A 66,868-nucleotide genomic window follows, 5' to 3' on the forward strand; every position below is an offset into this window, starting at 1 on the left:
TGGTCTAGATCGGCAGGGTGCAAATGGTGGGGGTTCATGATTTCGGGCCAAGGGCAAAAAGTTGCATGGCGTATAGTTACGGGTACGGTACGTACCCCCTTAGTAAAAGCTGCTGTTGTATCTTACTTTTTTTTTTTTTTTTGTAGCGTAGGTGCATTGAAGCTTGGCTGATTTTGCGATTTGTCGTCGTTCTTTGGCTCGTCACCACGTTTTTATTTTATTATGTTTTTTTTTTCTTTGCTGTTTTTTCTTTACCCTTTTTTTCTTCCTGCTGGTCGTCAACGATCAAAACTGACTTGCTGCATGAGCCTCGGGCCTTCCCTCGGCTGTTGTACTCTTTGTGGGCCCAATAAAGAAGGGTGGCTTTTTTTTTTCTTCTTTCTTCACAAAGGGTATATGTATAAAAATGAGATAGATGGCTTTTTTTAACCCGCAATGCTCTACAGGACAGATCCCCTGGGCAATTACTGTAATTTTGTACAGTGAAAGTAATAGTTAAGGTTCTCCCCGCAGTCCCATCGCTAGTGTGGGCAGTTAACTTATACACCTTTTTCTTCTCTTCCCAAGCAAGTTAGACCAAGGTAGATGTGCGTAAATATGTAAGCACCTTGGTGCCCAGGCTAAAACAATGATCCGTGAGAGCAAAATATGCCTGACTTGCACTTTGGGTTTCTCCACCAAGCATCTTGAATCTCAAAGGTTTTTAATCTATCTAATCCTAGAAATCGACATAAAAAAAAAGCTACTACATAGAATTAGGGTCCGGATCTAGTCCACTCTGGTAGTTAGGCTACCCGGAATGAACATGCTTCATTTATGCCCTATGCAAATGTCGTCACTGCAGCTAGGCTAGTGCCTAGCTCAGGTTTTCTTAGTCTAGTTCGTCTTCTCCATCTCGGACTAGAACTAGTTCTAGTTTAGTTGGAATGTCGGGATCGGACGGCGACTGGACGGGCCGCAAATGAACGATGGAGGACAATCCCTCTTTTTTTTTAATTGTTTTACTCCCCCCTTCCCCTTGCTTAAAAGAATAATTAAATAAATCATGTCTAGGCTAGGTAAGGAATGAACAGGGATACCATTCCATGCAGCACTTTCGCGACAGAATCGGAACTCGACGGATGATGCCTCCGGTGGCCCCCGGGGAGCATACAGCATGCGAGTCCAGTATCTTGGGTGGCATGGGTGTTCGCATGTGCGTGTCTCGTTACGGGATAATTTTTCCTAGTCTAGTCTCTTTTTGTACCTACTCGTGTCCCAGGATCCGGGAAAGGGAGTAGAAGAGATCATGGACACCACACGATAAATCAAAGGCTTTCCAAGACAAGAATGATGTTTGAATTATGTCGATGATCTTGCATGGTTGTTTATGATTCGTCAAGGTCGTCGTCACATCTATATTTCAACAAGGTATTGTGTTTAATATTGCTAGTTACTTTGTAGAATCAGCGTGATGACCCCTGCAGGACGCAGCATGTCGCACACTTGACGTAGTGATTTTTTTTATTGTTCATCTTCTCTTACGTGATACAACAGCAAAGTGTACGAATTTTATTTCGATTTGCGCATCTCGCCTGTAGCCAGCTAAACCAGAGCTGACGACAAAGAGACAAAACGAAAAACCCAAACCACCAAATCCAACTTGACATAAATGAAACCTGTGATGAGTAGAAAATGTACGCCAGAAAAAAAAAAGGTTCGAAAATGAACCGCCGCGCCATTTGCCCCCTTGTTCTCCTTCAAGGCAGTCGATTTTCGCCGCCATTAAACTTGTAAATCCTTCAAAATTCCTAACGAAGATAACTAAATCGCTTCCTTCCTTCCATATAAAAAAAACCCCTTTTTGTTTCCCCCAAATTTCATTAAATCGTGATAAATCCTATCCCGTGCCACGCCGGGCATTCCTATTTTTACATGCGCTATCCAAGAGAAAGAAAGAAGAAAAAGAAATGCAGTTTTAGTTGCTCTCCAACCTGCCCAGACTCAGTGACAGTAACGAGGGCTGCGCGAGGAGCGCTGGTCAATCGGCATCCATGGAGGGGGTGGACGGTCGGCTGCTGCTTCTCGACATCGAGCTGTGAACCAAGATTGTATCGTCATGTCAGTCACGGAGCCATTGATATTGCTATAGTCTCCTTGTGTCCACTTGTATGATAGAAAAAAAGAAAGAAATAAGACTCACGGCAAGGCTGATCGTCTCTGGTATAGTATTGGACATCTGGTGGACATCTCAAGTGGGACTGGAGTCCCTTGATGTACCGACCGCACCATTCCGCGACAATCATCCTCCTATTTCCACATGAATAGTTGACCTATGATTCAAATGTTAGCCTCTTGGATCACCAGAAGTGGGCGAACGTTGGTAAGAAGGGGAAAAAGGACGCACGGAAGAGTATGTGCACATTTCGGCTGGAGTGGTTACGGATGTTCGTATGATGGGAAGTAAAAAAACAGAGTTTGCTTTGTAGTTGTGGGCTTTTGCCAGGCGGGGTGAACAGGCGTATACGAGACACGAGAGTGGTTTCTGATGTCGTCAAGCAGAGTAACAGCACCCAAGATGATGCGAAAACCCAAGGCTTGACGGACGGTTGGAAGCTGTGACGGACCAATATCACTGTCTAGGAACTCCACAAAGAGCGGGCGGCAGATGGCCTTATAATATGGAGATGGCGGGCGGATGCAAGGCGCTGTTGGGATTTACCTTGTTGCTTTGCAACCGGGGTTGAGAGAGAGGCGGGCCGGCATGCGAAAGAAAAAAAAACAAGACAAATACTGATAATAAAATAAAATAAAAACAACAGGACGAGACCGAAAGCACCGACTTTGGCGTTTCCATGGGACAAGATGGAGACAATAACGAGATGGGCGTTTATTGCTTTTTCATCATCTTGGTAGCCACCTCCGAGATCATATGCGAAACTAAACCTGAACGGTTGTAGGCAGAAAAAAGGGCAATCTGATGGTTACTGCTAAGCAGGGGCTCCCTTTGGAGGAGAGGGTGTATAGGTATCAAATCGAGTAGTGTTCTGTAGTTGGCTAGGGTGGAGGGGGGCTAGATCTCTTCCTCCCTTGGGGAGTCCAAAAATCCCCGTTTACTGCCCGCACACCTGTTGTATCTACCGCAGCCTGCCGTGCCGTGTTTTTTTATCGAGATAAAATCGCCAATGACCGGCGGATTAGATTGCGTCTTTTTACCCCTCCTCCAATCTTTCCGATATTGGTTGCTGATTTGAATACTGCGACGTCGAACGGCCTTCAGCCTCTCTCATCGCGTTGTAGTGGAACACGAGCTCGCATAAGCAACCGGAAAAAATACTCCGTACAGTTGTGGAAAGGAGGGCCAGGCCAAACCCAGGCCAGGCAGGGTTGCAGATGAAGCAAAGACCGGTGAAAGCGCAAAAAAGGAAAACGGAAAACGGATTAAAAAAAAAAAAAGATTGTGAGGGGTACGGGGATTGAGAGAGAGAGAGGCCTGGAAGGATACAGAGTTGGGCTATAACACAAGCCGAGTAATAGCGAGGTTAATCGACAATTCGTGCGTGGCATGTGGTGGAGTTGGTCATAGATGAAAGTGGTTGAGTAGCAGTCTTGGCTATGTGCCGTGTGAACAAGGGTTAAGAGAGGCCAGGAGGGTGTCTTGGGTGGTCTGGAGGGTAGCATCTTGAAGTGGAGTGAACCAAGTAAGATGATCATGAGCAAAAACTAAGGTAGGGACTGTGGCTGCCTGAAGCCATCAAGCTGGGTAAGGTACGGATTGGGCAGCTACCTACCTAAGGTACCTACCTACTGTACTGGAGTGTTGAGCAAATGTGTGGCTGGCGGGGTTTTGTGCAGGACACCAGTGGATGGCACAGGCAGGCACGACTTCCCCTACAGAGAGAGTTCTTACAAGACGGGCGGTTGCTTCGGGTCGGTTGATCTTTGATGACAGGCCGTTGCTACTGTATTATCTAGATAGATCTAGACTAGACTAAGGTATCCGTACCTACCTTACCTAGGTAGATACCTAGGTACCTACCTAGGTATCATGGGGAAAACCCACCTATAAGCGATTCCCGGTCCGGTCCACATTTTGAGAGAACCAGGAAAAAAAGTCTGGTTCATTGCGATCGAGCGCTGCATCCCTCGCTTAGATATGTTGCATGCTTCGCGCGCTTACCTACAGTTAACGCACACCGCCATGTTTTTGTCTCCTTTTCTCTTTTGGTTGTTTTGCTTCGAGCTTGGTCCTGAGATTCAATCTGATTTCCGACACGATCTAACTCTATGGGAGTTGGGTGGTGGGGCAAGTGTGTGTGTGTGTGTGTATGGTGGGTTGCCCATTTAGAGATCAAAGAAATTCTCTCTCTTGCTCCCTCACTGGGAACCGAAGACGCTGCAGCACCACCCACCCCACGCATACAGTACACCCATTATCCTATCCGAGCACCTGGAAGCAGTCCGATCCCGCATCGGGGGGTTGTTTCTGTGTGCCCCACAATCAAATCTCTGCGTCGTCTTCAGCCCGAGGCGGCAGCTGGAGGGCTGCACCACAGTACGGCGGGAGGTTGGGGGTTTCAAACGACGTTTGTGGGTGGTGGTGGTTGCTTCTGCCCACCGGTATTAGGTATTACAGAGTACAAAACTCATAGTATAGTAGGTACTTACCTAATGAGCACGCCATCCACCAGGTATGCGTTATTTATTTATTTTTTTTCTTGTTTAATTTGGTACAGTCACACCTTGTCCGCTCTCTATTTTGTCACTTGTCACTTGAAAGAAGTAAACCCACCACCCTTTCGAATATCTATTATTTATCGATGGCGGGAGGGAAATTCGCTTTACTGGTTCTCAGATCGGAGGTATGTGGGTCAGTCAAAATGACCTGTACCATGGTACTGAGAAAGATTAGTGATCAAAAAAACACCCTACCCAGATAGATCTACTTGGCATAACAGACACGAACTCTTTTTTTCAGCACTGGGAAAGTCGTCATGGCATAGCTCAATAATTAATCTACAAAGTCTCAACATCAGAACGCCATTTCAAGATCACAAGATACTGTAAATTGTCTCTTATTGTTGGGAACTGGCGGAAGCAAAACAATTATGAGTGCAAGTGCAGCTCATGTGACATGTGAGCCAGGTAGGTATGCAAGCATAAGCATAATGTTACACGGCATCCTAATGTAATGTACAGTACATTACATTAATTCCCGTACATTAATTATGTATGTACATAACGTACATACAGTCCTACCGGTACAGTAACTCGACCAAGAGTCCAAGACGCCCCCAGCTGGGGGGAGGGATAATATCGTGGTAGCGAGCTTGATCCAACCCCGCTGCTCACTACCCTACCAACGACTATCAGCAAAGTAACAGCCAACCACACAGTTTAATGGCTTTTGTTGCTTCTTTGGTTATTTCTTTTCAATCCACCCACTCAACCCTCCACTCAAGCCAAGACCAAGGCGTAACGCTTTGTTTACCAAAGTACCCCAAGCTGGACCCCAAAGACAGCCCTGGCTGCTTCAGATTAAAGAAAAATCTGGTCAATCTCAGATTGAGCTACATCTGATCAATCTAGTCAATCTGTCCCGAATCTTTCCCAATGCCTTTCATTGTTTTCCACCCCATCGTCCAACCGTAATCAAGAGGCTCCTGCTCATCCCCATCTTATTTTGCAACTTTACCATGGTAATGAACCCGCAGCGAACCGATCGACCCGAACCCATACCTATTGTGGGGCTATCGGGGTTACCCTCTGAATTCTTTATCGTCCATACCGAGTCAACCAAGGATCCCTAGACTATGAAAAAGCGACCTTCTATGTTGGCTGCCTGTTGATCTGAATAAAACCCGCCAGCAAACTAGGCCTGTCCTGGTCTGAACTGTCAAAGCTGTTGACAGAACCCACTCACTGGGCTCACTACGTAAATGTTTAATGTTACTACACTCGTTTTTTTTTATGAAAGGATAATGCACTGGAGAAAAGCAATCCTCAATTCTTTTTTTTTTTTTTTTTTTTTTTTTTTTTGCAATTTCGCAATGAAGTGATAAAAGTCTCAATAAATTCAATACCTTTACTGATCAAGTCTACGGTCAAGGCCAAGCAGGTCATGACCCAAGCCATTAAATGTTTCAATAAGGGCACCAAGAAAGCTGAACCACAGAGATGAGAGGTGGTTCGGCCAAGGTAGGCTGCACCGGTAAGCATCATATGAATGACACCTACTGTAAATGCCCAAGCGTTAATAAGATACAGAGAGAGAGACAGAGGAAAGAGAAGCAGATCAGTATCAAGCGTACCACTGTGTTTTGGCTGACAAAAGTTATGATAATCATAATTTTCTTTCATTATTCTTTTTTCTGCTCCAGGCGCGCGGCAACCGGCCACCACCATCCGTGCCGTATGTAACCCAAGGAACCAAAACCGAAAACAAGCTGGCTCTGCTTGAAGCTTTTTTTTTCGAATTTTTTTATTTATTTTTGTCTCAGTAAATCTAAGATTGTCGCTTTCGCATTTTTTTGTGTCCAGGGGTGTCGGAGGAGGGGACCCAAAAGAAGGGTGGCGCGCCGCGCGTGCCTTTCTCCGAACAGGTTCTCTCTCAACCCCCATGTTCGGTAACATCATGACGGGGGGCTTGTTTTGTGCTTTGGGTTTCGCTCCTCGACCAAAAGAGAATCAGTACTTCATAAATGGGAAAGGAAAGGACCGCCTTTTTGTTCGCTTGATGTTGATCATGCTTCCGAACTGCATTTTCTCGTGTTGGTGTTTTTTTTTTTTTTTTTTTTTTTTTTTTTTTTTTTTTTTTTTTTTTTTTTTTTGGGCCCCAATGCCCCAAATATTCTGACGTATCAGGTCGGCAACACATTCCGGGTGACCGGTTTTTGGTGTTGAAGAGAATGGACGATTGGGCGGCTTACCGTAAAGTTCCGGTTTTGAGGGGGGGTTCATAAAGGATGGATGTACCCCCCCACCACCCAAATCTTGAAATTCGGAACCAAATGGTTGCGAAAAAAGGGCCATCGCACCCCGGCTTTTTCGGGCTTTGAAGGCATTTGAACCTTTGGCACCAGGGTACAAGTACAGCTTGGCATCAGCTTCTTTCCGAGGCTGCGAATGGCCGTATGCAGTAATATGGTGAATGGGCCTGAGCCTTGGCTGCCGTTTCTTGTGTGCTCGAGCGTAAGGATCCATGCTAATACTGCGGATGGCCTCCCTTTCGAGAGGCTTTCTTGACCTAGAGATATTAGGATTTGGGCTCCAGAAGTACACTTCACCCACGGATGCAGAGATTCTCTAGAGGTAAACGGAAACAAGCTGTGGCCTTTGTTAAGTCACAACACTTTTGACTTCCAGGTCTCAAATGTCAAGAATGCCTCGAAGCTTGTCGCTGAAGGGGTTCAACCGGCCAGATGCTTACAGACCAGACCTTCCTCAAGTCTTTGGCATATACTCCCAAGGTTTGGCCTCTATATCATGCTATTAACACTGGCTTTGAGACATACCATAATCGCCATTAGACATCTTGATATCCATGCTTGTTTTGGTGTCAAGAAAGTGGAAATATCTTTGCTCGTGTTGTGAAACTTAACATTTCTCACATAATTGTCAAGTCTTACGCAAGGTGTGGTATTCTCATTGTTGAAGCGTTGCTCAACTTTGATTCTGTGTCACCACAGAAGACAGCGATCACAATTTGGTCAAAATCTGATTAACCGCAGACAAAACAATGGATGAATAACATATTTCCTCGGGAGATTCAGGAATCATTGTCCTGGGGTACTGCTTCCAACACTCAATTTCCTCCAACTCCTTGGACACAGACAACATTTGCTCCTTTTTTACAAGGTATCACCGGCCAGAATTGACATGTTGACGGGGTTCGTGGGATAATCCTTGTCTTTGCATCACAGGCCACAAAGTCGAATCATTGTTCAGACCGCAAGTACTTTGGAATCACTAACACGATTTATCAATACCGCAACTTCATCAAACCTAACCGACCCTCCTCGACGACTGACCAAGAAATGGAAGCTCGACAAGATTCGGACAATCTTGCTTGGGATCGCAGCGACGAGCTTCGGGAACAAGCAATCAGACAAGTCAAGTTATTTTCCACTTGCCGAAGAATAGAATCCTTCGCGATCAAGGTGTTTGGAAAACCTGCGACCTTGGTTACACCGCTGGTGATTGGCGGCTACAATGTCATTTATCCGATGTCCATTGAAGGCCTTTCGACCAATGTCCTCGTCCGCCTCCAATGTCCCCAAGGCAGTTTTCCCACCCAAGGGCACCACCTATCAGACCGCGGATGAGTGGTACACAGTTCTGGCCGACATGCAAATCGCCTCCATGCTCTTCCAGCACAACGACATGGTATCCTCTGAAGACGATTGCAAGACCAAATACGTGGCCCGGCAGCTATTTCGCAGGCTGGCCAAAGGAGGCCGGCTCTCGAGCTTTGGATTCGCCGAAGACGACTGGTCAGCAGGGCAGCAGGACGCCGAGACAACGAGGCTGCCCATGCCCCATCGTGGCAGCCCCTTCCCTATCTGGCCAGATAATTTCAGGCCGGCCAACGTCATGGTCTGATAGAGAAGACAACCTCCTCGGGGCCATTGACTGGGAGTACTCTTATGCCGGTCCAACCCAGTTCGTCCTGGATCCGCCGTGGTGGCTGCTGCTCGACGTTCCAGAGATGTGGGACGATGGCATTGATGATTGGACCAGCGTCTACGATAGGCGCGTGCAGACCTGGTTTGCGGCCATGGAAGAAGCAGAGAAAGACACAGACGAGCAAAGCAAACACAAGACAACAAGCGCAACTATAGAGTCAAGACATCCCCTGCTGCCGCTATCCGCCTATATGCGTGAGAGCTGGGCCACGGGCCGCTTCTGGCTCAACTACGCTGCCAGAAAGAGTTGGGCTTTTGACGCCATCTATTGGAAGTATCTGGATCAAAACTTCTTTGGTAAACGAGATGAAAATATCCCCATGCATGAGTTGTGGAAGACGAGGGTGCACCTCCTAAATCAAGAACGAGGAGCCATGGACATGGTGCAAATCAAGATGGAGGAATCTAAAGAGCGAGTCTTGGTCGAATGGGACGATGCGAGTGCCAGGCAAAGACTTGCACACTTTTTATTTGAATAGACACTCAGGTGCCCACAATCTAGAATCATCTATCTCAAACCTGTCGGTCACACTAATACGTAGCATCAATACAGCTCGTCTATGGCAGCGAAGTCCGCTCCTTTTCACGTCCTCGAAGTGACATTAGGAATGTCTTGGTCATATTCCTTAAGTTTTAGCGACAGAGATGACTGAGACGAGACAATGGTTAAAGCGTCGATTAACCCGAAACACAGTAGATTTTTATGGACAATTTCAAATGTCCTTTTTTTTTTATTCTTGGGGGAAAATCTATGATCTGATTGATGGTCATGAACAAGAAAAAAAAGGGAAAAACAGATGGAAAAAAGGGGATGAACTCCAGTGGTAAAGGGGGTATATGTGTTAGAACTCCATCAAGCGCCCAAATGACAATGTGACAAAAGAAAAGGAAACCATCTTTCAAGTGTAGAAAGGGCTGGCGTGGACCGAAGCATTTGTTCTGCCGTGTGAAATAATACTGGGGGTAGAAGAGAAAACCCGGGTTTTAAAAAAAAGATAAAAGGTGCAGATAAGAAAGGGGTCGTGAGGTTGCGAGAAATATGTACAAAAGAAAAAATGGTTCCGATTTCAGAATTGTACGGAACCGAGACGTGTAATGTGGCTTAACATAAAGGCAAATAAAAACCCAGGACTGAGAGTTTCCAAAATAGAAGTAATCGGGGGGTGTATCGTAAAGAGCTTCCGAACGTAAATGTATCAACGGACGGAATGTCGACGAGGGGGGTTCAATTGCCCCAGCGGAGCTCCGAAATTGTCCATCGTCTTTCTGAGCGGTACAGAATCAGGGACTTTGAGATCCAAGTAGGAGCTCACGGACTGAGTGGTTGACAAGGCAGGCTTGCCTTGAACTGCCCGGTCAAGGCAGTAACGAATATGCCTCGTAATGTCTTCGTGATATTGATGCCGTGCAAGACTAATCGGGGAAGCTGACTGCGAGCCTTGCTGCACGGAGCTCGCTTCAGTGTTGAAAAGCTTTGAGCCCGGTTGAGGATATATATCTCGAGTACCGTCGCTGCCACTGACATCGCTGTCGCTGACACCCTTCTAGTGTGCCTGTGCAGAGCTGGCAGAGAACCCATACCCCAGAGGAGCACCAAAGTTGTTGGACTTCTTGAACTTAAGCGGAATTTCCAAGTTCAGCTCCTCGGTATCGCTTCCACTGCATGATTGGGATCCCTGACCACCAGAGGTTTCCGGTTGCTGCTCAGGCCCTGTTTCACCGTTGACGGGTTGTATGACACCATCAACGCCCGTGACCTTCTCAATAAGTAGATTGCCACCATCCGTGGACTCGTCGGCGTTCTTGAGAACAGTGGGCACGACATCACCCTCACTCTTAATGGCCTCGAGCTTCCTGTCCAGCTTACGGAAAAAGATCTCGTCGTGGGCAGGCTGGTTCCGAATGCCAAGAAATCCCTTCAGAGGTTGATCACCCTCAGGTGGCGTCAAGGTGCCCATATCAATTGACTCAACGCCGACAGCGTCTGCTCCGACAGTGATGGTTGAATCCGAAGACTCATCGACGTGCTTGCTCTTGCCAGCACTTCCGCGGCTGAGGCATCCGTCAGGGGCTGTGGTGGTAGGTGTCACCTCGCCCGAGCTACTGGCAGTGGTATGTGCTACAGTTGTTGCTGCTGAGGGGAGAATTGACAGCGAGTGATTTGGCGTATGTCCTGCATTGATGACAAGACGCTGGGGTGCCGGTGCTGCAAGGACCTTTAATACGTCCTTCTCTTGCGGCCTACTCCTTACTCCGTCGGGACTGGAACTTGGGAGAGGAGGCGAAGATCTGGCTGAGCCCGACTTGGACGTAGTACGGCTAGTTTCGGTGTCCGTAAAGGTTGACTTCTCGACGGCAGTCTTCTTGATGGGAATGCCTTCGAGGTCGGGATGGATAATCTGAACATCAATGGTAGGAACAGGGGTCCCCTCCCTGGATTCGTGCACAGGCATTGTATCCAAAGGCTCCTGGGGAGGACTGCTGACATGTGATCGCGGCTGGGATTGCTGCGAAGGACTGATTCGTGCCCCCAGTGGTGGACTAGGGCCAGACGCACCGTTTGCCAGCCGAGCCAGAACTTGGGAGGCTTTTGAATGACATGACGTCGCCTGAGTCAACGCCTGTTCCTGCTGTTCCGACGACCCTGACGACACCGGCACACTGTCCGAGCCAGCCGGGTGTCCACGGCTGTCGCCGCCACCTCTAAGACCAATGACATCCTCATCACACTCGGGAATTCCGGAGATGCGTGCTCGTGTAACCTCTAACCGGAGAAGGGCAATTTCTTCCAACAGAATTGCCCGTTCAGCCTCCCAAATAGTGCGTTCTTCTTGGTAAACCTCCTCGGCGCGTGCCCGGTTCACTTCCAAATACTTCCGTTCGTTCTCCCAAGCCTGGCGAATTGCTGCATTCTGCTTCTCGAGTATTGCTATCCTTTGTGCATACAGGTTGCCCGCCGATGTATTGGAATCAGCCGAGGCCGCACGTGACTGCATTCCATACGAATGTGCTGATGTTGGTATAGAACTTGAAAGTGATGGTGGTACTGAGTGCGGCGGCGACAACATTGTGTCACCAGTAGGTACTGAATGGGTTAAGAGGGCACGCGTTGTCCCAATAAGATCACTGACTGTCGGGACGGTGGTGCCTCTGAATGTTGGCGACAGACTGGCCGATCGATGTTGCGTCTGTTTTTGTTGACGCTGCTGCAAGTAAAGTTGGTGGCTCATCTGTGTTGAAGTCGGAGCTAGTCTGGGAGAGAAGAAATGATTCGATTGTCTACCCCTTGCACGGTACGAGTTGCTGGTCGGGAGGGCAGGGCGGGCCTGGGGCTCAAAGTAATGGGTCGCATTCCTCGGAAGGGACAGAGGAGAGATGACAGAAGTGTCACCTCCCTGTGAGAGGGAGAAATGATGCATGTCGTGTGCACCCGAAGGTAGGAAAGAGTCGGACGAGGCTAGCCTCGCCATGTTGTTCGGCTGCACTGTTGCTGGTGTGGCACATGAGCTGATAAAGTCGTTTTTTCTGGTCCAGAAGAGGAGGGCCGGTGACAAGGCCGAGGCGAGTTGGTTTTGTCGAAAAGCGAGGGAGGGGCGAGCAGAAGAAAAAGAAGTCGAGAGACGCGAGGGCAAAATGTGGAGGGCGTCCTTTGGCGTCTTTGGATCGGTCGGGGGCGAGTTACGAAATGTTTGTGCTAGTCTAAGGTAGTGAGGTCCAGAGGTAGCTTCCTCCTGACCTTGTGCGTATTTTGTGTCCCTAGACAAAACTGCAGGTGGTCCCTTTTAGACTTGGGTCAGGTCGAGCGAGATCAAGTTGGTCGTGGGTCTGCCTGTCCCTACCGGCAGATGTCGGACTGAATCGGGCTGCAGCTCGAGGACTAAGATTAAGTGCGTTCTTGTGTTCTTGTGCCTGACTCAATGGTGCGGAGCGTGCCCCAAGCAGCAGCAAGGCGCGGGTGAGTGGGCCACCAGTGACGTCTGCGTTCTTTCTTGGCCTGGTTTGGTTTGGGTTCGGTTGATTGTCGAGAAGAAAAAGTGGAGTCGGGCAGCGGGATGCACCTTTCAAAGTTTCGGTCGTTTCGCGCAGAGAAATCAAGTAGTTGATTCGTACAACGAATGGGAAAGCTGGGATGACACAGCGCCGGTCCGTCCTGCCTTTATAGTTAGAATTAGCACACGCGACAGTTTGCGTGGTTGGACCATGTTGTACGAGGTACCGAAAAGAATTTGTGAAGATGTGCGCACATGTGAGTACAGTACGGAGTAAACGGTGCTGACAAGTCTGTTTGAGAAAATAGAAAAAGCAATAGCAACAGAAAGGGGGCAAGCCGGCCGGAAAGCAAAAAGGAAAAGAAAAAAAAGACACTGTACACTCTCACCCACACCGGGTTGGTCTGACTGACTTACTTTGTGGTGGCGCAGAAGGAACTCAGCTTCTTGTTCGTTTTGGCTGAGTAGAGTTGGAAGACGGAAACTTGATGGCGTACAAGTTCAACCTCTTTCGGCTGGAAACCGATGCGTACATGGATAGAGAGAGAAGCTAAAGCATCCAAACATCCCCCTTTTTTTTTTCTGATCCGGCCAGCGGTGCGTTTCCAACCTTGCCAACTTACTGATGGTGGTGGTGGTGGTGTTTGGTGGTGATGGGAAAGGTGTGTTCCAAGAATTAAGTTTCTAGACAGACTCTAGTGTGTGTGCGTTTTGTGTCTGTCCAATCTCCAACTTAAGAGAACTGATTTCTCCAAGTACCAGACCCACTTAGATTCGGTGGGAAAGGGGTTTTCCTCTATCGTGCCGCTTCCGTGTTAGGTCACTCTTTTTGGTCGCGTTCCAAATTCAATCAATCTCCTTACGGACAGAAGGAGGAATGTGAAAAAGAAGCGCGCGATGCACCGGATGGAAGTGCCGGATCGCAAGGGTACCTGCTGACGCCACCCACCGGTCCAGTTGTCAATGTGGACTAAGAGGGTCTGGTTGTTTGTGGTGGCGGTCAGGGCAAAAGTTTACTTGGTAAACGAAAAGAAAAGAAGAAGAAAAAAAAGGTTAGGTTGGCTTGCTCATAGACTAGACCCGGCTTTTCTGGATGCTATAGAAGCAGTGGGTTTGAAATGCAAAGAGATAAAAAGACGCGGCGGTGAGACCCAAGGCCAGCACAATGAGCGTTGTTTGGTGAACGTTGTGTTTTGATCGTTATTGTTTGCTTCATTTGTATGCGGTAGATACGTGTCTCGCGACCAGACAAAATTGGGGGTGAAAAACAGTGGAGGCCGGATTGGAGCACACACTCTCAGACAGTGCCATACAGTAGGGTCCACGTCAGCTGCACAAGGTACAACCTAAGCTGAGGATGAAATAATGCCAATTCGATAGGCTCGGTTTCTGATGGTGGTGAGTGAACGAAACCAGTCTAATTTGAGAAGGAAGGGAAAAAAGGGAGGGAAAAAAAAAAGAACAGACGGATCTCAATTATGCTGTGAGACCAGGGAAAATCCAGGGTCCTCAAGCGATTCTAATTTGGGTAGTAATTTTTATCCAGGCACGAGAAGGTGTTGATCAGCGGGGGAGGGGACTCCGAGGTCGTGGTAGTGGAGGGAACAACACACACCATACAACACTCTGTTTCTCGGAGTAATTATCAATCAGTTCAAGCGGTGACCCTGCCAAATCTGTCTGCCGTGCCCCTGTCCATCCAGGAACAGCCACGACCTTTTTGACTTGCTAATTATTGCCCAAACGCACCTATGCCCAAAGTAGGTGTCAAACCTGCCAGATCCTGGCCGAAACAGACGGGATATACTCCATGACAGTTCGTTTTGGGTATTTTCTTTGGTTCTTTTGTCTCCGGAAAAGCACAGTTTCGTGCAAGACGTTGTACCCGTCTTTGGACCTTGCCAAAAAAAAATCCCCCGGACATTTTTTCGGCGCGAAAAAAACTATAGGGAGAAGAAAACTAGGTACCCTCCACTTTCTGTCTCTCCCCCCTTTTTTTGGGTAATGGCTTGACTGGAACGGTCCGCGAATGCGGCTTGGCATTTGGTGTGTATTGTACCTTGAACTAGCCTCAAGTGCCTAGAAAGGTACGTACGTGTTAGCTTGCTATTAACTTGGTAGTAACGTGCTTCGTAGGTTCTAACCAAGCTGACCCAAAGGCTAAACGTAATTAGGGTGCTGTAATGACCACAAGCTCCCGTCTGTCAGCGACCCCATTTTCTGCGCGGCAATTATGCAACCCACCCTACAGAAACGACTGGGACATGAGCCACACCATCATCGACGGATGAGCCGTGTTAATCCCATGGGATCAGGGCCTTGATGCGATTTCTACAGAGTACCTACGGCTCCCTTGCCCGACTCTCCCGTCGGGGCGACCAAGCTATGCACCGGAACAGTCCCGTAAGCAGCACAAATCGATCTTTTCCCCACGCCAAGATGCATCTATCGTTTCTTTTCTGAAGCACAGTAACCGTAGCCCCTCGTCCACCAGTTAGATTGCTCAAACAGCACCTCTCTAAGCTCTGCAAGCGCTCTGTCAGGTCATGTGTGCATTGCGAAAATGGTAGGTGAATGGGGGGAAATAGGGAAGGCAGCTGTACACAGTAATCCCGACCCCAACCCTTGTCGAGCCCCCAGGAAAAAAAACGCTGTGCCGCTTCTTGTATGTGGGGGCGCCCAAATTCTCCAATCCCAACTCCCCGAGAGCACGTGCCACTTGTGACTTGTTGGTAACACAACTTCTTTAACCGACCAATGGGGATTTATCCATTGTGTGCAGGGTCCTCTTGGCTCAAGTGTTTGGAGAGTGTTGTTGTTGTGGGTTTCTACCAACGGTATAGTTCAGCGCCATGCCTTGTCTATGTGGTGTTCTTTTCCCTTTTCTCTTCTTCCTCCCTTTTTGTTATTTTGATCGACTTTGAAATACTAACCCAATTTTTAAATGTGTTCGGCTCAATTCTTACTCCTCTTCACACGGTCGGATGGTTCAGGATGCAATTGTCTTTTTTTTTTTTTTTTTTTTTTGCTTGTGAAAATTCTCAGTAATGTCTGACTAGACGTTTTGCCCATCGTGACATGGGACCCTGAGGTGCCTCGGCACGTCTACTTACTCATGGGTGCATTTCACCCTCGTGCCCTTTTCGTTGACCGACTCTGGTCTAGACCTCAAGGAATTGGCATTTTTGTGCCCCTGTCAATATTTGACTTCCTAGCATTGAGCCATCGATGTTAATATATTAATGTCGTGCTCTGAACTTTAACAGCAAATTGAACAGGCACCAAATAAAGAGAAACTCCAAACTTTGACCGGGAAATCTTTTTTACTTAATGCCAGATTTCGGTCATTCAAACAACACGTAGGAGAACACAAAGAGATTGAGAACGGCAATCCAAAATCGTTTGTTTCTCTTTTAGCGAGAGTATCTAGAAAAAGAGATTACCGACGGTTATTATCATCAACTTCTCCACGCAGAGCCTCCACGTCTCGGCTCCACAAAACACCAAATCCAGAACCCCTCATCTTCCTTTTTCCATAAAGAGAGCGGGAGAAGGGGAAGAAAAAAGAAAAAAAAAACAGCCCAAGCCGGTCCCGGTCCCGGTTTGGCATTGGCCGTGACCTTGCCCTGGGGCCCAAACTTACTTGATGCGGGTAGCCAACCAAGCCCTGGCCTCTGTGCATATCTTCCCCGCGTCCCCGATTGATTGTTTATGTGTGGCAGGAAAGACCTGAAAAAAAAAAAAAAGGTTTACATACACCGCCGTTGACGCTCCTTGTGACCAACTAACTCCACTCCACACCACCCGGGAGCTCCCGAAACACGGCCGTTGGGCAAGTAGACCATAGTGGGCAAGGATTCTTCTCGGTTTTAGAGTCGGCTGTTTGGGGTTTGTTTTTCTACAGGCGGGTAGTTAGTCGGTCGATCTAACACCGAATCGTTGCTCACCCGCGTTGCCATATTTTTCATGTCGGCGCCAAAAAAAATCGCTTGATTCGCAGCTATCTTATGTCTCTAGTCACAGCCCATATGCCATGGCCTCTTGATCCAAGCCCTTCATTTATGCAATCCAAGACCAAGACAATAATCGAGAAAGAAACTGTGTGCAGCCACAAAACCGTTCTACGTAAGGTATCTATTCCTCCACTCCAAGCTTGCTTCTGCCATCATCTTCCGCATGATACTTAATCCTCTCTTTATTTACCTTCCATGATCCCAATCGGTATTCCTTTCTGTTCAGCTCCAGCAACCAAAAGCGCCATACTTTCCCATTCAACTTTTTCATCTCTTCAAGGCGATTAATCCAACAACTACGGTGAAGACAAGTCCATATTTCCATCATAATCCATACCAATGGAAACGGGCTCGATGTGTGCCGTCTCCAAGCTCATGTTACCTCATCAGTCTGTTGAGTATGCAGTCATTCAACGGCCTTGGACAAACTCGTCCGTCTTGACTTGGTGCTGTCTCTTGGAAAAGTACCAAGTGAAGTTATAGCAACGTGAATTTTCCAGCCCTCGAACCGCTGTGCCGGGTACTTCGGGCGTTGATATCAAGGCTTACGCCGGTTTAGCTGGCGCCGCCATTGGCAGCGCCTTGTGTCATTGCCTGTTGTTGCTGCTGAGCGACGATCATAATTTGCTCAGCCTGCTGTACCACTGTCTGCAACATATTCCGGTCGTCTTCCTGCAAGTGCCCTGCTAGAGACTGATAGAATTGTGGCTGTTCTTGTTGCAAGCCTGCAGTCGATTCAAAGTCAGTACGAACCAGCATACTAGGGGCGCATTCAACAAAAAACAGGACTGAGCTTTGCAGGTGTCTGGCTTACGTAAGAGAACTGTTCTGAATATGCCATACGGCTCTACCTTCTCCAACGGTGTCTCGAGGAGTAGGCTTTGCTCTCCAAGATCATCATCGGACTCGAAACCTCCCTGGTCCAGATTACTGAACTTCTGTGCCTGTAATGGTGTTAGCCTTCCTGAGTCGAGAAGTTGTGACGCGCATGGGCGGGATGAAGATCGTACCTCTTCGTTCAGGAACTCGATGTAGGCTGTGCTCTCATCCTTCACGTCAGAGGGATCCTCTTCTTGGTCTCCGTCAGCGTTCCAGTTGGCATCATCCTCGTCCCACTCATCATCGTCCTCGTAGTCGTAGCTACCAGGATCGAGCGTGAAGTCATCCTTCATAGCCTCGGCACGGTTCTTTTCGGCGTTTGGCAGGGTCCTGAAAAGAACGGTAATGCCTTGGAGCAGACGAGGCCACCCTGTGGAGACGCTTGCCGGGATCTGCTCAGGGTTGATGCTTAGAAGAGCAGATATGGCAACGATGCATAGCCTCTTATCGTGTACCCGCGTGAACAGGTCCATACTGCTGAACCACAAGCTGAAGAACTTGTTGGTCCATTGGTTGGACTCCAGGACCTGCAGGGTGAGAAGTGGGTTGTAGTAGATAGCGTTAATTACCATCTCCATGAGGTGAATCTTGACGGACTTGATCTTGAGATCCTGGGACGTGATTATGTTCATCGCCATCGTCACAAAACCCTCGATGTAGTTGTCGATCGATCCGCGGAGGCTGAGCATCATGGCCTCTCCGAGCTTGCATGCGCAAATCCTGTCGACATTCCCCACCTTGGGCTCCTCGAACATAGTCTTGACCATGTCGAACAGGGCGTGACTGTACTGTGGGTTTTGCACAAGATGAGGCGCGCCGTACTGAACATAGTTGTCCAAGGCCGGGAGCATGTCCTCAAGGTAAAGCTCGGCACCAGACTTGAATGTCTGGTGAATAAGCTCGAAAGCTTTCCACATAATAGGTGAAATGTTCTTCGCAGCAAATGTGCAGCTGTCGATAATCTCGAATACCTCGTTGTACAGGTCTTCAAGGATTGTTAGTAAGTCATTTGAAAATTTGAAAACGGCATGCCATCAATGGCTGAGGTTCGGACTGTCTGCTTACCGTAGAGCTTGTTCTCTAGAGTGATTTCAATGACGGGCATCAATACTGTTTCAATGGCCTGAAGAACCTCGGGGGTGCTTTCGAGGGTCAGGATCAGCGTGCCGATTGTTTGCAGGACACCCAGGGCCGTTATGCTCTTATCGTCAAGGAAGTCCGCATAATCATCCTCGCCATCACGTCCGCCGTTCTTGTCCAGAAGTTCGCGAACTATCCGCAAGTAGGTGTGGCTAAGCTGCTGGCTGAGGGCAACCGCAAATGGTGTGAGCTCCTTGGCAAAGACCTCCACAAAGTCCTCCATTACGTTCGCTAGAGCATCAATGTCAGCCTCGTTGGCTAATTTGAGCAGCTGTTGCATGATTGTGGGAATGCTCTCCTGCATGCTCCTGCGGATGATGTCGTGTCTTATCAGAGGTTGCAGAGCAAGCGCCGCCGTCACACGGACGGGAAGATCGGGATCGGCCATGCATTGTAGGATGTTTCGGTAAATAGTGAGGAGGTTGTTTTGGTCTTTGAAGTCAAGTGCCTCGAACTTCTCAATTGTGTCGCAAGCACGCGCTCGAAGGACTCCTTGAGTGCTCGTGAAGTCGGGGAAGACATATCGCACGAGGAAATATTCGACCTGGTCGGCAATTGGGCTCTTCTTGCTCAGCAAGACAGGTGCCAAGGTTCCTATCATGCGCAACGCACCCTCTTTGGCGATGTGGTTTTTGCTTTCGGGTGCTGCAGCCTCGTATTCGTTGACGACATTGTTGATGAACTGCAGAACCTCGAAGGTCTGCTTCCTGCGGGATTTTGTGAGGTTGACGAGGAAGTTGGTCGCAGAGACATCAGGGGCGCTAACTTCTTCGTAGAAGTTCAATTTACGATGAAGGTACTCCTCGGGCTGATCCTCGAAGTCGTTGACATCATCCTCGGACAGGCACATGACAGGGAATATAAAGTGCTGAATGAGGTTGTTGAGGTCAGGCTTCAGATGTGTCCACATCTCCTTCGGTTTAATGCACTCATCCAAGAATACGATGATGTACGACAAACATGGTCGACTGAGCCAGGTGGTCTTGGCGACCCATTTCTCAATCTCGACAAGATAGTGCTTGAGAATAGCGGGTGCAACGGTGCTGGAAAAGTACTTTGCGAAATCCAACTGGGCGGTAGCATCTTTGGGGAAGGCTTCCGGGTTGCCATGCCTGTCCTAAGGTTAGCATCACGCATCTCCGGCCATATCTCAGGGCCTTGGAAATAAGGGGTCTCACCTTTGGTAAAGACGGTTGAGGTTGTAGTATCCCCACTTCTTCGCCTTCCACCAGTGGTGCTTTTCCCGCTCAGGGCTCTCGTCAGCCATGGCCGAGGCGGGTACCGCCCTCGAGACGGTCCTTAAGAAGATGTCACACCAGGCCATATTTGTCTCCTGCTGAAGTAAAATGCCGTGTAGTTCGAGCTGCAAAAGACAGAAATTTGATGTCAGCAAAGTTGCAAGCGCCTAAGAAACACAATGCCGGCCATAATGTACAGTCCCCAACGAGGCAGTTGTATATACGTACGAAGGTTGCGTGCTTGAAAGCCTTGAGCGCAATATGCAGCATCTCGCCGGCATCGTCGCTCTCCTGTACAACAAGTTCCCTGCAGATGTCCAAGAGCCTTGGGAAGCTGCCCTCAATAATCTTCTGCAGCTGTGCTTTGTTTTCATCGTCGTTTGGCTTGAACCTATAAGCACGGCAGATGGCAAGGAGGCACTGCAGGCCTGCTAGTACCCTGTCTTTGTCGTTCGTTCCAAGCAGCTCCACCGTGTAATCCATAAAGGCGGGCCATTTTTGCGGAAAGTCCCAGTGAAGGATTCGTTGTAAGATGGGGATGAGGTTCTGTCGGATCACGCCCTGCGAAGAGGCGAGGAGGGGGAGCAGGTTTTCCTTGAAGCGCGTCTTCTCGTCTTCGTTTATCGCGGGCTCCGAAGTCGAGGATTCACCGTCTGACCAGCCGCGGTGGACTCGGTTTTTGAGGTAGATAACGGCTGAGAATTAGGCGAGCATAAAGTCAGTAAGAGATGTCTCTTGTCTTCTGATCAGGCCCCGCGGTTTGTGCGCTGGCGACTGAGGGGCAAGACGTACTTCCCAAGCGAACATTTTGCTGTTGTTCGCTCTGGAGGATGGTGACGAGGCAGTCGATAAATCCTGGTTGTTGCTCGGCCTGAAATTGTAAAGACGAGAACAATTGTACCTTTGGTCAGCGACGAGGGCAACCAACTGGGGATTGATGGACTCGACGAGGTCCAAGGGAATGGCGCGCAAAGGGCGTTGCCCGTCCCAAATGTACAATGATGGAATGTTGTAATGTTTTTCTTTTCTTTTTTGTAAACGCACCTGCTTCAGTTCGTGCTCACCCTGTTTCCTCACGTCGGCAGTGGGGTCGAGGGTTGCGACGATGCAGTTCCGAACGGCTGCCGCGTCCATCTTGTCTTTGTGACAGCACCGAGGCGGCGGCGGGGGGTAAACAGGGCCAGACGGCGGCGGTGTGTGTTCGTTCGCGATCGCGGTTCAAGTCGACAGTTTAGTTAATGGCGACTTGTAAGCCTTCTGATTGATTCGGGACAGTAAGCAGAGCCCCCGGCTGGCTGCTAATAGCCTACAGAAGGAAATATAGACACAGTCGAATGCAATGCTGTGGATGATGTTTAGGGGTGGATGGCAGAATGTTGTTGGTGGGAGCGGCAGAATTAGATAGAGGGGGGGCGAGACTAAAAATTTGGGGTGAAGCGGTCTGCTGTCTGTCTTTTTTGGCACGCAAAATGGCGGGGCAATTGCAGTGCACCTTTTTCCTCTCCCTGGCTCGACTACCCTGGTTATTTGCGGCTGGGGATTGTAGGTACCTACCTTAAACCGGTGATAGACGACTACCTCCATGTCAATTGGAATAATCTCACGTGCTTGTCCAAATCTTTGCGGATGAATTGAATTAATTAAAAAAAAAAAAAAAAAAAAAAGGTTCTACGGTAACAGCTGCATATTTCACCAGCAACAATCAATCTAGTTTCTCTGGAATCCGTTTCGGTGGACTTTTTTTCTTATTGGATTGCCAGATCAAACGTGCATGCATTTATTGGGTTGGTTGGTGAAAGTCGGTGTGTGCGCATATCGCATTGCAAAAAAGCGATCCCAGAACCCTCCATCGCCATACAAAACCTGCTTGTAGTGCATAGTGCCTTGGGCACAGTTGCAACCCCTGAAGTCAGAAAAAAAAAAAAGAAAAAAAAAAGACGAAGGAGGACAACAAATGAAAGCCCCTTCAGACCCTTGTTTTATGTTAGGATTGGCATATAAATCGGATCGTTCTATTTCAAATCGATTCTAGTTCCTGGGTTGACTCGGAGCCGAAGTTTGGCTTACACTTCAGCTTCAGCATGCCCCTGCAATGGTTTCACGTGGCATCCCCGCCTCAATCACCAGCCAAGACGACTGAAGGATGGTAAGGTATAGGGGAGGGAGAAGAAAGAAAAATAAAGAAATAAAAAACCGAATTCGACTTGGTCGATAAACTATGAGTATTGATGCGCGTAACGAACGTAGTTGCATGCCTTGATAGTCTTGAAGTTTTACATAGTATATGTTGAGTAATCAGTCAGCGTCATGATAACATTCCTGAGCCAGGTTGTGTCAAGTTCAGGCCTCTGGAAAAGACCGTGCCTAGCAACCCACACATATAGGTGCACACACCGTATAACATACCTACCACGTAAACCCGGCGATTTTCAACAGTGAAAACCAAAACCCAGACTTTGCATAAAAACGCCCTGCAGCAGAAACAGATTCCAGATCCCCAGAATACAGATCCACAGAATAAATCCAGATTCGCAGTCTTATCCCATCTTTTGCGTTGGCCAGGTTTCATGTTCCCCATACGTTTGTTGTCAAGAACAGGGACCGTCTGCCTACGTACCTACCTGTCTGGGGCAAGTAGAGGAGAGGACCTAAGCTAAAATAGTCGTGAGAATTTCTACTAAAGGCCTGGCATATGTCGTACCTGCATTGCCCTGCGTCAGCGTACTTCAGGAATTTGTTATCTGTCAATCCGGCAGCTTTCACGTTTCGCAAGCAGGAAAGAATTAGAAATTGAGAATGCCAGAGAAAATTAATACCGAAATTCATCGACATTTTCGTCGGTAAATCATAACATTACAATACCCAAAGTTATTCCATTCATATAACCAGTAGAACTCGGTAGGAAAACAACACAAACAAAAACACGCACCCATACCCAACCGCGTCATATCACCCCGTTGACCGACTCATCTTACACGAATCTCAGGCACTAATCAGAATTGCTGTCAGTAATTCCGGCACACACACGAGTATGTCAACAACCATGGAGGAGTGACCCTTTTGGGAGGTCAAGCTGAAGCCCCAATGTAGTAAATGTAGGATATATGGTCAAAACTGACAAGGAAAGAACGGCCATTCCAGGCTTATTCACCGGACAATCAAACTGCGCCTAGAAGTAGATTCCAAGGGGCTAAAATTAAGATGGACGACGGCTGAGGGACCTTTGAATGCAACCTGGCATGATTGACGGTTCCTTGTGCTGACCTGAACTCCCCGGATACAAAATTTTCGATCGGCGTAAAGTGTCTTCCAGGATCATTTGGCAATAGCTGTCGACAAGCTACTGCCGGTCAAGAATGCCATAGACAGGTAAGAGAGTGTGGTGGACCAAGGGAGCCAGACAAAATAAACTTCCGGACTAAGCCCAACGAGCCTTGCAGTAAGTGCTGGGTTGCCCAAGGAATTTGCATGGGTTGTTCCGATTCGGAATCGTTGTCCATAGCAGGCACGTCAATGATTTCCTCAGACAGATGGCCTAATCCACGGAATTTTGGTATGCTCAATTCATGTTATGAAGACCAGATCCATCGGCCTTAAAGCGGTCAAAGCTCCAGAAAGATGGAATATTGCTCCGTTTATTTTTGAGATGAATTCCAAGAGGGTCGCAATTCATCCTTACCATTCACTGTGACTTCTAGGCTTTGCAGCCCATAAACAGTAAAATTGTCTTGAAGAATCCAGACTGGGAGATCCAAGTGAAGTATCCAGAGCCCAGAGAAACCGGTCGAACTTGTAAATTTGGCCTTCGATCTGAAACTGGATCCTGTGGTGCGCATACAGCTGCGACTGAGCAGACAGGCACCATCCATAGACATGCAAATAAAGACCAGAAGGATATTGTCCAAAGGTATCAGGATCCAGTGGGAGAGTCCACACCTTAGGGGTTGCCAAGTGCTGCCCAGGGTGCTTGCTATCTGCGTAGTCAGTAAAAAAAGGAAGGGATCAAGTAAACGTTGATTTTGTCCTCGGAAAATTTCCCGGTGGTGGGTTGTCATAAATAGAGGGTTCCTTTGCATATGGGTCATCGTTATGTACAAGATCGGAGTCCAACTCACCTTGCTGTTCCAGATCTCGGCCGTTAACCAGGGTTTCCAAGGCGACACCAAGGAAGAACCAGAGCTCCATCAGATACTTGTGCTCCATGGCCAAACAGGGTAGTGGAAGCAGAGATCAGGGCGATGGATGACAAGTCACGCGCTGTCGGTTCTGGCCGAGATCCGGACAGCAAGGAACATGATATAAAAAAACACACAGCTGCCGCCCGGCGGAACATGGTAACCCGGACGCCATTCTTCCTAACTCCTGGTCCAGTCGTTGTGGGAGGCCACAATTGTGGTGAAACAGTCCGTTCTTCGGCAATTCCAGGAAGCGTACACAAAAAAGAGAAGAAGAAAAAAAAAAGAACCCATCATTATGGGCGCTTAGGAAGTCCCAAGATGACCGTCATTATGTCCGTAGCGCCATATCCAGATATACGTGTATTCGTTGCAGACTTCCCCATGGGCAGGGATAGTCTCATAAAATGTCCTTTTGTGGCCAGAATCCGAGAAGAGGGAAGGCGAGATGACGAATGAGCGCAGTTCCACTGATGAACTGTGTCTTATCCACGAGAAGAGCGCCTTCTATCAACACTGAGAAGGCCGATCCAGGGTGAGATCCTTATGGCAAATAGAAAATGCAAACTCCGTGTGGACTCCGAGGGGCTATGCTTGTTGTTTTTTTTCTTTTGTACCAGGTATTGATCCATTCATGGAAATCCATAGGTTGGAATGTTCGGTCCGAGGGCCCAGGTATGGACGGGGCTGGTCCAGTGGAGGAAGCAACAAACAACAGGGTATCCTGAAGGGCCGGGGAACCAGCCTGCTGGAAATGCAAAGTCTTCAACTCACACCAAAGAAATTAGAGTCCACTGGGAGAAGGAGCTTGTGGGGGAGGTCAACTGGTATACACCAGAGCCAGAGCTGCTTCCGCAGGCTTATCGTCGACCATTGGTGGTGCTGTAGTGACGGTCACGTTCCCGATCACGAGTATGGTCCCGGGCATGGTCTCTAGGATGTTGTTCCCGGCGGCTTGGGGGTGCGCTTCCACTGTTTGACATTTGAGTACGTGCACTAGATGCTGAGGGGGTAGTAGAGGCGCGGGAGCGGGTGGGGTCTGGTTCATACTGTTGTTCTAGGCCACTGGCGCTGTGTCCTGTCGAGCCTGCCGGAGACGCTACAAAATCAGATGTTGTGTTCGCCGAGGAGGTTGTCGCTGGATACGCACCACGGCCATAAAAGACGTCTATCGGCTGTGCCGATGTAGCTGGGACTCCCTGTGGATCGTATCTGGGTGCTCCTGGTGGCGGCGCGGATCCTGCATAGTATGGCGCCTGAGCCTGGGGGGAGTATGCACCTCCTTGTGATGTTGGGGGGTATGAAGGTGTAATCTGCATTGGGTCACCGTAAGCCTGTTGGGGAGCTGGGGGTGCTGCGTATTGCCTGTTCATGCCGGTGGCATGGTATGGTCCATCGGCCTGTTGTCCATAACCTGCGGAAACATATTGTTGGGAAGTTGCTCTGGGCTGAGCTCCATAAGGGTCCTGACGGTCAGCATAGACCGGTTCCCGTGGCGGGAACGATCCGGGAGGCGGCGCAGCATAGCCCTGGTCCCTGGACGGATACTGCCCGAAGCCGCCTTGTCCTCCGGCACCATAAGATTCGCTATAAGCGGCCTGTGAATCTGGATAGTCACGCGCGACACCTGTCATGTGTTGTGATACAGCATTTGGGTTGCGAAGTGATGAATCCATGTATCGCATCTGGGCTGTTGGACTGTTAGATTTTCGTTCCGAGCAGTTTGCGAATCCGCCTGGGTATTTTGTACCTCCTTGAGCTCCTTGAGCCCTACGCTTCTCCTCCACCCACTTTTGAGAGTCCTCCTTGAGAGACTCAATCATCGCCTGTAATGCCAAGTATTTTATGTTAATGAGACGATTCAACGGTCGGTCTGCGGTTGAGCCGATCGAAGTTTTGCAGCGACGACGCAGCAGCAGCAGCAACAACAACAACAGCAACAAACGCAAGCATATCCGGGATAACGCACGCTAGTGAGATTCCTATAAGCGGTGATGTAGTAGCCCTGAACGACGCGGCCATCCCTCTGTGTATTGCACGGCGTCAGTAACTGCACCATGCGGATTGTCGCGCGTATAATATTTCGACGGCAATTGCGGGTGCGTACCTCGAGATGGCCAGGGCGCACAAGAGCGTCATTGCCGAGATAACGACATATGTCGGCCGTAATGACTTCGCGATCGATACCGTCCCTTGGTAGAAAGTATTCGTTGTTCCTCGTGCTTGGTGGCGGAGCTTGTGGCGGGACGCTGGCGGCGACCGATGACCGCTGTCTGTTGTTATGAGCCATATTTTCTAGGATGGAAAGCACGCTGCCGTTGAAGAGGGGTATTATGACGGTAAAATGAAGAAACAGATGCAAGGCAAAAACGCCGACGCGAGGAGACACAAAATCAAATCCAGCCCGCCAGTATGCACAAATACTTCTTGGATGAGCAGACAGGTAAATGAGATGGTTGGAAAGGATTAGGAATCGCAGTGCGCGGAAATCGAGCCGTAGGTCGAAAGAGTGGGAAGGAAGAAAGTCCTTCGAAAGAGGAGAGGTGGAGGAGTGGGGGGAACCAAGGGACCAAATGAACAACGTGAATCTCGCCTTTGCCCAGGCGGCGGTTGTGCTCGTCAGTTGGTTGGGCTGGGCTGAGGTCTGGGTGGGTCCAAGAACCAGGAAGCTAAACTTCCTCCGCTACTGGCCAGACAGGCAAAACGAACAATCACGCGTGTGCACAGAATGACAGCCCGCCCAGTTTCCTGCTCCTTGGTCCACACTTTTGCTCCTCATCCAACTGTCTACCCTCTTATCCTGCCATATGGATTTGGGCTGGAACCTCCATCAGCAAGGCTCAGGAGGCGATACGACTTGCAGCCTGACTTGACTGACGACGGCAACTTTGAGTTCCCGATCGTTCCAAATTTCAGCCATTGCCACCAAAAACAAATGGCAAGCTGTTTTGACAGTATAAGCGGCGCCAGGGACTCAAAGACCCTTGGAATTTCCAACGCCTTTATCAGGCATTGAAATGGCATTTTGCTACGATCAACGACATACGGTCCATCCGTGCCCAACCGATCCAACCGGTCCGTTTTGGCAACTGCTTTAGAACAACGAAGGTACCTGATTTTCTACGCTTTGATGCCAAAAAAAAAAAAAAAAAAAAAAAACGACGCTGGACTGGTGAGTGAGCAACCAGCCTGTCCTTGAACAGCTTTGCGCGGGTTGATTCGTGGTGCAAAATGGTTGGTCACAGATGATTTTGGACCAGGTGCAGGCTTTCACTCGTAGCAACGGTCAACGGGTGGGCAGAATTTTTCGTGGCAGTACGTAGACAGGTGTCCCGTGTCATCCTCAAGTCGAGGTTCCCCAGCCAATTTTTTTGGGCCGGCCAAACTTGAGGCTGGTAGCGTTTGATCATTACCTACAGAAGACGTGAAAAAAAAAACTAGGTCACCAACCCAACTGTATGATCATTGGGCTCTGATTATAGATGCCCAAAAAGGGTTGTTCGGTCTACAATTAGGTACCGGGAGAACCTGTTAGCAAATTCAATTTCTGTGGCGTCGCAAATTTGTATTGGTGGAGACATCATTTGTCGGTGAACAGATTGGGCACAAACTGAGCACCAGTTTTTTTGTTTTCTCCTTGTTAGTGAAAACCCCATAAAACGCCTATCTACACTAACAGGCACACACAGCCATTTTTATCGCACCTCTGGGAATATTGTGTGCAGTAGCCCTCGTCATTCTCGATAATTTGTCGGGATACCCCAGTACCAAATTTTGGTCTCGACCTTTTTGAAAACTGCCTAGGTAAAACCAAACGAAATAAAATAAAAATAAAATAAAAAACGAAAAAGCAAAGGCCGCCATTCTGCAGGCCAGCTGCCGCTTGCAATGCACAGGGATGGAGTGTAGAGCTTTGGGTAGGCGACGTGTCGGCTTCTCACTTGCCTCTACTTGCCTGATGCCCTTCCCACTTTGACGAATGCTTGGCTGCGAATCTGGGAGTGGCCCGCCTCAATCTGGATCCCTGGCATAAGGACAGGCTTGCAGGTGCACTTGCAGCTCTCCATACAGGACAGGCTCCTGCGACAAGACTGCCAAGACTGCTTTTGTTCCCCAGCTCCGATGGCCCAACATGATCAGCACGCAACTTGTCGAGTCCTGAAATCGAATTTGGGTGGTCATCGTTAACTGCGTGTGCGCGTGCGCGTGCGTGGGGGAGAGTTGTGCACGCGCTTGGTGGGCTAAAGTAAGGTAGGTACGTACCTACCTTACCTTACTCACCCAGCTTGTCCAAGGCCCTGGTTTTTTGCCCTTTGCGGGGGAACAGCCGGGCATGCTCCTGTTAGGTTGGGCAGCAACGCAGCAATGGGGGCCACACTTGCACGCTGGTTCACCAAGGTACCTGACGTAGTGTACACACAAATCTCTTCCGTACCAACCAACTTCGGGGGTTAGAACATGCAACAAGAAGACATACCAATTTCCAAATAGAATGAACTTTGCATGCAGGTTTGGGCAATCAAAACTCGTTAAAATCAAATTAGGAAAACGCCCTTGTTACTGAGTAATTCATCCTATTAACCTGCATACCGCCTTACTGCCAATTGGTACTCGGTATACAATTAAAACTTCATCACCTACGTACCCCTATAATGATTTCTTCGTATGCTCATTTTCGAGACAAATGGCCAAGATTTGACACTTCTGCCCGCCAAGGTAATAGATTGGCTGCAGTCTGTCTCAGAGGAAGCTAGCTTCACGCAATGGAAGGTCGACACGCACGCAGCTCTATCCTTTGCCTCCAGTATATCATTTGCTTGGTGTTTTGAGCCCTTACCGGATGCTATCCGGGCAAAGAGGGCAGGCAGTACATGAAATATGCGCGCATACAGTCCTTGGTCTGCTGCCGACCATCAGAAGCGGTGAACGAATGCTATAACGATAGCCCGTAGATACCAAGCTTCAGCCGGACCCCTGGGAAGATTGTATGCAGCAAATGTTCCCTTTGATATCAATGCAAATGCAACCTAAACAATAGCGATTGTCCAGGGGTCTCTCCATTCCCCTTATCGGGATCGGAGTTTATTGTGATGCCCTCTTATTGATCGATCCCACTTTCTGAATCCACCTGCCGCTTCATGATGCAAAAAGTCTCAGTCGAACCTCAACCTCCTTTGCCCGGGGTCAGTCTTTGGCTTCGCCGCCCCCTTGGGCGGTCTTCCCCTTCCCCGCGGTTTCGCAGGCGGTGCCGCCGAAGTGGGCTGCCTCCGCGCAGCGAATGCAGATGCTCCACGTTCCTCCTCGTCTTGGAGGTCTTTGGCTAGGTGCCAGTCGAGGTGGTCCTGCAGCTCCTCTGGCGTATCAAAGACGTCGTTGCAGCGCGGACAAAGAGATCCGATAGCTTCTTGCATCGAGTCTTGAGCCTGTGCATCTGTGGAATGCAACTCTTCTTGGGGCCGGCGTTTGTTACCTTCCGCTTTGGCCGTGTACTCGTCATCCTCGCCCGGCCCCGAGGAGGACTCACGCTGCTGGGTTGCCTTGCCAAAGAAGCGATGCAACCCACCACCGTTTATCTTGCGTCGTTTACTGTCATGCTGCTGCTGCTCCTGCTGCTGTGTTTGTTGTTGTTGCCCAGCCGGACTACCTCGATTATTGACGGACCGAAGACCCTGTGCTTCCTCACCCTTGACCAGAAATCCTCCAATGCCCATATTGCCAGTTATACCATCTTCGAAACCAGTGACGTTCAAGCTGAGGTTGTCACAAGGCCAGACCTTGCCCTCCATCACGATCTGCCTCAGGAGGTTCTGGGCAAGCTCATACAGCACGCTGTCGTCGAGCACTCTCACCCCTTGGGGTATCGGGCATGATCGTGCCTTAGATTGGCCTTTGTGCCGATGATGTAGGTTCATAGTCTTTGGGCGTCTCTTGTTCTCCAGGACGCCTTCCTCGACAAGTCGAGAAAAGATGTCTGCCGAGAAGATACGAAGCCATTTGTTTGCCTGATCTACCGAGTAAATGCTTGGCCTGAACGACTTGGCCGAAAGCATGGATTTGATTTGTGTTCTAGAGTTGACCTCGCTGTTATCGATCCCGCGGATCGTGTTGTATACCCAGAGAGCCGTGGAGTCGTCATCCAGTCGCAGCTTTAGTTGATCCAACGGCACCTCGAGCAAGTCAGACACAGACTCGGTGCCGAATGCCGTTACCACCTGGTCACCCAGCTTGCCGCCGAGGTTGCGAATCTTGGTGAACTTGAAGTCCGAGAGGAACTTGCGTACTGCTCGGGCACGAATCACCGTCTGCTGATTGGGCTTTTTGTGGGCAGATCCAAGCTTGCTGAGCAACTTGTTGCCCGCGATGCCCGCTGAGCAAGTGTATTTTAGCCTGGTGAATATCGCCTGCCTGATGTCGCGAGTCATCTCTGAAGCAATGAGCAGAGCGATGTCGTCCCAGTCAGGATCATCAGTCTCGGTTTCGTTCTCGTCGAGCTCGATTAGCGCATCTGCCTGCCAGTCCAGGGCACTGACTGGTGGCAGAGGCAGACGTGTGTGCGCATCAGCTCCTGGCGGTGGAGAAGATAGCTCGGGAAATCTCTCTATGAGTTTGGAGTGTACGTTGGCCGAGAGATCAATAAACACTTCATCGATGCTTGCCTTTTCCACCTTGCACTGGTGAGGTGGAAGGCACTCTTTTATCAGTGCCAGAATCTTTCGTGACTGCAGTCTATATGGGTCTAAAGAGACCTTATCTGTAACGATGTTTGCAGCTGCATCGTCACGATACGCCCAAGTGTCGTCGCCTTCTCTCCAGGTTGCGACATCTGACGTATTACAGTGTGTCAGTCCAGATTGCTAACATCTTATACAAGCTCGAGAACTTTTGTGGACGTATGCAACCAAACCGCCCCTGCGTGGTCCAGAGCCCAGCGAGAGCTGATAAATACAAACAAGCAAGAATTTCACGGCGGGACAAGATTTTTTTGTTTTCTTACGCTGAACTTGTAATTCAGGACATAGCTTAAGTGCATCATCAATAGTACAATGTCGTGATATGCCAAACTTTCTAGCAGGATAGTTGACGGCGATCAGCCCTTGCCTTGTTGCGTCAAAGGTTAACGCCAAGACCTCGATGAGGATCCAATATCAAGGGGCTGCTGAGTCTAGAGTCTAACCAACATACCACTGCTGCACAGCAAGAGGCTTGTCCTCGTCAACACCCAAGCGCACCATTTCGCACTGGGCGTAGAACGCATCCAGGTCAATGTGTGAAGTCACACGAAGCGGGCATGATGTCGAGTAGGCGGCGAGCTGTGAAAGTTGTCGGTAAGTGAACCGGGACTGAGTGCGCTCCGCCGCGTCTACCGGAGAGGTGTCGCGAAAGAAGCGCTTCGGCTCGAGCAACGGGGAGGACGATGACATTATTGCTGACGTTGAATGTCTGTCATGCGGTGCCAGGAGCTAGCTATCCTACGCGGAGTTGCAATACCTCACTCACTAAGGCTCTTGGCTGTGAGGTGGCATATTGTCCTGGTCGTGTATGGTTCACGCTATAGTCATTGGATACGCTTCCAAACACGATGAAGTGGCAAAACGCGAACGCGCGAACGCGGGATTCGACCAAATTGGCGCCAAGACATTGCAGTAAAAGATCTTCTGCAAACTTCAAATCCTTATCTAATCGCACGTGACGACATGCATTACATTACACAAAGTAGGGGCTGCTGGCAGTTCTTTCTTGAGGCTAAAAACAGTGACTGACCGACCTATTGTCTCGCCAACGTCCAGTATATCGACGACGGATTTTTCTATCCAGTTACGCAAGGTTTCTACCCAATGCTAATGAAGGGTTCGGCAAATATCGCCCAGGCTGCGGAGTTCCGCTTAAAAGCCGGGACAGATTTGAATCGAACTTGGGATTTTATTCCGATGGCACCACTTTAATCACATAGTACACCCTCACTTACGGTAGGAAAGACTAAAAAAACTATAACGAGCCTCTTCAACCTGGACAAGATCGAAGATCTGGCAACTGTGTGCCGCAAGACTCTCAACTACTCGCGCTGAGGTCATTTTCTGCCACTTCGGATAACACACCGACCTCCCAACGGCAAGTGAAGCCCACCGGCAGGTACCTAGGTACAGTAGTAAGACATTTCGCGCCTCCGCGAGACGAGACATGATCTACGGTTATATCCTCGGAGCCGCAACCAACCACGCGCTATAATGGTTGTCTCATGTCCCCTTGCACGCACAGCTTCGTGCGCCTTCTTTTTATTGTCGGAAACACTAATCGAAGGGACACCGGATTTCTGTACCCAGGCACAAGATGAGTCGGTGCAGACTCGCAGTCTCGAGGCTTGAGAGTTTACGAAGTAGATCCAAAGTCAATATTGTTCCTGCGTGGCCGAATAGGTACGCAGAACTCGGGCTCTGAGGTTACCATTCTCCCCCACCTTGCCGATATGGTTTCAGAGCCTTATGGAATATGCCGACAATGAACTACTCCGGGTGGAATGTTACATTGGTTTCCATCCTTTATGTGTCAACCGAGATCTGTCTAGCAAGTGCTGAGTTTTGCTTCGTAAACCCACCGACAAAAAGAGGAAAAGAATGAGTGCATCACACATAGTAAAAGCTGACAAGGAATTTTGGGCTGATGTGATCGGTACAAGAGAAAACCCTGTTACATTCTCTTGGTCGAAGTGGAGGGTGGCAAAAGCTTACAAGTTTTAACACAGCCATCCGTCCCAAGGGTTGCAAAAGAAAAATCAGGGGACGTCAGTACCGCAATGCTGGCAAGGCGGATAGCAAGGGATTGAAAACAGAAAGCGAGGCAGATCAGTAGAAAAGAACCCCGGCTGTCCAGGGCATGCAATGCCGACCGAGTACGTAGGGAGACAATCGATACGGAGCGAAGTGATTTTGAAGATGAATTCACGAAACAGGATTACCATCCAGTTTAATCTCAAGTAACCTTTTTCTATGACGGTAGATGGGATATTACGCCGTATATAGACCAAATTGCCAATTGCTTTTCGCTTTCCCCAAAAAGAAAACTACTTCACAAGGCTGTGATCAGATCTGATACAGGCAATGGCTGAAGAAGATAAAATTGCTTCTCTTTGCGACGCGACTACCCTTCCCCGAAACCGGACAAAAACGGCGCCTATCGTATACGAAAATTTGAGGGAGAAGCTCCTTGCAGATGAAAGGACCCCCCAAGTTTCTTGGGTGTTTGCTGATGCTGATCTTCCCTGATTCAGGTAGGCGGATCAGACGGAAATCTTGAGATCAGACCGGTCGGTAGACCAAGTTAATGCGGTCTTGTATACCGTACCTACCGGTAGGTAGGCATTGACTTTTCGACGATTTCTTTTTTTTTTTTTTTTTTTTTTTTTTTTTTTTTTTTGAATCCGACCGAGGTTAAACGGCAATCGAACCGGCACGAACCAGGTCTCGTGTTGTGGTGGTGGCTGAGTAAAGATGTTACCCTGCGGAGTAGAGGTGACAGCCTGCCAAATTAGTCTTATGCCAGGTTAGGTTCGAAATAGATAGTTAGGCCAAGGGCCTAATCGCCAGGGTGCCTGCCTGGGGGCAAAAAGAAGAATACCACGTAAATTGCTATTAAAACAAACGAAGCGCGCGTTAAAAGAAACGAGTGCGACAGTGGTGGCTTGCAATTGTTGCAGTTGACGGCCGATGACGTCCAAGAGGGAACTACTCCTGGGGCTCAAGACCAGGGGTCCCCAGACAGGCGGGTTCAAACTCGTCAGCATTGGTTTTAGACGAGAAATCGCCTAAAACCCCCAATGTGCAAGGTAGCCAAGGTCTTGGAATACGTGGTACAGAGGGTTTATGAATAACATTTTTCAACAATTCATAATAGTAGAACAATTGCAAGGTTCCAACATTACTCACGAAAGTTGAGCATCACAACGGATACAGATTGTACCGATGGCAGCGACGTTATCAAAATCAAAAAGAAGTGGGCGAAAAATTAGGATCAGAGGGTTTGAAAATCACGTGTAGGGCAGCTAGCTGAAGGTGGCGGTCCTTGGCGGCATGGTTCCCTCAAACATCTATCCACTCTTGCTTATGAAGGTTCCCCATGAACAAGAAGCACAGATGTTGCTAGCGAGCTGGATATGAGGGGGACCATCAATGATGATGATAATGATGCAATGTTTGCTGCCAAACATTACTGTTTGTTTCGTTCGTTCACTTTGTGTCAAATGTATTGGGCAGGTGACAAACAGTTGTACTTTTGCTTAGCCTGTCACAAGATAACTGTAGAGATTCAGTTAATTCCCCAGCCAGGGCAACCTGCCAACTTTGAAATCCAAATAGAATGCTAAAGGATGACCCTTGTGCGACCAATCGGCAAGGCCAGCGACAAGACGTGACCCATGTCATCCATCAATCACCTCCACTTCCTCCTTCGCCTGTCGCCCCCTCTTTTCCGCTAAGCCTCAATTAGCACGCGCTGCCCAGGCTTATTTGGGCCCAGCTAGCCCTTCGCCTACAACTCGCGCAAGTCAGTGTCTCTTAGCTGGTTGCATCGGACTGGGACTTTGCCGTCTTCCGCCGAATTCCCAACCTTTGAATAGCTAGCTCGTCACCGACATCTTGTGGCTCACGATTTCTGGGAATCAATTCAGTCCGTACAACGACTTCAAGAAGATTCATTTCCCCCCGACATAGAGTGCGCAAAATCGATCCCATACCGACAAACAAACCCATAATAGTCTAAACGACCATGACAGCGCCCTTCAAAATAAGACACACATGTTAAAGTCTAATCCTGATCATTGCGCCCTCTCTCCGCATTCTACCTGGGGGTATTCGCCATTGTTAATGAGCTCTCGGGACCTGCGTGGCCACGCATCTAAGCACCAACATCGCACGGTCTCTGTCGTTGAAGCTCACAGCGGTCAAGACGGGAGCTACTGGGAAAGTCGAAGGCACTGATCAGGTGGAGCAATAAACGACCTACTCCCCGCAGTCTAGACTTCATCCTCAGTACCCAAATCCCTTCCTTGTACAGACAGGACCTATCTAGGTACCTCATCGTCCCAGTACACTCGACGAACCTTCCTCCTCCTGCGACGATCAACCGAAACCGCAAACTCAAATTCTCAGCACACGCGTGGCCGTTTAGATTAAGGCATTCCAATCCTACTTGAGGCATACCCACCTACTGTTACTTGGAACCGCGGCCTTTTGGCTCAGGTTCCTCCTTCCCGTTGCCCAAACTGGATTCCATTCCGTAAGTCAATTCCTTACCTACATTTGCTCATTGTACAGTTTCCAGAAACTCCCATTTCCCACTTTCAGCTACCGCATATGTTTGATATGGTTTAAGCTGTCAACCCAGGGCAGCCTAGCATGGAGGCACATTGTCACTAGCTCTCTTTTTATTTATATCAATCGATCTGATTCGACAAAATTCGGCTTTGTTAGCAGCGGCAGTTACTGACCGTTACGTGCCACAATAGCTTTGTGACAGTCGCTGGCTGGACCCAACATAAAAGCCCAAGCGTAACGTCCGCGCGGTCCTTTGGCCACTTCAGGTCGCTCTCCAGCTTTGCCAGTCCGGCGGCAGCCACCAAGACAGCAGACGCCACTGTAGGCCACCACCGCCGGTCGCCGTCACTCAGTGACCTACCACCAAAGATGTCGGCCGATGTCGCGTACGCGAGCACGTTCCTGGGGCCTTCCCATAATTCTCAAACGCCATCTCCATCATCAGCCACACCGAGAAACTTTGACGATTCGGAGGACCTTAACACTCTCCCGGATCCCAGAAGTAGGGCCATGAGCCCCGCTAGCACCCACGACTTCCCTAGCCCGATAAGCCCCAACTCTGATCTTGATCAAGAAGTCGCAGCCTTGAGCACGAAGCTCATTAACGCGATCAACCACCAGACTACCCTCGACGACACTCTGTCAAGAGCAAGGGCAGAACTCGACGATGCAAGGGAAACCATAAAGCAGTTAGAGGGGCGTATCGCTGAGCAGCAAGAAATGCTCTCAGGGGATGTCTGGGTTCGCCGCAAAACTGTCGAGTCCGAGAAGAAGGAACTGCTTCGTCGCATAGCTGATGAAAAGAAGGCACGATATGATATGGAACAGCAGAAAAAGAAGATTGAACAAGAGTTGGAAGAGTTGAGCACTCAGCTCTTTGAAGAGGCCCAGAAAATGGTGATTGCGGCCAAGGAGGATGCACAAAAGGAACAAGAGAAATTGCACAACAAGAACGAGAGGCTCCGATCACAGCTCTCACACACTGAGCTATTACTCAAGTTGCAGAACGATCAGTTGGCGGAACTCAAGGCTGTTATGGAGCAGATGCAAGTTGACCGGGAGGACCAGAATGCCTTGACAGCGCCGTCATCTCCTGGTTTCAGCAGATTCGATTCCAAAGACGACGACACTACTCTCTCTGCTGCAGAGGAATCCCTACCGGAACCCGTATCTCCATCCTACCCCACAAGCTTCACTCACCTGGTCCAGCCGATCTTGCGGACCGATCTATCGGCATATGAAGATTTCAAAATACTGGTGCAGACAACGAAGAGGCTATCTGTCAGGAGCAGGCCACCTTCGGGCGCGTTCGGGTCAGGTGCAATGTCAGCTCTCGGCTTGACTGCAGGTCACTCCATGAGCCCATCGAATGCATCAACGTCGTCTGTCGCAAGCACAGTGCCAACGTCATCCTCAGGCTCGCTACCGCCAACTCCAAACACGCCTGGTTCAGCTGCTCTGAGCACGATCTCGGGCGCTGCGGCAGTGCCAGTGCCACCCCTCAAAGATTCCAAGTTCTTCAAGAGGGTCCTGTCCGAGGATATAGAACCGACCCTCAGACTTGACATTGCGCCTGGTCTGTCGTGGCTCAGTCGACGAACGGTTATCAACGCGATTACAGAGGGAACTCTAGTTGTCGAGCCGGTACCGCCCGCGACACCTGGTTCGCTTGTCGCCAGAACGAAACCACAGTTCAAGGAGTGCTCACTTTGTGGGGAAAACCGCAGAGAGGAAGCACACCTTCGGACCTACCGGTTCCGCACCAGCGATGCGGATACGGCGCAGCGCTACCCGCTCTGCAAGTCATATTGTTTGGTCCGCGTTCGGGCAACATGCGATCTTATGGGATTCCTTCGCCTCCTGAAAGATGGACATTGGCGAACCGACGACGAGGATGCCGTCAAGGCTGCTTGGGAAGAGAGCGTACGGCTACGAGAGCAGATGTTCTGGGCTCGCATCGGCGGTGGTGTTGTCCCTACCACACCCATGTTGATTGGCAAATCCCCCATGTTGCCGGAGAAGAGCCCCAGGCCTAGCCAAGATGGCAAAAACGAGGCACCTCAAGTGGAACAGCAGCAATCCCAGGAGCTCCCGAATCCGAGCGTGGAGGTCAGCTCTGAGTCTTCTGATAACACAACAGTCCCTACACCGGTAGAGACTCCAGAGACAAAACCGGAGGGCCTGGGCCTCCAAAACGTTCCGCTGGCGTCGCCGACCTCGGAGACTGTTGAGGAAAAAGTGGGGAGACCAGTGACGCCACCTCCCAAGGTATCGGAAGAGCCGATGCCACCAGTGAGCAACACTACCGAGACTGATGCTGACGCAGAGGGAGCGAACCAGCAGGCTACCCTGCAAATTCCCGCTCAACACAATCAATGAATCACATTAAATTCATACTCGGCATTTTTCAACAAGATCTACACCTATGGCCCGGGGGTTTCCACATATGAACGCAATACCCTACCTGGGCCTTTCTCAGTACATATTCTAATATTGCATTGCTCATGTTAAATACGGTTAATGATACCCTCGTTTGACGCCTTGACCAGTGCTGGTCCTTACACTCCCTGATTGTATTTCTCAGCAGGAAAAGCAAGACTATCATTTTTTTGTTCTGCTTATCAGGACGGGGTCGGCGTTTGGACTCTTTATTTTTCTTGGGCTACACAGGCAAGGTCGTCTTCTTTTCTTCTTCTTGATTTCTCATTATTCTTGTCAAAAATCTTCGCTGAGAACTGGTATTTGAGTACTTGTATTATTACTTGACGACAAAGCAGGCAGGAGGAGGGGCGGGCCCAATGGACGAGGAAGCAAGGGTGCTGCACATACATACAAGCACCTCCCACTCGATTAATACGGTAGATAAATGGGGTTAATTATGATGATATTGGGTGTAATGATATACAGCTGCAACTTCTACTTTGGGTTTTTGTGATGGTCTGTCTAATGTGCATTATTCATTGCTACATCTTGGCCATTTCATCATTTGGTTGTGCATGAAAGTCATACCCTTGGAACTTGATTTCTTTTAATGATGTCCCGGGAGCGCAATCGAAAGGTTTCACACCATTCCAATATCTAGCCCCGTCAATGTCCGCCTTCAACAGCGATGTTGGCACGCCATTGAACATTGAAACTGCACATAAAACCAACGACAGGATGCTGTGTCACACCAATATACACCTGGTCCAATGAGAGTTGTCTTATTGCTAGATAGCATGTACATAGGCCATTTGATCGCCGGCCCTGAGTGAAAAAAGAGTGTCCGCGCCGTAGACAAGTCGCCCGTCTGCCGGTCTCACCTCCCGTCTGCGCTTGATCCCAGTTCGTCAGGGTACACTGCATCTGCCAAGTCTTTCCTCCTGAATTTTCCTGCATGGGTCTGGCTTCTAGTCGAACTTTCTGGGAAATACAACGAGCAATCATATCTGCATCCATCCCTTTTCTTTTTCTTTTTAAAGGAGGGGGAGCTCAAGAGAGGGGGGGGGGGGGACTAGCGGGTATCATGCAAGGTCATGACGGGTGGTTAGTTTCGACGTTTGCTGGGGCCCACTAGGGCAGCTCCAAAAAAACGATTCACATATCAGCGCCGAAGTCATATCCCGGCTGACATTGCCGGTCTCTACCGCCTCTTGAGGTTTTGTGGTTTCTTGTGGCTGCAGCGGTTCCAAGGGCTGGTTGTTTTTGGGAGATCCCCCAGGACCGTAGAGCTTTAGTTTTTTACTCTGTTTTTGGCAAGAGGACCCTGTCCCATAAACCGGATGATTCTGCCATCATGTTTGCCATGTGGGCGGTAAGGATGGCTGCATGAGATATCCATCGGGTATTGGTCTTCGTCCGCTTTTTGATGTTGCTTTTTGTGTTAGAGGGGCGAAGGGCACAAGGGATAGAAAAAAAAAAACTTGCAAAATCTTCACCGGTCTCCCTTGACTATCTACGGAGTAGGTATTCGAGCAATCATTTTCTCGTATATGCGCTGTTATCACGTCCGGATATTTCCTGTCAGTTCTGGGTGGAAAGGCTAGCAGCCACTTTCTTGAAACTTGAGTATCCCAGTTGGAATTTGGAATAAGTTTTTCTTTTCTTTTTTCTTTTCTTTGTAAGCTGGCTGGCTGACTATCACAAGCATATTAGAGGACCAGATTCGTCTTCACCAAGGGCCTAGGGCTCTCCCCCCCCCCCCCCCCCCCCCCCCCCCCCCCCCCCCCGACTTGGAAAAATAGATGATCCACGACGACAGGAGAGGAATCACTTATGGATTGTGCCAAGGAAAACAAAGCCTCGGCAATCCCATGGCCGGCTTCCTTTCATCGCGTCTGGGCCAGGTCCACCGCTACCGTATCTATGGCAGGACTTGTTTTGACAGAGCTCATGTGAGCTTTATGAAAGCTGCCGCAGTGCATTCTTTGGTTGGCCGGAGAGGGTCTCGGCGGACAGCTCGAGTTGAGGGGAAGTTTGCTTGCTGGACGAATGAGTATTCGTACAGCAAAGCAAACAAGCCATGGGTTTCGGGAGAGAAATGTGATAGATCATATCATGTCAGATTTGCGCCTCTTCCAACTTGGAACTTGCGGTAGTGGCCGGTTCCTATGGGTTCTCTTTTATCGTTGCAATTTTGTCGTATTTATTTTCAAAGGTTCCAGACTAGAGGGCGTTGGGCATAACCAGTAACTGAATCTAGACTTTGGTCCAAAACGCGGCTACCCGTATGGGATGGTAGATACTATATTATGCATAAATTCGTTCCGGTGGTGTGTAGGTGTCACCCACCCTTACTCGAAAGTCTTCTAATGGAGGAACAACCCGGGGACAGGTAGGGAAATAAGATAGCTCCTGGTCGAAGTGCAGTGTCAAACTTTGGAGAGAGGTGGGAAGGGCCATCGGTAGAAATGGAAACATGAGATATCCGATTCTACACACCTATATGGCACAGACAGGCCATACGATGATGAATATCTCAAGTGGAACCTACCTTTTTACATGGACAGATGCACATAGGTACTTCATTGGACCTTAACTTAAAAACGGATCCGTCCTCATGCAGACGTTCCAATGCGTTGATGGCGTCAATAAGGGGGAGAGAGACCGGTAGCCGGGACAAGAGGGGTTCCTTCCGATCCTGGTATCAGGCGCTCAACTAGGCCTAGGACTGGGTGCTCCTTCTGGCTTTTCTTGGACAACAACGAGTCAGTCTTTATGTTTCCAAATTGGGTCCAGGGCAGTCAGCAGCCTCTAGCTAGGTACCTTAGGTACCTGGAAACCTACTACTGAATCAATCTTAAATATAAAGGTGCCCGAAGTATCCCTTCTCTTGTTACTTCGATCGTGATGCTATCCATATGCCTCAGGGCTGAGCATTGTTTCCCTATAAATTTGTGTGCACTCCATTTTAATTACTCCATGTTGTGGTGTTTCCCGCATGTTTTCTTTTTCTTCTTTTGCCAATCAAGTGGCATGACTTGCCCCCTTTATGTCACTGAGCATTTCAACTCACCGGTCTCAAGCAGCTTTGGGTGTAACAATGCATAGGAATGGATGATCATATGCTATTTGCCAAGGTAGGTACATTTACACAGGCAACCCAACTCCGGTGCTGAGTTTTTAGGACATGGTGCGCCCGGGTTTGCTCCGGACATTTACTTGGGGAATTGATCTCGCTCGCACTTTCAAATGTACATAAAAAGGTCAGGCAGGCATCCAACGATCTCGAGAGTTTATAGCAGCGAGATCAGGTCACCTCTTCAAATTGGCTTATTCGGTCTGTCTTTATCACTGCCTCCTTAATACTTTTTGCCCTCGGGCATACTTAGCATCTGCATCGGCATATAGTGCTTTTTTTTTGTAAGCTTAGCTCACACAGCTTTAGTCTTGGATCGAGGTGTTATACTTCCCTTTTTCTGCAATTTTTCAATGCAGACAGCAAAAATGGGCGAAGCAAACTTCCAGCCAACTCTCCTAGACCTGAACTTTTTGAGGCCGGGATCTCTAAGTCTCACAAGCCGTGGGATTGAGGAAGAGCCAACATGGCAGAACTCAGAGATCAAGACTATTGAGCTCTCCCTTGGTCTATGCCCCCAACCGATGACCTTTAGAGTCCGACAGTTTGTCCCAGGGCCGAATGATGCACTGTCCCGGACTTGGGTTGATCCTGGTGGAAGGCCCCGTAGCACTCCGCTGGCTCCCTATGCAGTTACGGACATCCCGGAAGCTTTTTTACACATTCAGCAGTACATTCGCAACAATAGCAACTGCTTTGTGGAGGTGGTGCGTCAGTCCCACCCTGCTGTCCAGTTGGTATACTCCTGCGTGCCGCACCAGCTCTCGGAGCTGCGGGCTATCAATGCGACAGCCAACCCTGGTTCTCCTAGCACTCAGGCTGATCTTCGACAGCTGGAGCTTCTGGAGCAATACTCACAACTCTGGTTTGGAATACGTGAGTCTTCTGCAAGCGCACTCCGAACCCACCCCCAGTTATCATGCATAGCTGACTTGAACTATTCCCCAGGCAATACCGTGGGATCCAGCTGGCTGTGCGGCTCCGAGACATTGGGTATGGAGCCTGTCCATGAGGAGGGCTATCCGCTTCAAGGCAAGATCTCGACGCCGAGGCAAGTAGTGCAAACCGTGGGTTGCCTGCTTGACCATGCAATCAGGCCACTCCAAGCGCGGTTTCTCCAATCTCTCAGAGCTATGCTCTGCGGCGATGGCAACCACTCCACCTTCTACACGCTCTTCCTTGTCGTATTTCTTCTGCTTCACGAGTGTGAGGACATTTCCAAAGACAGAGAGCGGTATGCCAGGCAGAACTGTATGAAGGCAAGTAACACCTAGTATTATCCTCTTGAGAAATCTTCAATTCCAATGCCTTTAAAATACTTCTCATGGAATTTCTTTTATACATGCAGCTGACTCTTAAATTGCAGGTCCGCTTCTCTCTGCCCGAGTACGTGGTTGACCTCCACAAGAGCGCTCATTTTCTTGTCATCCACTGGCTAGCCCATGCAGCCAAGGCTGGCGTAGACTTCTCGAGCAAGCACAAGCTTGAGAGCTCGCTCGGTTTCCTTGCAGAGTCGAAGAGACAGGCCATTGTTCAGAGCTACGCCATGATCATTGATGAAGCCTGTAAGTTCCGTTGGGGCATTGCAAAAACCTCGTGACCCTGGCCCTAGAATTCTTACCGTTTTCGGCCATCGTACAAAGAGACTACCCCTCCGAATTGATCTCTAATCTGGTGGTACTAACTCAAAAGCTACTCCAGGTCCGGTTGTGCGTGCTAGTCCCGAGACATGGACTCAGGATCTATGCTTCGTCTCGCATATGTTTGGCGTCCCATGGGAGGCGAACGCAATGTACACGGGCAATTAGAGATACCGTCAAAATGCATGCATGAAAGATGCTGAGGGGGGGAGCAAGGTGACGAGCAAAAATTCACTCAAGACTGTCAAAGAATGTTTCTAGTGAGGCAGGTGAAAACATGTAAAATTGTCAAGGTCGTTGTGGATCTATAAAACATATATTGTTTCCGTATTTCTCTCCACGCGAGCCACGCTTCTCTTATACTAGTTCAAAACACCTGTGCGGCAGCTTCGGGGCGCCTCCTTTATTGGCCACACTTGTCGGGGAAGCCAAAGTCGGTACCGAACGGCGGGAAGACGTAGCGGTTCAGCTTGCCGTCCTTGGCGAGCTGCTCCGAGTAGTCGTTGAGGACCTTCATGTCGTCGGCGTCGAGGTCCTTGAGCTGGGCGTTGGCCTTGATGCGGTCTGGGTTGACCGACTTGGGGATGACGGTGATTCCGCGAGAGACTGATGGGGTGGTGACCATGTCAGAAATCTCTTGTACAAAATAATTCACACAGGAAGAGATCCCAGAAGGGAGATGGAAACAGGGAAAAAAAAGTAGCTTACTCTGGTAGCCGAGCAAAACAGCAGCGGGCGAGATGCCGTGCTTCTCGGCGATCTTGACGACGGGCTCGGCCGTCAGAAGCGGACCGCCGGTGCTGCCCAGGGGCGAGTAGGCCATGATGTGGATGCCCTTCTCCTTGCAAAAGTCGACGAGCTCCTGCTGAGGCAGCTGCGGGTGGTTCTCGACCTGGTTGACGGCCGGGACGATGGTGGCGTGCGGCAGGAGCTGCTCTAGCCAAGCTTTGCTGTACTGTTTTGTTTTAAAGATGTGTTGTCAGTGCAAAAAAAAAGGACACATTTGTTGGAAATTTGGTCTTTAAAAAAAGACAAACATGTGTGAGTATTGTGGACTCAAAGAGGGAAGCTACTTACGTTGGAAACACCGACGGCCTTGGTCTTGCCAGTCGCCGGGAGCTTCTCCATCAATTTCCACGTGTCGACGTGGTTGTGGGTGCGAATGATGTCCCGAGAGCCATCGGGAAGCTTGGGAAACTTCTCATCATCGCCTGAAACATTGTCAGTCTGTGATGCTTTAGAAGAAAAAAGACAAGAATAATCTCAAGTAAAGTGTTAATCTCACCTTCGGGGTTCATCAAGATGGGCCAGTGCTATCCATCACAAATAGACCAGGTCAGTTTCCGCGCCGCAGTGACTTCATCCCACAGAAAAAGAAGAAAAAAAAAAAAGAAAAAAAAAGAAAAGCAGGACGAAGGATAAAACAACAACACCACAAAACATACAACAAGGTAAAGGTCGACATAGTCCAAGCCCAACAGCTTGAGCGACTTGTCGAGACCGAGCTCGCAGCGGGTGGTGTAGGTGGCCCAGCACTTGGAGACGACAAAGAGGTCCTCGCGCTTGACGATGCCCGACGAGATGGCCTCGCGGATGCCCTCGCCAACCTCCTCCTCATTTCCGTAGACGTAGGCGCCGTCGATGAGCCTGTAGCCGCTCTTGATGGCCGTCAGGACGGCCTCCTTGATGACGCCCTTGTCGCCTTGCCAAGTGCCTGTTTTTGTTGGTTAATAGACTTTTTTTCTTTTCTTCTTTTGTTGTTCTTTTGGGAGGGGGGTTTGTTTACTGCAATTTCCTGCAAAGACAAAGCAAACATACCGAGACCAAAGGCGGGGATCTTGGCGCCAGTGTTGAGGGTAAAGTCCTTGTCAGCCATTGTGATTATTGTTTTTTTCTTCTTCTTCGGTATGGGTATCTTTTTTTCGTCTCTATTCTATATCTACTGTGACTGAAATTTTAGATTTGTCAACAAACAAGTTGCGGCAAAAAAGTCAAATTCAAACAAGACAACTGACTTCCTTTTGTTTACTGGCAGAGGGGTAGGACTCGGGACAAATTGGTCAATGACGAAACCGGATTCCATAGAAGGAAACAAGCAGAGCCCCTCCTACACGTGTTCCGTCACCGGGCAAGGGGCACATCGTGTCGTTGGCTTCGGGTAAAGTCCCGATAGCAGCCCGGAAATCTTCCCCGATCTGTCTTTTTTGTTTATCCCCAGCGCATTATTATTAATTTTTACTTCATTTTCCTTTGGTCAAAATTCCGCCCAGCTTTGGCCTAGCTATCAACGAAATACAAAATGGGCGAGCTCTCCTGGCACCTTTCCTCTTGTTCAGTTGGATATTCTGTCAGAAACGATGAGTGATGTTGAAGCAATGACTCGGGCATATCGTTCTCACTGTCGCAACCCATTGTGGTGCTGAAGCAGCAGAACTCATAGATAGCCGAGAGCTGGCGAGCTTGGGCCAATAACCAACGCCCCCACGATTTGCGGGGTGGGACAATGCGTGTCATGAGTAACAACAGCCCGGAAAATCTCAACCACCTCCACTCGGGCTTGATTTGACCGAAAAGAAGCCATGACGAAAAGGTGGTGGTTGCGTGTCAACTAATAATCCTAGGAGGAAATTACTTGCATATAGGAACAGTGGGTGTGGACGTGGGCAAAACTGAACAATGGGAGATAGCGGACAATAGTATGTATGCTCGACCAGAAGGCATTTTAGTAGGTACTTCCGAGAAATGGTATACAAATTGAAAGATTTGGTAAAAAAAGGGAAATGCGGCCTTTCTATGTGAAGAGGTTGTACCCGATTTCCTTCGGGTCCGGTGTGAAGACGACGACGATGCAATAAGTAAGATAGTGTTACAAACCCCAGGTTTTGCGAAGGTGAGAAGGACAAAAGAAAAAGTCTCCCCGTCGCCCTCACGACGGGCCAAAAAATCATAATAGTGCCGCTTTTTTCAAGCTCGATTTTTGCTTGTTTAAACAAATCCTTAACCCGCAATGAGAACCCATAATCTGCGAGACTTCAAGTTAGAAAAGTAGCTTATTTGGTTTTATCGAACTCAAATCGCGGGGAAAGAGGTACTCACAGAAAGAATATCATCAGAACGCCAAACATCTTGGCAATCAACATACGGTTACCTGAAACGCGGCTCCAATATTTCAACAGCTCACGTTGCGCACCCTCGACATTGTCAACCACATCTTCGGTGTTGGCGTCTATCCTTTGAATCATCTCGCTCTGCTCTGATACCATGCCAGCCAGCTGCCCGAAGATGCCACCCAGCTCGGCAATGGTCTTTTCGATAGCTTCAATAGCCTCGCCTCGTTGCTGGATGTAGGCGTTATGTGGCTGTGCCTCCTCCATCAGCATGAGCTGCTCGTCGCCCACCGGTCCACCTCCCATGCCCTTCCCGCCCGGCGGGTTGAGCGTCAACAAATCCACACCCGGCGACGGGGTCCCCCTATTTGGCGTGCCGTAGAGCGGGCTAGCCGAAGACTGAAGAGCTGGTTGTTGCGCATGCTGCGATACTGAGGAGATGAAGTTTTCTGTGCGCGACCTTGATGCCTGAATGTTCTTGGTCCGCACCTCAAGCACGTCCTTGAAGTTGGCCGATACATCGGTCAACTTCCCTTGCAGCAGGAAAACGACATTCTTGTTGTGCTCACCCTCCTGATCGGCTTTGGGATGTTGTTGCCTTGACAGCTGCTGCAGGCCTGAGATCTGCTGGTTGAGCGATGACAGATCCTGCTTGATTATGAAGGTGAGCTCGTTGATCTCGACCGGCCTGTCGTCGAACAGTGTCTTCCTCTTGGCCAGCTGCGCCAACTTCTCCAGTTTCCCCATGGTCGCTGCTATTCCGCGCCCAATCTCCGCGGCCCTGCGCGCAAACTCCGACCTCCTGGGTGGCGCGCCGTTCGCGTCTGCCTTTTGCGCATCGGTGAGGAGGGAGCGCCGTTGCGCGCTAGCTTTCGCGTTTGCTTGTCGCTTCTGGGCCTGGGCCAATACCGATTTGAACTCGGCAGTCCGGTCTTGGACCGATGCAACGGCCATCTTGGCAAACTGGTCCCCAAAAAATCGTGCGAGTTTGATCGAATACTCGTCAGGGATGGTCGGAACTGGAGTGGAAGGAAACCTTGCTCGTCGCCCGTGATACTTGTGGCGGCTGAGTGTAATATTCGATATCGGTTTACGAAGAAATGACGACTCCTGCGGTGCGATGTATCGTTTCGTCGCAAACTTTCAACTCGTTCGGCGTGATGTGTCCTCTTTATTGTTTGTTGGGAGAAACGGTTCGCGAGTGGGTAGGTGACAATGAATGACGTTTGTGCCAGATGTCAAGACTTTAGGCGAAACCTGGAAAAAAAAAAAAAAAAAAAGGACACGAAGCGGCAAGAGATCTTTGAACAAAGTAACTATTGCCGGCTGTCTAATAAAAAGTAAAGTCACAGAAAAGTCGATGAATATATTTTACAAGAGAACAACAAGTATGGGCGGAAAGAATTGAACCGTCACCTAGTGCTCCGTCGCAATTGTGATGGGACCTGACTGCAAGGCAGCCAAGCCGCCAACGTGGTGTCTGTCGCATTAGATAATCCGATAGATCGAGTCATCACATGACAGCGAGCGCTAAATTAGCGTTAAAAGCAGGATAAAAAAGCCTCCGCGCTTTTTTGGCTAAATAACGTTACTCAACCCAATATATAGCTTTCCTACCCTATTAATTTTGCCTATATATATTCGTTAATATGCGTTAATTATAAACCCGGTATAATAGTAAATTATTACAATTTTTATTTTACGTAAATTACGTTAAAAATTATATTAATAACGTTATAATAATTATTTTTTTTTTTTTTACAAATTAAAGGTTATTTCCGGAAATAACCCCTATTTTCCCAAATTTATTAAATTTATTATAATTTCCAATAAAAAATTTTAAAAATCGGCTATAATATTTAATTTTTAAACAAAATGGCCAAAATAATTTAAAATTTACCGCCAAAATACCGAAATTTTATATATATAAAAATTAATAAACCCGAATTTACAAACCGATAAACCGTTTTTAATATTCGAAAAATTTATAAAAACCGTTACCGAACGGTTTAAACGCGCCAAATTTAAAAAATATAACGTCCAATTTAAATTGTAAAATATAAATATAATTCCGTAAAAAATAACGTTACGTAAAATCGTAAAAACGTTTTACGAAAAAAGTTAATTAATACCGAAAATATTGGAAAAATTTATTAAATTAATAAACCCTATTTTTTTTAAAATAAAAAACGCCGTAAATAAAATTTTCGAAAAAAACGAAATATTAAACAATTATATAAAAAAACAATTTAAACGGGTTAATTTATTATATTAATAAATTATTAAAAATACCGATTTAACTTATTTTAATACGGTTTTATTTACCGCGTACCGCAACGGGTAAAATACGCTTTAAAAAACGGTTAAAATATTGCAGTAAAAATTTGTACCCTTTAAATTATACGTTAAAAAACAGGCGATTAAAAATTACCGCGTTACGTTAATTTTAACGCGTATTACAAATAATAAAACGAATTGGTTTAAAATTTACGATTTAATTTACAAAAAGGTTCGCAATTAGTAAATCGCTAATTTTAAAGGAAATATAATAATTCGGAAATTTATATAGGCCGGAAGGCGTTTTTAATTTTTATGGGTTATAAATTTACGTAACGAATTGGATAAACCAAATTATTTTATTATTTTGGATTACGTTTTGAAATAATTTAAAAACGCGTTTTATAACGATATTATCAACCTTTTAATGGGTAGAAGGCGTAATTTCGTTAAATTATACGCAATTTTTAAAAGGTTTATTTTAAAACGTAATTTAAAACCGATTCGCGCGCGGAATTACGATAAAAATAGGAAATTACCTATTTAAAAATATTTTTGCGGTAATAATTGTCGTTACCTTTAATAAATAAAAAATTGCTACGTTTTAATTTACGCCCTAACCGGGAAAAATCCCGGAATAAAATTCCGTAAATTACCTTTTTTATTTAAATATAAACAAATACGAAAAAAATTACGGAAAAAACGCTGGAAAAAATTTAAACCCAAATTTGTAACGGCCGGTATAATTCCGGAAAGGTAGGGTATATTAAACTGAAATAATAAATTAATTTATATAAATAAAAATTTTATTATAATCTTTTTAACGGTTTATTTATTAATTTATAACGAATTTTAAGATAATTTCCCAAATTTCCAAACGTATAACGTTAACGGAATTAATATTTTTACGTTAATAAATATTTCGTATAATTAATATTATAGTAATATATTATTTAATAATTGCTGTTTAATATACTTGGTAAACGATATAAAACGGTTGGATCCAAAATTATTACGTAAATTTAAAAAGGATAATCCGCGTTTTATATTTTGCGGTATATAACGCGTATAAATTATTGCCTATAATAAACGTACAATAAAAGGAATTTTTATTAACGGGGCGGTATTAAAATTTAATAACGTCGTTTACGTTAAAAATTTTTACGTAAATATTATTTTAAAAGTTCGTTTAAAAAAAAAAACGTATGGTATAACGGTTTGGATTATATATTCCGTATTGGGAATATTAAAAGGAATATTTTGGTATATAAATTGGAACGTCGAAATAATGTAATTTTTTTATAATATAAATTATTTAGCAATTATTTACGCGTTTTATTTATTATATTTATAAATTTTACCGGTATAATAAATTTTATAATAATTAACGGGTAAATAAAATTTTTTAAAATATTATAAAAAAATTTTATAAAAACGTTCGACGAAAAAAAAAATAATTCGTTAATTTAATATAAAAAAACCGGCTATTTTGGTCCGAAAACGTTAAAAACGTTAATTTACCGGGTTAAAAATGTAAAAATTAAAGAATTACCATTTTTAGAATGTAAAACGTACGTCCAAACGTACGGGAAAATAATAATTTTTAGGCGTTTACGGGAAAGATTTTATCGCTTTTATTATATAATATACCTGGATTTATTTTATTTTAAAAAATCCGGTACAGGGAAAAAATATTTATTATTATTTAAAAACGAATATATAAAACGTTTAACGGCCGTTCCATTTAACGGGAAAATTAATAACAAATTCGTTATTATTATTTTTAGGTTTAAACAATAAATAACGAAATAATATGGTTTTTAAATTGTTAAATTTTTTTACGATAACGAACCTGCTTTTATAGCCTACGTTGGGTATATCTATTATTAAAAATATTATTTAAATATGGGGATCGAAATAAAAATTTCCCCAATTAATACCTATAAATTTAACGGTTAAATAAAACGTTTAAAATAAAAAATAATTATACGCGCGTTTAAAATACGTATAACGGTTAATCTTTTAACGATTTTATAATTTAACGTAATTATAACGGTAATTTATTTAATTAATATAAACCCGTTAATAAATAAAAAAAACTTTAACCCCAATAAAATTTTATTGGTATAATTTTAACGGTTTTTTAGATATTATACCCCTATATTATATATTAAACTAAAAAAAGACCTGCGCCCAAATTGGTTAGGGATTTACGTTTATAACTGTAAAATTTACGTATTAAACCCAATTAAAATAAAAAATATAAATAGGGTAATATTTAAAACGAATCCTAAAACCCATATTAAATATTTAATAGGCTATAAAGCTATTAAAATATATTATATATAGGTATTTTCGTTCGATAAAATTATTATTTTACGTAACGTACGTTTTAACGAATTACGTTTTTACCAAAAAATAATATAAAAAATTAAAAAAATAAGGGAATTTACCGACGAATACAAACTTTTAATTAACCAAATTTATAATTTAAAATTGGAAACCTTGGGAAAAAGGATTATTAAAGACCTGGGCCTATTAAAAAACAAACTAAACCTTATAACAAATTTAAACGTTCCTATTTTTAATTTAATTGTAAATAACGTACCAAAAATACAAAATCCGGGCGTCGAAACGGTAACCGCGTACGCCGGCGGTAAATTAATAACGTTAACGAAATCGAATATAACGGACGGATTTTTTCCAAATAAGGCGGTTAACCAACCGGAACCGTTTGGAAATATTTATATAAAAATTAACAAATTTAAAAAATATATTTTAATAATTCCAAAATATATAAATATTTTGTAAAATAATAAAATAACGCGTAAAATAAAGGATAGTAATACCGAATTTAAAATATATATTCCAAACGGTATAAAATTTCCACCCAAAATATTAATTTCCCCCAATAAAAAAATTAATACGCCTAGATCCGAAAAAAATATCCCAATTTAAAAACCGGATTTCGTTTTAAAAAAAACGGCGTAAAATTATTTAATACCGGATAAATTTAAAATAGGGGGTAAAAATACCCCCAAATGGTAAAATTTTAAAAACGTTTAAATAAAATAATTAATTTTAACGTTAAAATTTTAAAATATTGGTAAAAAACGCCCAAACGAATTTAAACGATTTTTACGTAATTTTAAATTTATAATAAAAATTTTGGAAACGGATATAAAACTACGCAAATAACGGGGTAAAAAAAACGTATAACGTAAAAAGCGTACGGAAAACGATAAAAATACGAATTTTGCAAATATTATATTCCCCGTAAAAAAAATATAAATAAACGGAAATATAAACGTATAAACCAAACAAATATATAACCTAAACCGGATAATTGTTCCAAATTTTAAAATATAGTTAGCGTTTTTTATAGCGTTTTTGCCTAATTAATAAAACGCGTTAAAAAACGGTAATTATAATTACAAAATTTTATACGAAACCGTTATAACGGTTATATAATAAAAAAAACCTAATTTAAAAATAAAATTATATTAAAATAACCTAATACCAATTTTTAAAACGTGGAAAAAATTTGTTTAATATTTAAATTACGCGTAATTTATATAGGCCGCGCGTTTGGAATAGGTTACGTTAAAAAATAAATAAACCTAAAAAATAATATTGAAATTGGAATATAAAATAAAATTAATCCCTTTAATATGGATATTTACGTACAAATTTGATAAAAACGGATATTTCGAATAGTATAAAGTTCGATTAATCGTTAGGGGTAATTAACAAACGCCCAATATATTTAAAAATATTTACGTAACGATATTCGCGGCGCGTAATTTTAAATTAATATTCGCGTTTATAGCGTATTTCGACTTTAAAACAATATAAATAAATATAAACAACGTATTTTTTAACGTAATATTTAATATTAATAAACCAGTTTATTGTACCGTTTCCGAGGGTTTTAGGAATAAAAATAAGGTATTTAAATTACGAAAAACGTTTTACGAAATGAAAAAATTACCCAAACTTTAATACGAAAAACTGTTGCAAATGTTTAAATATTTGGAATTTATTTCCGTTGGGGATAAATTTTATATATATATATTAAAATAAAGCAAAATTATAATAATTCTTTTTATAAACGATATAATCGTTTTATATTTTAAAAAACATACGCGAAAAGGTTAAACCGTAATTATAAAATTTAAAACCAAATACGAATTACGTTAGGGACCGTTTTTTTAATTTTTTAATATACGCGTACTACGAAATAAAAAATAACGTACGATTATATTATTATACGATTTTTATATTAAAAAGATTACTATACGTTTTAGGCTTATAAAAAATAAAGGTTATTTTCCAATACCGTTTTTAAAAAATTTTATTCCAACATTTAAATATAAAGCAATTTTAAAAAAAATAAAAACCTACCAGGAAATAATAAGGTTTATTTTATATACCGTTATTATATTTAAACCGGACGTTACGTACGCGGCGTTTATTTTTTCCCGGTTTTTTACTAATCCAAATCCATTATACAAACGTTTAACCAAACGGGTATTATAATACCTATACGGATTTAAGTTTTTGGGTATAAAATACGGGGTTAACCCCTTAATTTAACATTTATTAATCGCAAATAACGCATTTTTTGGTAATAATTTGGAAATTAAAAAATTGTTTGAAAAATACGTAATATTTTTATTCGGGGATACGATTAATTAAAGGGCGGTTAAATAAATTACGGTAACGAATTTAATAATAAAAATTAAATTATACGCGTTATTTAAAATGGGTGAAAAAACTATAACCCTAAATAAAATTTTCCGTAATATATAATTAAATTTGGTTTAACCCTGGAATTTATATTGCGATAATAAACAAATTATTCGCCTAATAGTCGATAAAAATTTACGAATTAATATTAATTTACGCTATATAAATATTTAAAATATATGGTTTAAATAAAAATACGCGCGTGGTAATTTTTAAATAACGTATTTAAAAACAAATTTAATACCGGTAAGCGAATTTACCAAATTATTTTTTATAACCAAATTCGAATATTTTAAAATTTTATTTAATTTTTACGACGTATAATATAAAATATTAAAAAATTTACAAATATAATAAAAAATACGGTAATAATATAACGTATTTTTTTATTTGTTAAAAAAAAAAAGAAAACCCGGCGTAAAAAATAATATAAAAAACAATATAAAAATAATAATTTGGGCCGAAACCCGCCCATTTAATAAAAAATTTATTAACCGGCGTTAACGCCGCCAAAAAACGTTATAAAATAAATACCCGTAATAAATTAACCGTTTATAATTATTATTATTACCGCCGGTACGTTATTTACGAAAATTACTTTAAAAATAATTTAAATATTATTAAATAATACCGTTTATACGTTTTACGGTATAATAAATACGCCAAACGTCTTTATATTAGGCGTTAACGTAAACGTTTTCCTTATTTAGAAAATTGCCAATGTTTTCGTTTAAAATTCGGTCCAATTCCGGAAATAATACGTAATTACGTTCCGAAAAAATTGGATTTTTTTAACGGGGACGCGTAATAAAATAAAAAACGTTTGGCCCAATTTATACGCGGTACGTTTAAAAAATCCCCTAATTGGGAAAAAAAAACAAATATATTCGTTCCGGTAATTTTAATAACGCGGGAAACGCGCCCCGTAAATACGGGAACGTACGTTCGGTTAATTAACGTATAAACCGGTCGTAATTTCGGATAAATACGCCTTTACGTATTTAAAATATAATATTTAATAATTTGTAAAATTATTAAAACGTATATAACGGGGGCGAATATAACGCGATTAAATATATAAAATTAATATAAAAAAAAATTTAAATCGGCGAAAAAAATAAAATAAAAATATTTACGGAACGTTTAAAAAATTTTCCATTTACCGACAAATTATCGGTTTTTTTTTATTTTTTTTTATTTTTACCCTCCTTTTTATTTTTTATTTTTTTTTTCCGGTATTTTATATATTTTATTAATAGTAAAAACGCGTAAAAAAAATGTTAAAAACGAAAATATTTACGTCCGAAAATTTTTCGTTAGGTTAAACCCGAACGGCTTTGGCGGTAAAAACAGGGGTAAAAATAAAAATAGGGGTAAAGGCCGGTACGGTAACGGCGGCGAAAACCGCGTCGACGGCGGCGGCGGTAAACGCGGCGGCGGCGATTTCGGCGGCCTCGGCGGCGGTAACGTTATCGGCGGCGGTAACGTCGTCGGCGGCGGCGGTTTCGGCGGCTACCTCGGCGGTAGCGATAATATTGGCCTATTTACAAATATTAAAAATATTTTACAAAATAAATGTTAAAAAGGATTATATTAAACGGATTTCGGTTTGCGAAACGGCCAATATTATCGCCAAAACGGCGCGTTTTGCAACATTTTTTTTATATATATTATATTAAAAACATTTAATTAATTAAAAATATAAAAAAAATAAAAATTTATAAAATAAAACGCCGAAAAACGCGAATTTTTCGGCTTTTGTTAATCGGCGTAAAAAATAATATTAGGTTTAATAAATTAATAAACGTTTAATAAACGTACCGCGTAATATATTATATATAATATAATATAATGCGCGGGTAAAAAAAAATTATAATTTATTTTTATTATTATTATTATTATTGTAAAACTATTATAACGGTATTATTAATATACGCGTAAATTAATAAACGTAAAAAAATTATTTACGATTTGGTTATTATAATATAAAATAAAATTTAAAATTAAAATTACAAATTAAAAACGCGAACGGTTTATATAAATTAAAAACGTTTTTAACGATTATATTCGATTTTATTATAATTATTTATATAATAGGGGGTATAATATTACGGATTCGGAATTATTATTTGGTAATTTACCGCCCACGTTTAATATAATAATAAAATCGGATTACGGTACGTTTTATACCGTTACCGTTATTTAATATTATTTTTTTTTATTTTATAAATAAATATACGTATTTAAAATACGGTTTAAAAGGGCTATATTTGGGTTATATTACAATTAATCCCTAATATAATATTAGGGGTTAATTGGGGGGTATATTGCATTAAATAATCCGATAGATCGAGTTATTATATAATAACGAGCGTTGAATTAGCGTTAAAAACAGGATAAAAAAGCCTCCGCGCTTTTTTGGCTAAATAACGCTACTTAACCCAATATATGGCTTTCCTACCTTATTAATTCTGCCTGCACGTGTTCGTTAGTGTGCGTCAGTGTCTATTTTCGTTTCAGGGAACCGCCAGCGTGTCTGGGCTGCATTCATGCCTCAGGCATCAATACCCTGATGAACCTACAGTGAAGAATGGAAAGCTAAGAGGATATCGACACAGTGTGTCAGAATTCCATGAAATATGTGGAATCGCGTGTGGAACAGACTGCTTGAACAAAGTTTTTTTTTTTTTTTGTTCTTCATTTTTATCTTTTTATCTCATGTTCTGCATGGCGCCAAATTACTATTTTTATGCATGCAACGATTCAATTCAATCATACCACATCAAAGCAATGCTCCGACAATAATGCCCGAAACTGCTTATTTGTTTGTTTCCGTACACAGTAGTTTTGTCAATCGCAATGTGTTGACCGAGCTGAGTACGAGGTCAAGATAGGGGTTCGCTAGTCACAACAACAAGGGCCTGCAGTGATTGATTGGTCAAACCACCGAACATGTTTACGGGTGGCGCCGTGCTCCATTGACATTGCAGAAGAACTGCAGGAACGAAACAGGGACTGACTGGGGAATACTATGTCAGGTACTTTGCCCTATACCAAAACTATACCATGATACCTTGTACCACATACAGTACAATATTTGCCCGGTATGTGGCATCACTACCGGGCTGGGTCGTTGGGGTAATTACAGTACTACTTTACCAAACAACCCTGCTAATCCGTTGCTACTGGCGCCAAGGATCTGGAGTCTGAGTTTTTTGGATAACAAGCTTTGGGACATCAAAACTGGATCCATCTTTGTTCCATCAGGTCCCCTCCTCCCTATGGTTCTGGGCCAGCTTTGCTACCTGGCATAAATGAGGTTTCATCCAGCAGGGAAACTTGCGGGAATCACAATATGCATTGACCATTCTGGAGCAGGCAGTGCTGCCAGCTCAAATGGGGACGCAGCTGAGACGAAATAACCTAGAGACGGTGAGGGGCGGGATGCTCCGTCTCGCTGGTTATTTACCTACCCGTCAGTGATTGAGCTTCGTTTCATTGGACATCTGTTGTAGCATTGAGTTTGGCCTTTCCAGTATTCTTCAGCATAACCTGTATTTTCCATCATACCTCGTCTCTTCTTTATAACACTAACCAACTGAGTCCTTCTTTTCGGCTTCTTTTTTCAGGTTCTTTTTGTACAAATCATCCTAGACACAGTGCTAGCTGTTCCTTCTTCTTGATGTAGTTCTTTCACCTCAGGTATTTTTTTTATTTTTTTTTATTTTACCTCGTGCTTCCCGCAACGTCTTTGTTTCGTTTTGCCCTTTGGTTCAGTTACTTATTTTCCTTGTGTTAGCTCTGAATCTTCCTATTTCTGCTCCTTTCACCCCCCATGTCCATCCCCTCGAGAGCCTACCGAATTGTGCTCCGTTTGCTTGTCGTCGCCGGGCTATTTGCAGGAACCTTTCTACTCTTCCTACGATACCAATGTCTTCTGGGCGGTTACCCAGGTGTATATGGCGGGTCGTGCTACAAGAGGCGGAACTATGTTTCCAATGACCTCGAGACGTACACCCGCAAACCGTATAACCCACCTCCGCATGTTGAGGTCGTCATGGTGTCTACACCGCGAGAGCAAGCTGCCGGGACAACAGACTGGATGTCGAACTCGAGCTTCGCTGAGATGACAGGGCTGCCAAAGACGCACGTCGAGGTCAAGAAGTACGTCGCCGGGGACAAAAGCGCCGAGTACCACCCCCGATTCAACAAGGGCCACGAGGTCTCGACATACCTGAGCTACATCGTCGAGAACTACGACCAACTTCCCGACATCGTTTTATTTATACACGCCGAAGATAACGCCTGGCACGTGGAGCCTCTGCTCCTGGGATCCCTTTCGTACGCCTTGACGAGGCTGGACCTTGACCAGGTGCGAGCGCGAGGCTTCGTCAACCTGCGCGTCGGCTGGAGGGGCGGCTGCCCGTACGGCATCAACATGACCGGCACCAACAACGGGAAGCTCGTCGGTCAGGAGGCCCCCTACATGTACCAGGCGTGGATCGAGAACTTTGCGCCGCTCGACAAGACGGCCTACTTCTCCGTCCCAGAGGTCGTCGCAGCCCCGTGCTGCAGCCAGTTCGCCGTGACGCGCGAGACCATCCAGTCCAAGCCCAAGGCGCAGTACGAGCGCTCCCTCATGTGGCTGCAGCAGACGTCGCTGCCCGACTACATATCCGGCAGGGTCTGGGAGAGGTTGTTTCAGTTCCTCTTTGCCGGCAGGGCGCGCGACTGCCCGGACGAGAGGAAGACGTACTGTACCCTGTACAAACTCTGCCTCGACGCCGAGCAGTGGGAGGAGTACAAGGCTGCGGAGGAAGAAGACGCGGACTTGAGGCTGGCGCTACCCAGCGTGTGGAGTGTCGTGTGGAAGCTGCAGGTCACGAGGCGACTTGCCCATCTTGGTAGCACGATGAGGAGACTAAGGCAGCTGGCGCTAATTCAAGGTCAAAAGGGAGAAATGGTTAGAAAAATTAGAGACTTATACAGTGGCCAGTAAAAAAGTGAAATAGAAATTCGCCTTGCAATCAAGATCTTCGCAAGCGCCATCCTCGCGGCAACCTTATAGTCCAGGTGCAAGAGTCTGCACGGTCATCTGTCTAAACTTTGATCTGCCTCCTACGTAGGAGCCATGTGCTACAACATGTTTTAGCTTCAGCCTTTGACGCCCTTGAAGAATTACGGGCAGCTGAAGAGGTTCACGCCCTTGATCAAGCTCCAGCCTTGCATCCCCTAGGCTTGTTATGTCGAGGGTCTTGGCATGTGTATAGCTCGCGTACCTTTGTAGGTATATAACCGGGCAGCTCTCTTCTTTCATTCACTTAGACTGCAGCCCAATCCCCGATCGCACATTTTGTCGCACCCTTCCAAGCAACGAGAAGTACCTGCCCACAAAACCAAAAACCAAAAAAAGAAAAAAAGAAAAAATGAAGACCTTTCATATTCTCTCGGCCGCTGTCATCAGCCTCATCCTTGGGGGCGCAGCCAAAGCCGCCGTCATTGCCAGCCGCCAGGATCTTATCAACGTCAAGCTCTGTCCTCACGAGAACATGGAAGGAGACTGTTGGTTTATTGACGTGAACGAGTGCAGTAAGTATATTTTTTTCTATTGACTCATTGCTACCATGACATGCCTGTCGTCCGCATCCTTGTTCTTTTAAACGCGCGACTGACCGATACACACAAACAGCCAACGTCCACGAGCACATGAACGACCTCGTTAGCTCCTTCGACACGGGTGAACGCCTCTGCACCTTTTTCGAGTAAGATTGCGGCTTTTCTTTTTCTTCTCTATTCCTATTTTAGATTTTGTTTCTGCAAATCGATGTGCAACTCTCTTCTTCTGACAGAAAATTTATCATAGGAGGGAGAACTGCGGAGGTCATTCTTACACCGCCAGGGGTGAGAGGAAGACTCTCCCCAAGGACTTTAATGACCAGATCAGTTCGCTCAAGTGCAACTTGGGTCCCTAAGAATCTATGAGGACAATGCCTCATGTCAAGAGCCATCAGAGGCGCAAGTTCTTCCGCAAGTATAGATGAGCCTCCTTTGATAACTACTTAAACTTGATGTACTGTGGGGGAACAATACAAACAATTGATAGCCATCGAATAGTGATATCCAATGATCAATTGCACTATCCTGATCTGAAATTATATGTGACGATTAGGTATCTCGGATTGTGCCGAGTTATTTCCCAGTCTCGAAGTGTTATGTTCCCTGTCGCTCTAAGTTTAGAACAGGATTACTAAGTAGAATTATCCGGCGTTGAGTAAAAAGAGTAGGAAGGGGAGAATACTTCAATGTATCTTTGTCGTAGTATTGCGCAAGAAAATGCAACATAAAATGAGGAATGACCTATATCTATTCTTTTCCTGTCAATCTGATTCTGTATACTTATTTTCAAGCATCTCTCTCAGTCTGTATTTCCTTTCCTATTTTCAACCATCCAACTGTACTTTGTTACCTGTTATCGCCGAGACTTTTGTCTGCTTTTTTTTCCACTCTTGTGTTGGTTTCGACGACATATCCTAATTTTCATGATAAGAGTTTTTGATTGACCTAAAACAATGCGTTTACAAATACACATTTTCGCATTTTAGCGTGTGGAGGAAACTCGTCCAGCCAAGGTTCGAAATTGAATTTACGAGTTCATAAGGAAGTTAAGGCAAGTTTTTTTTGAGGCAAGCATATGTCAAGATCGCAAGTTTTGGTAGGACGTAATCCCCCACGTGTTGAGTGAATGCATGCAACTTACTTATGCATTCTACCAACTTGAACCGGATCCACCTCGATATTCAGTTCTCAACCATATCCAAGGGACAAGGACAAACCCCCCCCTCCCCCCCCAAAAAAAAACCAAAAAAAAAAAAAAAACCAAGACAGAACACACATTATAAAAACGGTCCGAATTAATTCATTTCTTAAAATATCCTCTCGCGTGGTCTATCCGAAAAATACAGACTTTTTGCTACGGCTGATATTTGTGCAACCCGCTAGTCAGTCAGTTGGCACATGTAGCTTTCCCACCACAAAAAAGTCCTCAAATAGAAAAATATTGGTTCTCTCAGAAGCCAGATAGGTTACATTATCGGTGACTTAACACGTGTAATTTTGTCTTGCTGTTCAAGCAAATTGCACCACATCCCAAAAATGACAATCAACGGGAGACCATGTGGCCAAGCTGCAGAGTGTCAGTTGAAAGTGGCCTCCTTTGCCACACATAAACAGTTGAACACGAAAAAAATCGCCGAAATTTGTCTCCCCATCAGAGATACCCTCGTGAACAGGGATTTGGGAGACATCCATCCCCAGCACTGGCTATTAAAGACGGGTCAACAAGCGAGGGTTCTCCTCTTGACACATCGTCCCAGCATTGACCTCGCTCTCAATGGCAAGACATGACATTGTACTACTGGTTCTTGTGCAAGAAAGGAAGGGGGAAAAAAATAGCTGGAAACGACTACGGTAAAAAAAATTCAAAACAAATGTTTTGTACAGTATTGTAATCTGCTGCGTGTAGTGGGAGACAGCCAGGGTACATGGTTCTCTCCCTGTAACCATTGGCTGTTGATGGAAGAAAAGGTGGCCGTGTTCTGGCTTGGGGCTTTGTTGTCTTGGCACCCAATTGCTAAAGAAAGATCATCATCCTACGGAACCCTGCGCCACGCCTACCAACACGTAATGGACGCTAGTCACAACCCAATGAAATTGATCGGAGTCGCTAGAGAATGATGGGGTATGGGAATGAAGAGGTGACGATATTTCCGATTTTGCCGCTGCCCGACATCCCGTATTCTGAGACCAATTTTAATTCTTTTGCATTGTCGAGTAGCGGAAAATCAATTTACGATTCCGTTGTTCTCACGTATCGCAGTCACTAACAAAGCCTAGTTCTACTTGTTTTGTTCTAATTCTCCCGTCGAACCTGTGCCCGCCGCTACTTAGTGTCTACCTGTCAACGTCGCTACCAATCTAGTGGGCGCCACTCGTCGTCATCGCCTGGCACCTTTCTACCCGGGGCCGCCAACCCACCCGCGTATGCAGGCTACATTGAGCGTTTTGAAAACTATGTTGCAGCAATAGACCTATAGTCTATACCGTTTACTTGCTGTCTTTTGTCACAATGAACAACAACATTCCCGGGAGGCCATATCCCAATCAAACGTGAGTCCAGTAGCCCCCCCTCTTTCAACAAAAAGCCGCCGAAACATAGGCTGCATGTGCACCAAACTTTTGCATCGGCGGCGTCCTCGGCCCGGACTGACCGAAGACCGACTTTCGGAAACCTTTAGAAACGTCGCAACACCCTCGAACCCGTACCAGACGAACATCGGCAGGTCAAAGACGAGGAAATGGGTGACTGCTCCCACGCAGAATTACGATGGCGACGATTGGGGTAACGACTTTGACGATGAGCCGGAGGAGCCGGCACCACCTCTCCCGGGGCAGGGGACAGGACGCCATGGAATGAACCAAGCGACCGCCCCGGCTCCGGACATGCGCTCATCGCTTCCTTCATCTGGAGCGCGCAACACATCGGGCCCGCCGAGTTTGCAACTTCAAACACAACCGCACACGGGCAGAATCTCCACAGGAGCGCTGCCATCAGATAAAAGTCGTTCGTTCACAGCCGGCGGCCTGGGCGGGCCAGTGGGATCTGCTGCTCAATCGCCAGTCCTTCATTCGGCGCCAGCAGTCCAAAGTCCTCCACCGTTTTCGAATCTTCCCTCCCGGCAGGGCACCGCATCTCCGATAGTTGCATCCCCTAGCAGCATGACGGGCGGCTTTCAGAGCGCTCGCGCAACCGAGCAAAACTTCCCTGCGCGCAAGAGCAGTCTCGATACGAAGGAAGGGACACCGGATTTGACCATTGGGCCTCGGCCGCAAGACGGGCTCGGCTCGCAGTCCGACTCCAGACCTACCTCTGGACACGTCAAGCCTTGGATGGAGCCGCGCTCTGCTTCTCCTCAAGGGCCACGCTCGCCTCCGGGAAGCATCAAGTCGCCATCCTTGATTCGTCCCTCGGATATTTATCGCCGCATGGGAGAAGAGAAAGAAAAGAAACGCCAATCTCTCGATTCGAGCAGGCCTAGCGTGGACAGCGCAACGGGTAGGCCGGGAACTGTCGAGAGGGCAGAGTCTCCTGTAATAAAATCGCCAGTAAATCGTACTGATGCGCCTGTACAAGGTGGGCGATCTAGCTTTGATAAAGAAAACGCAGCTGCTCAGTCTCCCCGCACTGCCAAAGCTGCTGGCCTCGCAGCCGTAGCTGAGCGCAAGAGCGAATATGGCTTAGATGGCTTTGCCAGTGGGTCTGGTCCAAAGTACCTAGAGTTGGATTTTGGTACAGAAAACCGAGATGCCAAAGATGAGACGGAGATGGTCAAAACCGCGTCTAACCCCACCGATACAGCGACCAGTGGCGCTGCAAGCGCTGAAGGGTCAGCATTGTTTTCGCAGAAACCGGACAAGTTGCATGATGAGATGTCAGCAGCAAGCACAGCCAAAACAGTTGAAGATCGTGTTGGAAGCGCTAAAGAGCCCCAAACGTTGGCTGCAGCCACTGCAAAAGAAAGTACAGTTGTTTCCACGGGTGACAGGGACATGATGAGCAGCTCAGGCCAAGATGCAAAGCCTGCCGCACAGACGGATGCCACGCAAGATGAAGACCGGGAAAACGAATTGAGACGTTATTCCAGCAGCCCAAAGTTGCCCGACTTTGCAAGAATGTCATCATTCGGGTTCGACTTTCTCAGCACTTCTGCCATTGATGAGGATAAGCCGCCTGTTCCAGTGATTGCCAAAGAGCATGGATTGTCAGCTCAGCCGCCGCTTGGTCTCAAAGCCACGACAGAGGAGGTTTCCAAGCCGGCAGAGTTGAATGAGACAAAGAAGGAGCAGAAAATTGAAGCAGAGCCGCAGCATGCGCAAGTTTCGGAGAAAGACGGTGGCAATATGGATGTGACAAAATTTCCCAAGGAGGAAGGCACGATAGGCCGCGTGTCTCCCGCATTGTCAAAGAGCTCAAGCCCCACACCAGAGACCAAGGATGTAAATGCCGACAACCAATCCCTCGGATTGGAACTGGCAGTCGACAAACGGGCCCCGGCCGAGTTGGCAAGAAAAGTGTCGCAGAGAAAACCTGTCCCGTCGCCCCCGATCGAACCGGTTGCAAGAACTGGCACAATGGACACAACCACTGCCGTGAAGGAGAGCGACAAGCTCACAGACGAGATAATCAAGTCCTTGAGTCCCCAGGTTGAAGCCAGTGACACTTTGGGTGTCGGAAAACCTCTTGGCGATTCGGTACCACGGGAAAGCGCCTACCTCGGGGATGTGTACGACTATTATGGTTCGTTCGATGAGAAGGCCGCCGAAGAGGAAGAGCCTGTTCCACAGAAGAAACTCGACAGTCGGCCAAACTCTCCGCTCAAGGGCAAGGTGCTGCCAGCAACCCCCAACCTGGACGATGATATGCCGGATGGATCCATGAGCCCAAAGCCTTTGAACACACACAAGAAACAATCATCTGTCGACACTTCAACCAAACTGCGTCAGAGGTTTTCTTGGGAGGCCGGTAAGGAGGAGGTCAACTCTCCGTCCAACCCAGATCTCCCAGCCCTGGTAGTCCCAACGGAGTCCGAGGCCAGCCCAGAGCTGCCTGAGCCCAAGAGCCTGACAATCGTTCCTCCTACTCAGCCTGACAATATGCTACTGTCGTCACCCATCTCGCCTGCCGGGGATAACTCTGCGATAAGCCCGATTTCATCAGCTTCGTCAAACTTGGAACGCTTGATCTCCGAGTCGAGTATTCTTCCCCCTGGAACCCAGACGGCTCCATTTGAGTTACCATCTCCTGTTTCGGCTTCCTCGGACAACCGAAACACATCGGTGGCACAAGAGCCAAATAAGAAAACTTTGGCCGAAGAGAAGGAGGTCATGACAATCGCGACTAGCCCAGTGGAGGCTGAGCACCCAGCGTTGTCACCAACAGCGACAACGGAAGATTCTCGCGACGAACAGCAGCCAAGCACACCGATAAACATCGCACCAGGCTTGGCAAGTGTTGCCTTACAACAGACACCCGAGTCGCCGAGCGTCAAGATTTGGACATTCCGGGAGATAATGGCACTACCGACCTCGGAAGAGCGCGTAGAACGCATGATAGAAACGCGCAATATCTTTGCCAAGCTCGACTCTGGCCTTGCGCCATGGCTTGGTGCCATGACTGCTGGTCCGGAGCACGCAAATGCTTCATCTTCACTCAGAGAAGACGTGACCAACTTTGCTGGTGGTAACAGTGAAAACCAGCGAGCAGGAGGGACAGCAGCGCATTTGACACAGCCGCAACCATATTACCAGCAGTACGTCAATGCAAGCAGCACAAATTTGGCATCCTCAGGTGGAGGTGAAACTACTAGCCGTCCTCTTAGCGGTACGCCGAATCTCTCGCAGCTCACGAGTGAGTTCAGGCATTCCGGTGGCCAGGTGGGTGCCAAGGGTAAGGAGTTTTTGAAGTCAGCCGGCAAGGCAGGCAAAGGTCTGTTCAGCAAAGGAAAGAGCAAATTCCAGACTGCTCGGGAAGAATGGAAATAAGTTCTGGGTACTGGTACAATTTATTGTGGACGTTTCCTCTTTTATTTTATTTTTTGATATGGTCGACCGGCGGCTCATCTTCGGTATACCTTTGATTTCTTTTATTACTCTATTGTCTACCTAAGTATTCCGTTCATACTTTGTTACATTGTTTGATGAGGTCAGGATTGGGGTGCGGAAATGGAAACGGGATGGAAAGCGATTTGATTCTTTTTTATTGGTCGTACCAGCACCAACAAATGCCATCAAGCGAAACCTGCACTTGACCCTCAATTTACGCTTCGGTTCTAGAACTGGAGGCGGGCATAGCCGCGACAACAACGTCTTACGAGACATGCCTTTAATGTACGACCTGACTTCTTGGCCCCCTCATATGAATTGGTGTACAAGGCACGTCATCATTGGTGGCCTTAGTCAACAACGGCTGGAAACTCTGCACGGGAGGGTAGGCGATGTGACGCAGCAAAGACATCCTCTGCCAACCACCTCAACGAACGCGGAGGTCGGGCTGGGCAAGGGTGGACATGGGCCGTAAGACGGAAGGAAGCTTGGGAAGGTAGATTTTGGTGGGCCAGTCGTGTCGTTCTATGCCTGCCGTCAGTACTGACCAGTGCTCATAATCCATCCAGCCAACTCTTGTGCCAAACCAGTCTAGTCTACCAGGATTATCTCGCACAATGTCTACTTAAGTGAAGAGGCAAGCTCACAAATTGCATATACTCAGACCAGCAGTCGGCTGACACATTGAGGGGCTTCCTGGAATAGATTTAGCTCACTCGCCACAGCAAACATTGGTTGCCTGCCTACTTTACAAAGCATGGCTCTGTGTTACCATGGTGGATTTCGCCGAGCACATTTCTGCAGTTCTATCGGCTATTGTATTTTACCAAGGCCTTGATGCAACAAGGGTCACATCTCCACTGGGGAATCAGCCACTATACTAATTAACAGGTAAGGGGATAGGTCTGCAGAAGAAAAAAAAACCCTGCTAGGGCTGCGCCATATGCCTTTAAGCTGTACGATACGAACAATTGACGATCCAGTTATTCGTAGGCAGCACCCGGTGGCTCCAGCGATCATCCTTACCAACATTGGTACCCTAGGGCGAACGAGTGCCTAATTTTGGTCGTCTTCTGCCTTGGGCGGGGGAGATTGATCAGGAACTCGTGGGCCGGGTTGTTAACTTGTCGCTGAGCAAGCAGTCATCTCGCCAGCGACCCACCTCGACAAGCCCATGCATGCAGCATCATTGGTCCCGACAGCGAACATCACCATCACAACGGCGGGCCGTCGTCCAAAGCCTGCATCCACTGGGGGATGCCATTCTGTACGTGGGTGGATTGTCGTCCTGGATCGCGCAGCCACAGCCGACAATAAACTGGAGCTCTGTCAGCCTGACCCCCCTTGCCCCCAAAGATATTGATCCACTTGCTCGCGAACATCCCCGGATCCCGCGTCCGCTCCTGCTGTGGTTGTGGTGGTGCTTGCATTCGAGCTTGGGGGTCGGGGTCCCTTTGTCGGCTGATGATTTTATTTTCTTACTTTTTTTTTTTTTTTTTTTTTTTACCCGTAAGCTTGACCTTTGTTGTCATGTCCAAGCCTGAGCTTTTGGATGTTGGCAGCTGTTTGAGTAGTACAGGGCTTGAAGATCGCGACACGCTGGATCGTATCTTTTCAAGCTCCCCCGATTCCCCATCATCTAATTCATCACCTCAGCCCACCAGCCCACATACTGTTGCAGCTGCAGCCTGGGCTAGGAGCGCGGTCGTCACATCTCCAGCACAAGGGCCCCAATTGACAACATCCCCACAGCGGAAGGAAGCAAACGACTCGACGTCGCTGTCTCAACTCCATCATCGGCTGCGCCCGTTAGCTGCGCCGCCCCAAGAAGCAACCACCAACAAGACTGCAGCGGCCGGCAGCGTCATTGTTAAACAAGACCGATTTGACACCAAAGGCCATGCGACAGCGCCTGGCAGGTCTTTTTCGTCCGAATTAGTGTCGCCGCCGTCGTCGTCGAATTCCAGATCTACCACTATTTCTTCTCCAGATCTCCGACTGTCACCGCACGAGCATTCTGCAACACTAAATTGCGACGGAAACGACCCGAACGCAACCCGCCCAAAGCTTAAACCCAAATCGCACAACTTAGACGACGTCGCCGTGGTCCCTGCGCCCAACACAGGAAATAACAAACCAGGCCCTGAGCCGTTGTCGCCTGACACCAAAGGCGCTAGGCCAGAGCCTTTGGGCGACGCCGCCGGGAATAACGTCCTTACATTGGAGGGGGCCGCAACCGTGGCACCCAACGGCCACGACAGGCACGAGGAGGAGCCGGAGCGGAGCGTGGGTGATGATCAAGAGGCAACCACTGACTTTGCCGACGCGACCTGGGACGTGGACGGAGACGACCACTTCACGCTCGTTACACCTCAATCTATAGAGCTTACACCAGCAAAGGGCCAAGTGCGCATTGTCACGCCCCGGCGCGGGTCGGCCAACAATATGATTTTCGGCCAGAAGCAACAGGGTCAGCA

At 46.6% G+C, this 66,868-nt stretch overlaps 17 protein-coding genes across 17 annotated transcripts in view; 7 read left to right on the forward strand and 10 right to left on the reverse strand.

Moving 5' to 3' along the window:
* Positions 1-1,983: 1,983 nt before the first annotated feature.
* Positions 1,984-2,741, reverse strand: PgNI_10439 (uncharacterized protein; the record flags this gene model as incomplete). Its single annotated transcript, XM_031130410.1, has 3 exons — positions 2,387-2,741; positions 2,183-2,312; positions 1,984-2,075 (listed from the first exon to the last, which is right to left on the reverse strand). Exons 1-3 carry the CDS (start codon positions 2,402-2,404, stop codon positions 1,984-1,986), a joined length of 240 nt encoding a protein of 79 aa, XP_030980399.1. The 5' UTR covers positions 2,405-2,741.
* A 5,488-nt stretch (positions 2,742-8,229) lies between these two features.
* On the forward strand, positions 8,230-9,142 carry PgNI_10440 (uncharacterized protein; the record flags this gene model as incomplete). Its single annotated transcript, XM_031130411.1, has 2 exons — positions 8,230-8,574; positions 8,642-9,142. The coding sequence occupies 2 exons, from the start codon at positions 8,230-8,232 to the stop codon at positions 9,140-9,142; spliced, it is 846 nt and encodes a 281-aa protein (XP_030979883.1).
* A 1,065-nt stretch (positions 9,143-10,207) lies between these two features.
* On the reverse strand, positions 10,208-12,133 carry PgNI_10441 (uncharacterized protein; the record flags this gene model as incomplete). Its single annotated transcript, XM_031130412.1, has 1 exon — positions 10,208-12,133. One exon carries the CDS (start codon positions 12,131-12,133, stop codon positions 10,208-10,210), a length of 1,926 nt encoding a protein of 641 aa, XP_030979884.1.
* Positions 12,134-16,291: 4,158 nt separating this feature from the next.
* Positions 16,292-16,611, reverse strand: PgNI_10442 (uncharacterized protein; the record flags this gene model as incomplete). Its single annotated transcript, XM_031130413.1, has 3 exons — positions 16,292-16,381; positions 16,406-16,531; positions 16,600-16,611. The coding sequence occupies 3 exons, from the start codon at positions 16,609-16,611 to the stop codon at positions 16,292-16,294; spliced, it is 228 nt and encodes a 75-aa protein (XP_030979881.1).
* Positions 16,612-16,622: 11 nt separating this feature from the next.
* Positions 16,623-21,289, reverse strand: PgNI_10443 (uncharacterized protein). The gene is made up of 8 exons (XM_031130414.1): positions 20,967-21,289; positions 20,715-20,793; positions 20,151-20,617; positions 19,863-20,047; positions 18,610-19,796; positions 17,676-18,529; positions 17,480-17,609; positions 16,623-17,390 (listed from the first exon to the last, which is right to left on the reverse strand). Exons 1-8 carry the CDS (start codon positions 21,054-21,056, stop codon positions 17,221-17,223), a joined length of 3,162 nt encoding a protein of 1,053 aa, XP_030979882.1. The 5' UTR covers positions 21,057-21,289; the 3' UTR covers positions 16,623-17,220.
* Positions 21,290-22,720: 1,431 nt separating this feature from the next.
* Positions 22,721-26,744, reverse strand: PgNI_10444 (uncharacterized protein). Its single transcript, XM_031130415.1, has 5 exons — positions 26,205-26,744; positions 26,067-26,123; positions 25,848-25,923; positions 23,042-25,787; positions 22,721-22,911 (listed from the first exon to the last, which is right to left on the reverse strand). The coding sequence occupies exons 1-4, from the start codon at positions 26,385-26,387 to the stop codon at positions 24,958-24,960; spliced, it is 1,146 nt and encodes a 381-aa protein (XP_030979879.1). The 5' UTR covers positions 26,388-26,744; the 3' UTR covers positions 22,721-22,911; positions 23,042-24,957.
* An 866-nt stretch (positions 26,745-27,610) lies between these two features.
* PgNI_10445 (uncharacterized protein) lies at positions 27,611-28,255 on the reverse strand. The gene is made up of 3 exons (XM_031130416.1): positions 28,039-28,255; positions 27,785-27,897; positions 27,611-27,625 (listed from the first exon to the last, which is right to left on the reverse strand). Exon 1 carries the CDS (start codon positions 28,229-28,231, stop codon positions 28,109-28,111), a length of 123 nt encoding a protein of 40 aa, XP_030979880.1. The 5' UTR covers positions 28,232-28,255; the 3' UTR covers positions 27,611-27,625; positions 27,785-27,897; positions 28,039-28,108.
* A 396-nt stretch (positions 28,256-28,651) lies between these two features.
* Positions 28,652-31,686, reverse strand: PgNI_10446 (uncharacterized protein). The gene is made up of 3 exons (XM_031130417.1): positions 31,280-31,686; positions 31,092-31,195; positions 28,652-30,920 (listed from the first exon to the last, which is right to left on the reverse strand). Exons 1-3 carry the CDS (start codon positions 31,516-31,518, stop codon positions 29,251-29,253), a joined length of 2,013 nt encoding a protein of 670 aa, XP_030979877.1. The 5' UTR covers positions 31,519-31,686; the 3' UTR covers positions 28,652-29,250.
* A 1,506-nt stretch (positions 31,687-33,192) lies between these two features.
* Positions 33,193-33,357, forward strand: PgNI_10447 (uncharacterized protein; the record flags this gene model as incomplete). The annotated part of the gene is made up of 1 exon (XM_031130418.1): positions 33,193-33,357. One exon carries the CDS (start codon positions 33,193-33,195, stop codon positions 33,355-33,357), a length of 165 nt encoding a protein of 54 aa, XP_030979878.1.
* A 65-nt stretch (positions 33,358-33,422) lies between these two features.
* PgNI_10448 (uncharacterized protein) lies at positions 33,423-34,353 on the reverse strand (the record flags this gene model as incomplete). The annotated part of the gene is made up of 3 exons (XM_031130419.1): positions 34,018-34,353; positions 33,710-33,822; positions 33,423-33,611 (listed from the first exon to the last, which is right to left on the reverse strand). Coding segments are annotated over exons 1-3 (315 nt in total), but the record flags the coding sequence as incomplete, so codon positions are not given.
* A 600-nt stretch (positions 34,354-34,953) lies between these two features.
* Positions 34,954-38,314, forward strand: PgNI_10449 (uncharacterized protein; the record flags this gene model as incomplete). The annotated part of the gene is made up of 3 exons (XM_031130420.1): positions 34,954-35,029; positions 35,329-35,365; positions 35,595-38,314. The coding sequence occupies 3 exons, from the start codon at positions 34,954-34,956 to the stop codon at positions 37,780-37,782; spliced, it is 2,301 nt and encodes a 766-aa protein (XP_030979886.1). The 3' UTR covers positions 37,783-38,314.
* Positions 38,315-41,328: 3,014 nt separating this feature from the next.
* PgNI_10450 (uncharacterized protein) lies at positions 41,329-42,768 on the forward strand (the record flags this gene model as incomplete). Its single annotated transcript, XM_031130421.1, has 4 exons — positions 41,329-41,836; positions 41,909-42,144; positions 42,327-42,525; positions 42,662-42,768. 4 exons carry the CDS (start codon positions 41,329-41,331, stop codon positions 42,766-42,768), a joined length of 1,050 nt encoding a protein of 349 aa, XP_030980422.1.
* Positions 42,769-42,863: 95 nt separating this feature from the next.
* Positions 42,864-44,550, reverse strand: PgNI_10451 (uncharacterized protein). Its single transcript, XM_031130422.1, has 6 exons — positions 44,419-44,550; positions 44,046-44,314; positions 43,886-43,913; positions 43,678-43,811; positions 43,309-43,555; positions 42,864-43,206 (listed from the first exon to the last, which is right to left on the reverse strand). Exons 1-6 carry the CDS (start codon positions 44,474-44,476, stop codon positions 43,004-43,006), a joined length of 939 nt encoding a protein of 312 aa, XP_030980421.1. The 5' UTR covers positions 44,477-44,550; the 3' UTR covers positions 42,864-43,003.
* A 666-nt stretch (positions 44,551-45,216) lies between these two features.
* Positions 45,217-46,772, reverse strand: PgNI_10452 (uncharacterized protein; the record flags this gene model as incomplete). The annotated part of the gene is made up of 2 exons (XM_031130423.1): positions 45,217-45,622; positions 45,697-46,772. Coding segments are annotated over 2 exons (1,101 nt in total), but the record flags the coding sequence as incomplete, so codon positions are not given.
* Positions 46,773-56,568: 9,796 nt separating this feature from the next.
* On the forward strand, positions 56,569-58,705 carry PgNI_10453 (uncharacterized protein; the record flags this gene model as incomplete). The annotated part of the gene is made up of 4 exons (XM_031130424.1): positions 56,569-57,696; positions 58,166-58,322; positions 58,423-58,495; positions 58,597-58,705. The coding sequence occupies 4 exons, from the start codon at positions 56,569-56,571 to the stop codon at positions 58,703-58,705; spliced, it is 1,467 nt and encodes a 488-aa protein (XP_030980423.1).
* A 1,818-nt stretch (positions 58,706-60,523) lies between these two features.
* On the forward strand, positions 60,524-64,680 carry PgNI_10454 (uncharacterized protein). The gene is made up of 2 exons (XM_031130425.1): positions 60,524-60,899; positions 61,028-64,680. Exons 1-2 carry the CDS (start codon positions 60,859-60,861, stop codon positions 64,329-64,331), a joined length of 3,345 nt encoding a protein of 1,114 aa, XP_030980419.1. The 5' UTR covers positions 60,524-60,858; the 3' UTR covers positions 64,332-64,680.
* Positions 64,681-65,921: 1,241 nt separating this feature from the next.
* Positions 65,922-66,868, forward strand: part of PgNI_10455 (uncharacterized protein) — a gene marked incomplete at both ends in the record, with an annotated part of 7,554 nt that continues 6,607 nt past the window's right edge. Inside the window, one exon of the mRNA XM_031130426.1 lies at positions 65,922-66,868. This exon is cut by the window's right edge and continues 6,607 nt beyond it. Within this exon, the coding sequence (XP_030980418.1) occupies positions 65,922-66,868 (947 nt within the window).

The sequence above is a fragment of the Pyricularia grisea genome, chromosome VII (assembly GCF_004355905.1).
Source record: "Pyricularia grisea strain NI907 chromosome VII, whole genome shotgun sequence".
Classification (NCBI taxonomy): Eukaryota; Fungi; Ascomycota; class Sordariomycetes; order Magnaporthales; family Pyriculariaceae; genus Pyricularia; species Pyricularia grisea.

Excerpts from the sequence above, each read along its gene's own strand:
- PgNI_10454 (XM_031130425.1), top strand. The coding sequence starts at position 60,859 with ATGAACAACAACATTCCCGGGAGGCCATATCCCAATCAAAC. Across the intron at positions 60,900-61,027 it reads AGGCCATATCCCAATCAAAC|AAACGTCGCAACACCCTCGA; the intron begins GTGAGTCCAGTA and ends GGAAACCTTTAG.
- PgNI_10443 (XM_031130414.1), bottom strand. The coding sequence starts at position 21,056 with ATGGACGCGGCAGCCGTTCGGAACTGCATCGTCGCAACCCTCGACCCC. Across the intron at positions 20,048-20,150 it reads CTTTCAAGCACGCAACCTTC|CTCGAACTACACGGCATTTT; the intron begins GTACGTATATAC and ends TGTCTTTTGCAG. Across the intron at positions 19,797-19,862 it reads CTCAACCGTCTTTACCAAAG|GCATGGCAACCCGGAAGCCT; the intron begins GTGAGACCCCTT and ends ACCTTAGGACAG.
- PgNI_10445 (XM_031130416.1), bottom strand. The coding sequence starts at position 28,231 with ATGTTGGGCCATCGGAGCTGGGGAACAAAAGCAGTCTTGGCAGTCTTG.
- PgNI_10444 (XM_031130415.1), bottom strand. The coding sequence starts at position 26,387 with ATGGCTCATAACAACAGACAGCGGTCATCGGTCGCCGCCAGCGTCCCG. Across the intron at positions 25,924-26,066 it reads CTTATAGGAATCTCACTAGC|GCGATGATTGAGTCTCTCAA; the intron begins GTGCGTTATCCC and ends TTGGCATTACAG. Across the intron at positions 25,788-25,847 it reads GGCTCAAGGAGCTCAAGGAG|CCCAGATGCGATACATGGAT; the intron begins GTACAAAATACC and ends ACAGTCCAACAG.
- PgNI_10446 (XM_031130417.1), bottom strand. The coding sequence starts at position 31,518 with ATGTCATCGTCCTCCCCGTTGCTCGAGCCGAAGCGCTTCTTTCGCGAC. Across the intron at positions 31,196-31,279 it reads CCTCTTGCTGTGCAGCAGTG|GCAAGGGCTGATCGCCGTCA; the intron begins GTATGTTGGTTA and ends TGACGCAACAAG. Across the intron at positions 30,921-31,091 it reads TCCTGAATTACAAGTTCAGC|ATGTCGCAACCTGGAGAGAA; the intron begins GTAAGAAAACAA and ends GTAATACGTCAG.
- PgNI_10451 (XM_031130422.1), bottom strand. The coding sequence starts at position 44,476 with ATGGCTGACAAGGACTTTACCCTCAACACTGGCGCCAAGATCCCCGCC. Across the intron at positions 44,315-44,418 it reads GATCCCCGCCTTTGGTCTCG|GCACTTGGCAAGGCGACAAG; the intron begins GTATGTTTGCTT and ends CAACAAAAACAG. Across the intron at positions 43,812-43,885 it reads CATCTTGATGAACCCCGAAG|GCGATGATGAGAAGTTTCCC; the intron begins GTGAGATTAACA and ends ACAATGTTTCAG.